The sequence below is a fragment of the Caretta caretta genome, chromosome 3, assembly GCF_965140235.1.
Source record: "Caretta caretta isolate rCarCar2 chromosome 3, rCarCar1.hap1, whole genome shotgun sequence".
In the NCBI taxonomy this organism is placed as follows: Eukaryota; Metazoa; Chordata; order Testudines; family Cheloniidae; genus Caretta; species Caretta caretta.
Genome location: NC_134208.1, coordinates 30,892,289 through 30,964,377, shown reverse-complemented (window position 1 = coordinate 30,964,377; position 72,089 = coordinate 30,892,289). Strand labels below are relative to the sequence as shown.

Below are 72,089 nucleotides of genomic sequence, written 5' to 3'. Positions count from 1 at the left end.
CTCAAGTTGTTCACAAAGGGAAGGCTCCCTCAGGAATCTCTTCTTGGGCATGGGGAAAATATGATACAAAATACCAAATCCCCTTTTTTTGCGTCTGGTGTAAAATCATTTCCCAGAAGGCGTGGAACTGGGAGAGAGGAGAGATTGGACCGGAATAACTGCTAACTGTTCCTATGAAGCCACTATGGAGGACTGAGAAATCAGATGCAGATCTATAGATCACTACACCTGTTCATGCATCAGTGCCTCACAAATGTATTGTGTATTAATACATGAAGATCTCTACCTCCTCCTTTCCTCCCTCCCCCCCCCACCACCCTTTCATTCTTTAGAGGGGTATATTTTTAACCAGGGTGGTTGGGTATGTGAATTTGGTGAAGCTACTGAGGGGAAGCTAGGACAGTTAAGAACCTGGCTTCTGCAGAAAGTGGTGTTAGCAATTCAGTAAGTGACACTTCCTCAGAGGTTATATTGTGGTATTACACTGTTGCAAGTGCTGTTTTTCAAATACGGTGTAAAATTGAAGGCCTGACCATTTATTGTCACACGATTCAAAGGCTCGTTTTGTAAGAGGATGTGTGTTTAATTCTGGTATCACCAGATTCTAGTTTGGATAATCGCATTCTGCCCAACTAAATTTCAACCGGAGTAGAATGTTTAGCTACATGTGCCTGAGAAATACGTATCCGAAGGTATTCTCAGGCTGTGCCAAACTGTTGTGTGGCGTTGCGGCTCACAATTCACCAACGAATGCTGTTCACTGCAAAGGTGGCTTCATTTCAGCGCTGGATGACGAGAGCTGTGTGCAGAGCATAATTTTATAAAGGGCTTTCAGCTTTCTCTGAGAAAAAAAGGGCTTCCATATTGCTAAATGCAAGTTTGTAATCAAAAAGAAAATAATTATATAAGATTATTAGCAAATCACAGTAAATTTCTAATAGGAAGACAAAACATACTGTCTAAAAAAAATCAGTGAGACAAGGTGGGTGAGATAATATCTTTTATTGGACCAACTTCTTTTGGGGAAAGAGACACGCTTTTGAGTTACAAAGAGCTCTTCTTCGGGTCCTGAAAATCTAAACATAATTAATGTATTTAATATTAGTCATTAATAAGCATGAATTCAGTACAAATATTAAATGCATTCTCCTTTGTTGGAAACAAAAGATTCTGACTGATTTAATCCTCATTTCGTGTAGACTGCTTTAAAATAGCGTGTCCCCCAAGGTTATTTCTGTGAGGAATACATAGCTTCTGAATTTTTAATATTTGAAAAGCCTACAGTAAACAGACTTCACATTTACAGCCACATAGTACAGTATATGGAACAGTTGTAGGGCTATTACATTAGGCAGTTTCCTGCAAAAATGGATTTTTCTTTGCCACAAGATCATGGTTTTACAGATGAGCAAACCAGTCCCCAGACAGCCTGTTGTTAAAAAGTGTGATTCATTTGCAAATGTTTTAGGAATCTATTTAAATGCACCATGGATAGACTGGAATCCTAAAGACCAAGGGCCAGATTCTCATCTCACTCCCACTACATTTAAATTCTGTTAGCTTCAGTTGAGTTGCTCTTTAATTGTATCCGAATCAGAGCCTGAGTTTGCGTGATTCGCCAAAGGCTGGTGCAAAAAATCAGGCTAGAAGGTCAGCTCCTGCTTTCTCTAGTTGTGTCTGTGCCTTTGGCTTAACTGCTAAAAAGAGGGGGGAGGGGACGGTGGTGGCACAGAGGGGAGTTGTTCGCTTGCTATAAAATCCTAGTGGAGATAAGGCACTGTAGTTTTACTATGAGGTAGCTAAGCGAAGTCAACCCCTGGGTGGGAGTAAAGTGCTGACCTGGCCTAGCTACTCCAAGTAAAACTACAGTGCCTTATCTCCACTAGGGTTTTACAGCAGGGTTTTAGCTAAATTACCTTAGTTACACCGCTGTAAAAACACACCATTTTTGGCATTGAAGATAAAACCTAAGAGGGTGTTTGCTGCACCAGAACAAGATGGTGAAGATTGCTATTTTTAAAGCAGCTGCATTCTTCCTTCAGTATACATTTGAAGTAGAGCATGTCAAAGAAACATGTAGTGTAGTAATTAATCAATGCACTTGCTAGCCCATCCCCTGGATCGTTGTTAATACTGCTGAGGGTAAGTGAGCTGAAATCAAGACAAATTGTGTTCTCGTGATCAGTGTGTGGATGCTCATGAAAAGAGACATTAGTAGCAGTGGGTCTTATCTACACTACAAACTCCTGATGCGCTTATCACCCAAGAATCTAGGCCCTATTGTACAGACAGGAGAAAAGGGGGAAGGGGTATGCTGGTATGGAAGTCTCTTGACAGGAGCTGTGTAAAAATAAGTATTCTCCTCTTTCCCTCCCCGCCCCCCCCAATAAAAACTTGCTTGAAAAATATCCCCATTCCATTTCAGATAATTTCACACCCCCAATGTTTTGCTTTTCTATGAAATTTTGGGACACACATTGGTCCATGTGACCACTTGACTTCAAAATATCATGCTCGATGAAATGTGAACAGGACTGAACGTGAGCTAGTGGTATTTCCCCTTGTGACGAAGAGCAGATGAGAGGGAGAAAAGCTCGTATGTACAAACACACGTAGCTTTTTTGATGGAGGAGCTGGGGAAGGCAAAGAGTTTCCCTTAGAGAACAGCCATACTGGGTCAGACCAAAGGTCCATTTAGCCCTGTATCCTGTCTTCCAACAGTGACCAATGCCAGGTGCTTCATAGGGAATGAACAGAACAGGTAATTGTCAAGTGATCCACCCCCCGTCGCCCATTCCCAGCTTCTGGCAAAAAGAGGCTAGGGACACCATTCCTGCCCATCCTGGCTAATAGCTAGGACAAGGTGATAGTATGTCAACTGCTTTTGGGTACTTTGCCTTGGAGGAGCTACAGAGGTTTGCAGTACTTGTGTGAAATGCACAGACTATAGGAGAAGGTTAGTCAAGAAAAGAGCCTTTGGCCTTGATCCTGCACCAGCATTGGATGGAGGCAGTTCCTGGGCACAGTTCTATTGAACTCCATGGGGCTCTCGGGAACTGCCGGTACAGATGTTAACAGCTGCACACTCCCGCAGCGTGGTCTGCAGACAGACCTCTGGCCCTGGCCCATCCCAGTGTTTTTTATATGTGCTGAAGGTTAAATCTCTGTATTGCACACAGTCAGCCACAGGACTGAAGACCAGCAAATAAGCGAGGTTTAAGCAGGTTTCTGTGACAGAGAGAAAACGCATAATAGGTAATAATATAGCAAGGGGGACAGAGAGGGAAAATATGGCTGCTCCCATCTCCCGCAAGATTTTTCTACATAAAGGAGCAGCCAGAGTGGCTGTTCAGCTGCCGAGAGATGTACACTGAGTAACTGCCTGATCGTATTGCTCAGATCATTGTCATCCCTCCCCCACCCAGAGTATGGATCATTACCCTCTGTCATGCACATACAACTGTAGGCTCTTCGGGGAAGAGGCTGTGAGCCAGGCTCTCAGCTGGTATAAACCAGCCTAGCTTCATTGCACCAGCTGAGAATCTGGCCCTGTGTTTTTATATTTGTCTGGTAAAGTGCCTAGCTATATAAATAGTAACTATTACTAATATAGTTAATCTTGTACTCCCTGTTTATCCTGGGGCCTCTTGATGCTACACAGTCTTAATAAATAGTAATATGCACCATGTGATGGGATGAGGTGAAGTGGTTTTGGATTTACAGCCTATAGGTCTAGGGAGTACCACAGAATCCTGAAATCTTACTGTCTGACATACTCCTATCTCCCCAGCACACAAGCTTTAAATGAGCTATGGGGGAGTTCACAGGTTTCACTCTGTGGAACACCTAATGGTTATATTTAAGCTCCTGAAGATCTTGGGAGTTTCTTTCCTATGGCACTTAGGAACTCAAAAGGCAGCTCCTAGTTTAATAAACACCCGATTAGCCCACCCGAATTAGTGCCGCTCAAGCAGCTCCAACAATTGGAATCTCTCTCTATTTGATACTTTCTCAGTTTCTCCTGTTCAGTTGGTTCCCCGGCTGCAATATTACTCTCATCTCCCTTATAACTAATCCGTTCTTTGCTTTAGGACTACAAGGGCAATAAGACAAAAAATAGCATTGCCATAGCATAATTAAGGAGCACCACACAAACCAGTGTCCCCGCAGCAAAACATTTGCAGGAAACCAGCTTCAACAGTCATACCTGTGCAGTGTTCTGAAGATGCAAAGCACTATGTAAGGGTTAAGCATTCGTTTTGTTAGCATTTATACAGATTTGTTTTCTCTTTCATCACCTTGCTACACTGCATCAAGTTGCTGCAAAAATCACTCCCACATTACTGGGGGGTGGGGGGTGTCAGGGTTCCTTCCCCACTCTGAACTCTAGGGTACAGATGTGGGGACCTGCATGAAAGACCCCCTAAGCTTATTTCTACCAGCTTAGGTTAAAACTTCTCCAAGGCACGAAGTGTTTGCCCTTGGATTAGGTAAATGCTGCCACCACCAAGTGATTTAACAAACAATCAGGGAAAGGACCACTTGGCGTTCCTATTTCTGCAAAATATCCCCCCCCCCCAAGCCCTCACACCCCCTTTCCTGGGGAGGCTTGAGAATAAACAAGATGAGCACAAACCAGCCTTGGATTTTTAAGACCAAAAAAAACCAATCAGATTCTTAAAAAACAGAACTTTATTAGAAGAACAAAAAAAGATAAGAGAACAACTCTGTAAGATCAGAATGGAAGATAATCTTACAGGTAGACAGATTCAAAACATTTTCTAGCTACATTACTTACTAAATTTACAGGAGTTGGAAGGCTTGCATCCTTGATCTGTTCCCGGCAAAGGTATCACACAGACAGACAAAATCTTTTTCCCCCCTTCAGATTTGAAAGTATCTTGTCTCCTCATTGGTCATTTTGGGTCAGGTGCCAGCCAGGTTACCTGAGCTTCTTAATCCTTTACAGGTAAAAAAGGGTTTTGCCTCTGGCCAGGAGGGATTTTATAGCACAGTATACAGAAAAGTGGTTACCCTTCCCTTTATATTTATGACAGAGGGTGATACATTTTAGAGTCTCCCATTTTGGATCCTGTAACACATGGATGATGCAAGACACAGTCCAATATGGTCCTAGTTTTTTTTGTTTGTTTGTTTTAATGTTAGATTAGCTAACTTATTCTGGTATCTGAATCTTAAACCTGGCATTAAAATAATGCTCCACCAGGCCTCTGTTTTGTTCTTTTCCTTTGCATTTCCAGCTTCATTCCTGATCATTAATTTCTTCAATGTCAGACAACTTTGCAAACTATTGCAATAGTGCCAAATCATTTAGATACTTTTAGTTTGCTGTTGCTTTTAACTCTTTCCAACTCTTGATATCTCACCATCTGGCAGCAATTTCAACGCACCAGCCTCATGTAGGCTGGCTCTAGGAGATCCACAATCCTGCCAGGCAATATTGTTTCTGCATGATTACTTGCAGCTTAAATTGTCCATGAATAAGAGACAATGAATAGTAAACTTGCAGATCTCACCAGGAGGCTTCCATTGTTCATCTACACATGGATATTTCTGGGGACCACATGGAGGTTTCAGATAGTGCAGAATGCAACGCAGCCGACTGCATTTTGAATGGGTTGGGGTAGCATGAGTAGACAAGTCTGTGCTCCATACTCTGCACTGATATCTGAGTGCAGTTCCAGGTGCTGGTTATTAGCTAAGTGACCTGAAACAAACACCTCTCCCCTTATACCCTGTCATGACAGTTGCAATCAGCTAGAATGCTTCTGCTGTTTGTCACCAGGGTTGAAATCCTGGGAATGGGCAAAGGGCATTCTCGGGCAGGCGGAGAGAGATGCTTCCTGGAGGTGAATGCCTGGCTGAGAGAATGGTGTTGCCAGGAGGGCTTTGACTTCCTTAACCACGGGATGCTGTTCTGAGAAGAAGGACTGCTAAGCAGAGATGGGATCCACCTATCAAGGAAGGGGAAGAGCATATTTGGATACAGACTGGCTAACCTAGTATCTAAAGTTAGGAATATGGGCTATGTAACAATTACAAATGGGTGTGTATTGGGAAGACACCCACCAGACAACAGGACATCAGATTTGATGGGCCATCAGGAAGGAACAACAAGACCATGAAGATGTTAATCTCTCTCCCTCTTGGGAGGGGTCCGGGGACATAACTGTGACACTACTAGGTCAAGTGGTCTTGTCACCTGATACTGAACATTATCTGGGACTTGTAACTCTCCACTGAGAGGGAAGGGGGGGTCAAGTTTGGGAAACAAAGGAGTCCCGCCTTATGTAAATCTTATATAAGGGTGGGGAGGAAGGCAAATGAGGCTACTCCTCTCCATAGCCTGTCTGTCCAAGAAGAAAGACTGTTAAAACCACCTGAAGGGAAGGCAAGAGGTGAGTCCAGACTGCGATGGGTCCAGTTTGAAAAGAAATATAACTGGAACTCTAAACCACAGAAACTTTACAACCTTCCTAAAATAACATTTAGGGTAAGAAATTATATTTTGTAACCTTTTCTTAAGTACATTGAGCTTGGCTTGCATATTTTGTTTTATTTGCTCAGTAATCTGTTTTGTTCTGTCTGTTATCTCTTATATTCACTTTTTGAAGTTAATAAACTTATTTCTTGTTTATAATATAACCCTGTTTGTACAATTCACAAGGGGAGGGGGGGCGGGAAGAGGTGGTGTATACCTTTCTCCACATCGAGGGAGGAGGTGGATTTCATAATATATCTTTGGGTCTGCACTCCAAGAGAGGTGGATACCTGAGTGCTCGGGGCAAGTCCCTTAAGCTGAGCCTTCCCAGAACGGCTCTCAGCATCTGTTTCGTTCTGCAGTTGGGTGTGGCCCTGCCTGTGTGTGAGCTGGAGGAGGCTTAATAGCTTGACTCAGACAGGTAAAAAGGGTGCCCAGACAGGCTCAGTGATATCTCAGCACATCAGGTGACATCCTAAGGGGGGGCAACCCGTGACAGTGCTAATTGACTTTTTTGCCTCAGTTTTCACCAAAAGTTTAGTAGTAATTGGACATTTAACATAGTGAAGGCCAGTAAAAATGAGGTAGGATCAGAGGCTAAAATAGGGAAAGAACAAGTTAACAATTACTTAGACAAGTTAGGTGTTTTCAAGTCACCAGGGCCTGGAGAAATACATCCAAGAATACTTAAGGAGCTGACTGAGTAGATATCTGAGCCATTAAAAATTATCTTTAAAAAGTCATGAAAGATAGGTGAGATTCCATAAGACTGGAAAAGGGCAAATATAGTGCCAATCTATAAAAAGGGGAATAAGGACAACTTGGGGAATTACAGACCAGTCAACTTTACTTCTTTACCCGGAAAGATAATGGAGCAAATAATTAAGCAATCAATTTGCAGACACCTAGAAGATAATAAGGTGATAAGTAACAGTCAGCATGGATTTCTCAAGAACAAACCGTATCAAACCAACCCAATAGCTTTCTTTGACAGGATAACAAGCCTTGTGGATGGGTGAAAGCAGTAGATGTGGTATATCTTGACTTCAGCAAGGGTTTTGATACTGTCTCACATGACCTTCTCATAAACAAACTTGGGAAATACAACCTAGATGGAGTTACTCTAAGGTGGGTGCAAAACTGGTTGGAAAAACATTCCCAGAGAGTAGTTCACAGTCAAGCTGGAAGGGCAGATCAAGTGAGGTCCCATAGGGATTGGTTCTGGATCTGGTTCTGATCGAAGTCTTCATCAATGATTTAGATAATGGCATAGAGAGTACACTTACAAAGTTTACGGATGATACCAAACTGGGAGGGGTTGCAAGTACTGTGAAGGATAGGATTAAAATTCAAAATGATCTGGTCAAACTGGAGACGTGGTCTGAAGTAAATAGGAAGAAATCCAATAAGAACAAAAGCAAAGTAGTCCATTTAGGAACAGAGTTGTACACATACAAAATGGGAAATGACTGCCTAGGAAGGAGTACTGTGGAAATGGATCTGGAGGTCATAGTGGATCACAAGCTAAATATGTGTGAACAGTGCAACACTATTGCAAAAAAAACTGAACATCATTCTGGGATGTATTAGCAGGACTGTTGTAAGCAAGACTATAACGGGGTTCAAAAAAGAACTAGATAAATTCATGGAGGATAGGTCCATTGATGGCTATCAGTCAGAATGGGCAGGGATGGTGTCCCTAGCCTCTGTTTGCCAGAAGCTGGAAATGAGCTACAAGGGATGGATGACTTGATGATTACCTGTTCTGTTCATTCCCTCTGGGGCACCTGGTACTGGCCACCGTCGGAAGACAGGATACTGGGCTAGATGGACTTTAGGTCTGAGCCAATATGGCCATTCTTATGTTCTTAAGACACAAGAATTAATTCTTCTACTGTACTCAGGGGGGATCTGGATGCAGAGGGTGAGGCTTGTTGGGGTGTGGGTTGTGGTTCAGGGGTCAGTATGGGGTTCTGGGAGCAGGGGGTGAGGCTTGGCAGGCCAATATGGGTAGGAGGTGGGTCTGGATGCACAGGAGTTGGGTGGATCAGCTCCCTGTATAGTGACCCTTTCCCCCAAACACAGCTGAGGAGTGATGGGAGCAGAAAGTGGGGGGTGGCGCTTCCTGCAGCTGGAGAGGTTTTTGGGGGTGCGTCTGACCCAGCCCTGGTCGCTCCTTTCAGGGGAAGAGGAAGTCCCATCCTCCCCAGCCCAGCCAGGACTACTAGCTGAGCCTGGAACAGAGTCCAAGCCACTGGCCCAGGTGTCCCCAATCCTTCCCCCCCTGTGATTTACCACTCCACTGGCTGCTTCAGGTGCCCGAAACAACGCACTCAAGCTGCTGGTGAGTGGCGCATGACTGTTCTTGTGGCTTCCCTTTGCTTCACTGTCAGAAAGCTATTTTTCTGTGGGGAACAAAGAAATCTGCAGGGGACATGAATTCTGCACATGCGCAGTGGTGCAGAATCCCCCCAGGAGTAAACTTAAAAGCATTTTCCTAAGAATGAAGCTAAGAGCATAAGATAATCAACTCTTTCTGTTTCCATTGTTCTCCAGGTTGATGTACAATTTCTGGATCAGTCGTGGAGCATGATTCATGCATGGTTTCTAAGTTTCAATTTCAATCAGGAATCAGTACAGCTCTGTCTTTTAAGACTATCCATTCAGTTCCCTCCTCAGTAATCTGATTTCAATCACCCTCCAGTTACTAAGAACATAACAGTGGCCATACTGGGTCAAACCAATGTTACATCTAGCTCAGTATCCTGTCTTCCGACAATGGCCATACCAGATGCTTCAGAGGGAATGACCAGAACAGGGCAATTATCAAATGATTCATCCCCTGTCATCCAGTTCCAGCTTCTGGCAATCAGAGGTTTAGGGACAGCTGGCGTATGGCTTGTGTCCCTGACTATCTTGGCTAATAGCCATTGATGGACCTATCCTCTATGAATTTATCTAGTTCTTTTTTGAACCCAGTTATACTTTTGGCCTTCATGACATTCTCCTGACAATGAGTTTAACGGGTTTACTGTGTGTTGTTAAAAAAAATTCTACCTTATGTTTGTTTAAAACCTGCTGCCTATTAATATTATTGGGTGAGCCCTGATTCTTGTGTTATCTGAAACAATAACTAACACGTCCTTATTCACTTTCCCCACACCCGTCATGATTTTATAGACCTCTGTCATATCCTCCCTCAGTCATCTCTTTTCTAAACTGAACAGTCCCAGTCATTTTAATCTCTCTTCATATGGAAGCTGTCTTATATCCCAAATCATTATTGTTGACCTTCTCTGTACCTTTCCCCATTCTAATATATCTTTTTTGAGATGGGGCTGTCACGCTGTCTGCAGTGGTTCACAACTGTGAATACCAACCTCAGGGCAGACTGTCAAAATAGCAGGGCAGACACCCCTAGCTAATTGTATGTTCTCTAACTAGATTTCACCAACCCAGTAACAAATGAAACACTCTGCTCAGGCATTCCAGTCTATCTTGCCACTCAGGCAAGCTGGACTGAATGATAGCTGGTTGCCTTGCACAAAAGATTCACCCCAGGTCAATTTGTACCTCAGATCTCACACCAAAGACAGTGCTTGTAGCCAATCCGATAGTAAACTCTCTAAGGATTTATTAACTAGGAAAAAGAAATGAGAGGGTTATTTATAGATTAAAGCAGGCAACATACAGTAAAAGCTGTGTTGTCCGGCCCTGTCCCAACCGGAAAGCTTTATAAACCAGCATTTCTAATCTTCATAGAAAGTCCGGTTTATAGCATGGGGCCAGCTCTGCATGGCTCCCCGGAAGCGGCGACATGTCCCTGCTGCTCCTAGGAGGAGGAACAGCCACGAGGGGTTCAGAGTGCAGGAGGGGGTGCGGGGTATGGGCTCTGGGAGGAAGTTTGAGTGTGGGATGCAGGTTTGAGTGTGGTGCAGGGTGTTTGAGTGTGGTGCAGGGTGTTTGAGTGTGGTGCAGGGTGCCGGATCTGGGAGGCACTCACCTCAGGCAGTTCTTTCCAAGCAGCGACCTGTCACAGCTGCTCCTCGGCAGAGGAATGGCAGGCAGGTCTGCACGCTGCCCCTGCCTGCAGGCCCTGCCCCCGCAGCTCCCATTGGCTGCTAGTCCTGGCTGGGCTGGAGGCAGCAGAGGACGGGACTTCCTCTTCCCCTGCAAAGAGGGTCAGACCCACCCCCAGAAACCTACCCCAGCTGCAGGAAGCTCAGCATCCTCCCCTGCTTCCTCCCTGCATTGTTCCTCAGCTGTGGCGGGAGGAGTCATTGTATGGGGAGCTGCTCCCCAATCCACCCTGCCCCCAAGCATCTGGACCTCCCATATCCAGACACCCCTGCCAAGTATCATCCGGTACATCCAGAATCCCCCCAGGCCCTCCATACCCAAACCCCACCCCACTGAACCTCAACCCCTGCATCTGGAGCCCACCTGCACTCAGATCCCCTGTCTCTGGACCCCTCCACCCCTGCACCCAGATCACCCCCCCACTGAGCTCCCTGCATTCAAACCCGCATTCTGATGCCGCACCCCCCTGAACCACCCTGAGCCCCCATATCCAGACACACCTGCCACTGACCTCCAACTAGCTGCACCCAGACCACCAACCCACCAAGCCCCACTTCCTCAGCACTGAGACCCCCCCCCCCCCCCGGACATCTGAGACACGCCACACCCAGACCCCTCTGCTGAGCCTTAACCACCTTCACCTGCAGTGTTCCATTGCCCCTGCACCTGGACCCCTCCCATGAGCCTCTGTGTACCCAGATCCTCCCACATCTAGCCCTCCCCCCCCCAACTGAGCTGCCTGCACCCAGATTGTCCCACAGAATCCTCTCACCCCTCTCTTGGATCCTTCCACACTGTATCCTGCCTGCGTCACACCTGGTTCCCCTGGCACAGGGGGGCAGGGCCCCAGGGTGTTTCTGGGGCAGGCCTAGGCCTTGTGCTGTGTCAGGGTCGGGTGCAGCCTCACCACTGAGTCTGTGTCCCGGGGGTGAGGGAGCTGCAGGGTGATCTCCCAACTTCGTGCAGACAGTGGCCTGTGCGCCCCGCTCCATGCTGGAGCCTCTGCATTTATTTATTGACCAATAAACCTTGCAGAATTTTGCAGAATTTTTAATTTTTTGGCACAGAATGCCCTCAGGAGTAATATTACTTTATAGCATAGGACACAGCCATTACACGTAAGATTAATGCATACAACAACTTGCAAGCATTTTATATGGATGAAACACATCCTTACAAGTAAATATAGTAAATAAAAAAATAGTAAATATGGCAGGCGACCAGCTTGGCTTAATGGTGAAATCCTAGCGGATCTTAAACATAAAAAAGAGGCTTACAAGAAGTGGAAGATTGGACATATGACCAGGGAAGAGTATAAAAATATTGCTCGGGCATGTAGGAATGATATCAGGAGGGCCAAATCGCACCTGGAGCTGCAGCTAGCAAGAGATGTCAAGAGTAACAAGAAGGGTTTCTTCAGGTATGTTGGCAACAAGAAGAAAGCCAAGGAAAGTGTGGGCCCCTTACTGAATGAGGGAGGCAACCTAGTGACAGAGGATGTGGAAAAAGCTAATGTACTCAATGCTTTTTTTGCCTCTGTTTTCACTAACAAGGTCAGCTCCCAGACTGCTGCGCTGGGCATCGCAAAATGGGGAAGAGATGGCCAGCCCTCTGTGGAGATAGAGGTGGTTAGGGACTATTTAGAAAAGCTGGACGTGCACAAGTCCATGGGGCCGGACGAGTTGCATCCGAGAGTGCTGAAGGAATTGGCGGCTGTGATTGCAGAGCCATTGGCCATTATCTTTGAAAACTCGTGGCGAACAGGGGAAGTCCCGGATGACTGGAAAAAGGCTAATGTAGTGCCAATCTTTAAAAAAGGGAAGAAGGAGGATCCTGGGAACTACAGGCCAGTCAGCCTCACCTCAGTCCCTGGAAAAATCATGGAGCAGGTCCTCAAAGAATCAATCCTGAAGCACTTGCATGAGAGGAAAGTGATCAGGAACAGCCAGCATGGATTCACCAAGGGAAGGTCATGCCTGACTAATCTAATCGCCTTTTATGATGAGATTACTGGTTCTGTGGATGAAGGGAAAGCAGTGGATGTATTGTTTCTTGACTTTAGCAAAGCTTTTGACACGGTCTCCCACAGTATTCTTGTCAGCAAGTTAAGGAAGTATGGGCTGGAAGAATGCACTATAAGGTGGGTAGAAAGCTGGCTAGATTGTCGGGCTCAACGGGTAGTTATCAATGGCTCCATGTCTAGTTGGCAGCCGGTATCAAGTGGAGTGCCCCAAGGGTCGGTCCTGGGGCCGGTTTTGTTCAATATCTTCATAAATGATCTGGAGGATGGTGTGGATTGCACTCTCAGCAAATTTGCGGATGATACTAAACTGGGAGGAGTGGTAGATACGCTGGAGGGGAGGGATAGGATACAGAAGGACCTAGACAAATTGGAGGATAGGGCCAAAAGAAATCTGATGAGGTTCAATAAGGATAAGTGCAGGGTCCTGCACTTAGGACGGAAGAACCCAATGCACAGCTACAGACTAGGGACCGAATGGCTAGGCAGCAGTTCTGCAGAAAAGGACCTAGGGGTGACAGTGGACGAGAAGCTGGATATGAGTCAGCAGTGTGCCCTTGTTGCCAAAAAGGCCAATGGCATTTTGGGATGTATAAGTAGGGGCATAGCGAGCAGATCGAGGGACGTGATCGTTCCCCTCTATTCGACATTGGTGAGGCCTCATCTGGAGTACTGTGTCCAGTTTTGGGCCCCACACTTCAAGAAGGATGTGGATAAATTGGAGAGAGTCCAGCGAAGGGCAACAAAAATGATTAGGGGTCTGGAACACATGAGTTATGAGGAGAGGCTGAGGGAGCTGGGATTGTTTAGCCTGCAGAAGAGAAGAATGAGGGGGGATTTGATAGCTGCTTTCAACTACCTGAAAGGGGGTTCCAAAGAGGATGGCTCTAGACTGTTCTCAATGGTAGCAGATGACAGAACGAGGAGTAATGGTCTCAAGTTGCAGTGGGGGAGGTTTAGATTGGATATTAGGAAAAACTTTTTCACTATGAGGGTGGTGAAACACTGGAATGCGTTACCTAGGGAGGTGGTAGAATCTCCTTCCTTAGAGGTTTTTAAGGTCAGGCTTGACAAAGCCCTGGCTGGGATGATTTAACTGGGATTTGGTCCTGCTTCGAGCAGGGGGTTGGACTAGATGACCTTCTGGGGTCCCTTCCAACCCTTATATTCTATGATTCTATGATTCTAAGGCCGATCCCTATTTTGGACAACACTCACATACAGGTGAGTTGGTCCGGTTTCCAGCTATGAATTCATCAGTGCTCAGCTAACGCCTACAGCCTTGGGAAGAGCTGACTTCTGGTCTAGCAGACTTACAGGGGGTGACCGGAACTGCATGCGGTATTCAATATGTGAGTGTACCATGAATGTAGTGAGATTATGATATTTTCATTCTCTATCCCTTGCCTTATGGGTCTGAACATGCTGTTAGTTTTTTTGGCTGCCACTGCACACTGAGCAGATGTTTTCAGTGAGCTAGCCACAATGCCTCCAAGAGCTCTTCCTTGACAGCTAATTTAGAACCCATCATTTTGTATCCATCTTTGGGATTATTTTTTCCAGTGTGCATTACTTTGCACATATCAACATTGACTGGCATCTGCCATTTTGTTGCCCAATCTCCCAGTTGTGTGAGATCATCCCCGTCCACCGCTGACGCCTCTCCACCCCTCCCCTGAGGCACTCTCCCCCCACACACCCACCACTCACTCCTCTCTGCCCCCTCCCCAAAGGAACCACCCACCAGCCGCTTGCTCCTCTCCACTCCCTTCCCAGAACAGGGGGGACCACAAGAGGGCCTTGAGCCATGGCCCCGTCACTTTTTCCTGTCTTAGGAAAGGAGCAGGCAGAGGGAAGGGGGAGGCCTTGGGGGACAAGGCAGAGTCAGGAGAGGAGAAGAGGCAGAGTGAGGGTGGGGCCTTGGGGGACAAGGTGGGGGGAGGCAGAGCGCGGAAGGGACCACAGTCTGGGTGCCGGTGGCACCCTCCACTTCTATGGAACTTCACGTCCAACACTCCAAAGGGGGCGGCAGGCCAGCACGCCTCCGGAGGGGTGACCCGTGCCGCATCCGTGACACTTCCCCCCTGCATGGCCAGCTGTTTTTAGGGATGCTTAACCTCCCCTGGCCTTTTATACACGCTGCCCATGCCCAAGGCCCCTTTTTAGTCTATCCCTTAGACGCTAAAGTCTCACTGAAAGCCAATGAAATTTAGGATCCTATGGGCCAGATTTTTTAAAAAGTCTTTAGGTGCCAAAATCTACCCTCTAGACACTTTCAGTAATTTTACCCATTGCACCAAAACAATGTGTTCAGCTCAGTAGAGACACAATTGCGGGCCTTGAAACTTGCCAGTCACTTTGGATACCTAAATACCCAGTGGCAATTGACCTCCATATTCAAGCTGTTGCCTCTAATAAATGTGGGAAAATATAATGGCATAGTGCTGATACCGAAGCCACGTCTACACTGCAGGGACTATAGCGGCATAGCTATAGCACAAGTGCAGTCCACAGCAACAGTAGGGGTTATTCCATCACTGTAGGACATGGGTGGTGGGTATCATAGGCTGGGGAAGTTTGTGCCTCCCGAAACAGCCTGGCATGGCCCGGCCCACACTCTGGTCCCAGGTCCCCGTCTGCAGTTCCTTCCCAGTTCCTGCTCTTCCATAGCCCTGGCTAGCTAGGGCTGGAGCGTACCGCAGGGACTTGGGTGGCTGGGTTCGGGGCCGGGCTGAGCCACCTGCCCATCGCTTGGGGTGTCGGGACTGTGCCATCTGGCACTGAGGTTGGGGACCTGCCTGGAGATCTGGGGCTGGGGTGCTCTGGGGCTGGGGGACTCTCGGGTGGCCCAGGGTGGGGGAGCCGTGGGGAGTGTGTGCTCTGGGCTGCTGCGGAGGGGAGGGGCTGGGGGCTAGCCTCCCCCAGCAGCCGGTTCACCTGCTGCCCAGGCTGTAGGAACACTACCTTCCCGAGCGATGGGAGCTAGGTGTCAACAGGGGTAGGCCAGCATAGCTTCGGCGCTCAAGGACGTGTGTATTTTTCACATGCGAATACGCCAATAGCTATGTTGATCTAAGTTTTAAGTGTAGAGCAGGCCTAAGATAAAATCAGACGTAGATAAAATTAGCGAGTTTTAAGCATCATTGCTATACTCTCTCATGCTCTCTGCTTGGACTCTGTATAGACCAAACACAGAGAAGTGTGTGTGACCAATACAATAGCAAAGGGGTTTCTAGTGTGTCTGGTTACCAACTGTTAGTTCAGCTTAAAAAATATCTGGTGGCAGCATAAGTGCAAAGTATGAGAGATTTAGTCAGTTACCCAAAAGCTGAGGTTGAAATGATGGCCTTAAAGCCCCAAACTTTTTCAATCACCCCCCTCCCCCACTCCCACCTAGTCTGTGCCCCCTCAGTATCCAGGGTTGGGTGTGTGTGAGTGGGGCAGGATGGGGGAGGGGAAGCAGCCCTCAGGGCAGGCCGGGGGGGGGGGGAGGAGCTGCCAGTACCACTCTCGCTGGAGCCGTCCCAGAGCAGAACTGGGGGCAGAGCAGGGCTATGTCGCGCTCCCTCCCTCGCCAAAGGGGGCTGGCCCAGGTCTGTCGCACCCCTTACCAGATGTTCCTCTGCACCCCCCATAGGGGGCATGCCCCACAGTTTGGGGCCCACTGCCTTAAAGTATGTATCACTTGGGGGTATCTTAGCTTAGTTCACAACATTCTTGCTGAATGTGTTTCTTGCCCTCTTCCGCTTTGGTATACCAGGCGCTCCGGTCTCGGTCGCTCTGCTAATGTTTTTGTTTCCTTGTCTCCTAATTTGACAATTTGAATTTTCAGGCTCTTTACCTTCCAGAAAGTACATACCACAATTAGGTACTTTCCTGAAGTTACTTTCATGCTGTGGTGCCGAGTATTTCATAGATTTTAAGGCCAGAAGGGGCTACTATGATCATCTCCTCTGACCTCCTGTATAAAACAGGCCATAGACCCTTACCCAGTAATTCCTGCATCACACCCATAATGTCTGATTGAGGTAGAGCAAGTACTAAACAATTGCCAAGCATTGAACAATAAGGATGATGTAAATACCCATGTGTCATGTCTATTACTGCCTTCAATGTCCTACACCTTTATTAAAGGTACACTACCTGTCTGTGTATGATGTTTCTGAGTGCAGAAAACCTTCTGCTTGGGGGATAGCTTAAATAACCCTTTCCAGACCTACATTTCCATGATAAATTGTTCAGCACATAACAATAATCTAAGAAACTCAGGAAACAAATAGCTAGACCAGAGCTTCATGGCAGACTCTGACAGTGTAAACTGGGACACAGGTCCTCAGGAGCTGGAAGTCAACTGTTGGGAGGTTATGGTGGCACAAGATAGCTGCAACTTTTTCTCCAGAGGGAGGAGACTTGAAAAATGGGCAATATTGACCAGAAAGGAACATGAACAGAGTAGCTGAAGGGTGCACTTATTCAGCTCATTCCCCACTGCCAGTGCCCAACAGAAGAATACCTGATAGAGTGCCACTGAGAACTAATGAGTCCCTTCCCACTAGTACGAATGCCTGCACCTTCTTCAGGGTGAATCTCCCTTGTGGTAGGAGTTACTACTGGCACCACTCTGTACGAGCCAGGTGAATCCAGCCCCTCGTCTCTAGGGCAATAGCAATATTAAACATAGATCATGCTACGTTCCTTTGACCATGTGTATTGTCCTTTGCTTTCGTGACAGCTGATGAACCATTATCTAATGAATTACTTTTTCCCCTTGAGCACTATGTTACTGCTGTTTCCCTGAGAGCAGGTAGATTTGTTTGTTGGAGAAAGAGATTCTTTTTTCCACAAGTTAACATCGGTTATGTTTGCTTGTAATTAACCACACTGTTGGGAAGGTCTTTGAGATCAAAGCAGGTGATTTCCTGTGAAAAGCAGGTGGCAGCAAATGTCAACTCACTGTTTCTAGTTAAATGTCCACCGGCAAGAATTGATGAAACCAGGCTGCCTTCAGCGTGAGCTTCTGCTGCCATCTAGCAACACATAGTGTGACTGTTTCTTGCAAGGGATGCCTCAGGTTTTTCAGTTCAGTGGTGCTCATGCTGTCTCCTATTCTGATTTACAGCTTAGGAGAGAGATTCAGTTATGGACCAGCTCGCTTCAGACATCCCTTTCCCAGGTCCACACCTTCCCTGGGGCAATTGTAGTACCTGGGTACATGAACATGTAATCTTAGGACAGTTATTAAGGCTACAAAATGAAAATAAACTCACCTTAATCTAACATATACAGCTGCTTTTTATTTGTGGTGTTCCATTCCTCCCTGTTGTATACAGTACCATGTCTCCCCTGGTTAACTACAGGTCCTGCTGCCTTAATCTCTCAAAGGTCAGTTTTATCCTCAGATATGTTTGCTCACGCTCTGGTTTCTGTGTTCTCACAAACTTGATCAGGGAAAGCAAGGGTGGGCCTGTGGTTAGGGGGCTACCCTGAGGCTTGGGCAGCCTGGGTTCAAGTCTTTGTTCTGCCACAGACTTCCTATGTGGCAGCTTGTTTAGGCCTAGATCCTCAAAGGCACTTAGGCACTGCTCTGCTCATTATTGCAATGTCTATCCCCGAGCCTGCCACTTCCTGGGATCCTCAGCCCTGAGCTAGGCACCCAGGCTCCACATACAATACACAGGGAAAGTTAGCCCTGGTCTACACTAGGCGTTTAGGTCGAATTTAGCAGTGTTAAATTGATGTAAACCTGCACCTGTCCACACAATGAAGCCCTTTTTTTTTTTACTTAAAGGGCTCTTAAAATTGATTTCCTTACTCTACCCCTGACAAGTGGATTAGCGCTTAAATCAGCCTTGCCGGGTGGAATTTGGGGTGCTGTGGACACAATTAGATGGTATTGGCCTCCGGGAGCTAACCCAGAGTGCTCCATTGTGACCGCTCTGGACAGCGCTCTCAACTCAGATGCACTGGCCAGGTAGACAGGAAAAGGCCAGGGAACTTTTGAATTTCAATTTCCTGTTTGGCCAGCGTGGCAAGCTGCAGGTGACCATGCAGAGCTCATCAGCAGAGGTGACCATGATGGAGTCCCAAAATCGCAAAAGAGCTCCAGCATGGACTGAACGGGAGGTATGGGATCTGATCGCTGTGTGGGGAGAGGAATCCCCACTCTGTTCCAGTTTTCGAAATGCCAAAACCTTTCTGAAAATCTCCCAGGGCATGAAGGACAGAGGCCATAACAGGGACCCGAAGCAGTGCCGCATGAAACTTAAGGAGCTGAGGCAAGCCAACCAGAAAACTAGAGAGGCGAACGGCCGCTCCGGGTCAGAGCCCCAAACATGCTGCTTCTATGATGAACTGCATGCCATTTTAGGGGGTTCAGCCACCACTACCCCAGCCGTGTTGTTTGACTCCTTCAATGGAGATGGAGGCAACACGGAAGCAGGTTTTGGGGACGAGGAAGATGATGATGATGAGGTTGTAGATAGCTCACAGCAACCAAGTGGAGAAACCGGTTTTCCCGACAGCCAGGAACTGTTTCTCACCCTGGACCTGGAGCCAGTAGCCCCTGAACCCATGCAAGGCTGCCTCCTGGACCCGGTAGGCGGAGAAAGGACCTCCAATGAGTGTACCTTTTAAAATACTATACATAGTTTAAAAGCAAGCATGTGTAATGATTAATTTGCCCTGGCATTCGCGGCTCTCCTGGATGTACTCCCAAAGCCTTTGCAAAAGGTTTATGGGGAGGGCAGCCATATTGCATCCTCCACGGTAGGACACTTTACCACTCCAGGCCAGTAGCACGTACTCGGGAATCATTGTACAACAAAGCATTGCAGTGTATGTTTGCTGGCATTCAAACAACATCCGTTCTTTATCTCTCTGTGTTATCCTCAGGAGAGTGATATCATTCATGGTCACCTGGTTGAAATAGGGTGCTTTTCTTCAGGGGATACTCAGAGGTGCCCGTTCCTGCTGGGCTGTTTGCCTGTGGCTGAACAGAAATGTTCCCCGCTGTTAGCCATGGGGAGGGGGAAGGGGTGAGGGGTTAGCCATACAGTGGGGGGAGGCAAAATGCGACCTTGTAATGAAAGCACGTATGTAATGTTAACAGCAAGGTTTACCATGAAAGAGTGTACCCATTGTTCTATAAAACATGTCTTTTCAAATACCACTGTCCTTTTTTTTCTTCACCAGCTGCATGTGTTTCAATGATCACAGAATCTTCTCCTTCCCAGAGGCTAGTGAAGATTAGAAAGAGAAAAAAATGCACTTGTGATGAAATGTTCTCTGAGTTCATGCTGTCCTCCCACACTGACAGAGCACAGACAAATGCGTGAAGGCGGACAATGTCAGACTGCAGGAAAGCACAAAATGACCGGGAGGAGAGGTGGTGGCCTGAAGAGAGTAAGTGGTGGGCTGAAGCTCAAATGTGGCGGCTGCATGATGAGAGGAGGCAGGATTCAATGCTGAGGCTGCTGGAGGATCAAACCAATATGCTCCAGCGTATGGTTGAGCTGCAGCAAAGGCAGCAGGAGCACAGACTGCCGCTACAGCCCCTGTGTAACCAACCGCCCTCCTCCCCAAGTTCCATAGCCTCCTCACCCAGACACCCAAGAACGCGGTGGGGGGCCTCTGGCCACCCAGCCACTCCACCACAGAGGATTGCCCAAAAAACAGAAGGCTGGCATTCAATAGGTTTTAAAGTTGTAAACTTTTAAAGTGCTGTGTGGCCAGGTGCTTCTCTCCTCCACCACCCCTCCTGGGCTACCTTGGTAGTTATCCCCCTATTTGTGTGATGAATTAATAAATAATGCATGAATGTGGAGCAACAATGACTTTATTGCCTCTGCAAGTGGTGATCGAAGGGTGGTGGGATGGGTGGTTATCTTACAGGGAAGTAGAGTGAACCAAGGGCGGGGGGTTTCATCAAGGAGAAACAAACAGAACTTTCACACCGTAGCCTGGCCAGTCATGAAACTGGTTTTCAAAGCTTCTCTGATGCGCACCGCACCCTCCTGTGCTCTTCTAACCGCCCTGGTGTCTGGCTGTGCGAAACCAGCAACCAGGCGATTTGCCTCAACCTCCCACCCTGCCATAAATGTTTCCCCCTTACTCTCACAGATATTGTGGAGCACACAGCAAGCAGTAATAACAGTGGGAATATTGGTTTCGCTGAGGTCTAAGCGAGTCAGTAAACTGCGCCAGCGCGTTTTTAAACGTCCAAATGCACATTCTACCACCATTCTGCACTTGCTCAGCCTGTAGTTGAACAGCTCCTGACTACTGTCCAGGCTGCCTGTGTACGGCTTCATGAGCCATGGCATTAAGGCTGGGTCCCCAAGGATAACTATAGGCATTTCAACATCCCCAACAGTTATTTTCTGGTCTGGGAAGAAAGTCCCTTCCTGCAGCTTTTGAAACAGACCAGAGTTCCTGAAGATGCGAGCGTCATGTACCTTTCCTGGCCATCCCACGTTGATGTTGGTGAAACGTCCCTTGTGATCCATCAGTGCTTGCAGCACCATTGAAAAGTACCCCTTGCGGTTTATGTACTTGCCGGCTTGGTGCTCCGGTGCCAAGATAGGGATATGGGTTCTGTCTATGGGCCCACCACAGTTAGGGAATCCCATTGCAGCAAAGCCATCCACTATGACCTGCACATTTCCCAGGCTCACTACCCTTGATATCAGCAGATCTTTGATTGCCCTGGCTACTTGCATCACAGCAGCCCCCACAGTAGATCTTCCAAATTGATTCCCGACTGACCAATAGCTGTCTGGCATTGCAAGCTTCCACAGGGCTACTGCCACACGCTTCTCAACTGTGAGGGCTGCTCTCATCTTGGTATTCATGCGCTTCAGGGCAGGGGAAAACAAGTCACAAAGTTCCATGAAAGTGCCCTTATGCATGCGAAAGTTTCTCAGCCACTGGGAATCATCCCAGACCTGAAACACTATGCGGTCCCACCAGTCTGTGCTTGTTTCCCGAGCCCAGACTCGGCGTTCCAAGGCATGAACCTGCCCCTTTAGCACCACGATGCCCACATTGGCAGGGCCCATGCTTTGAGAGAAGTCTGTGTCCATGTCCTCATCACTCACGTCACCGCGCTGATGTTGCCTACTCCCGCGGTATCGCTCTGCCAGATTCTGGTGCTGCATATACTGCTGGATAATGCGTGTGGTGTTTAATGTGCTCCTAATTGCCAAAGTGAGCTGAACAGGCTCCATGCTTGCCGTGGTATGGCGTCTGCACAGAAAAAAGGCATGGAACGATTGTCATTGCTCTGACGGAGGGAGGGGCGACTGATGACATGGCTTACAGGGTTGGCTTACAGAGAGTAAAAATCAACAAAGGGGGAGGCTTTACATCAAGGAGTATTTCAGGCAGGACTTCATGGAGGGATGGGGGAGCAAGCAAAACAAATCTGGTCTATTTCTTGTTTTGATCCACTCCATCTATCTTTTACATCTTTGGCTGGCAGCAGATGGTGCAGAAGGACTGTAAGCCATCCACATCTCTTGGTTGCTCGGCAGAAGATGGTACAATAGGACTGCTAGCCATCCATATTGCCTGCCTGCTCACCAAAAGATGGTAGAATAGGACTGGCTGTAGGACTAAAGAGAGTGACCTGGTCAAGTCACTTCTAATGTAGTCCCTGCACCCATGTCTGCCCAGACGCTCCTGGCCAATGTGGCCAGGAGCACCTCGGACATGACGAAGATGGCTACCAGTCCTATTGTACCGTCTGCTGCCACAAGGCAATGGGTTGCTGCTGCTGTGTAGCAATGCAGTACCGCGTCTGCCAGCACCCAGGAGACGTACGGTGACCGTGAGCTGAGCGGGCTCCATGCTTGCAATGGTATGGCGTCTGCACAGGTAACTCATGAAAAAAGGCGCGAAACGATTGTCTGCCATTGCTTTCACAGAGGGAGGGAGGAAAGGAGGGCCAGAACCACCCGCGACAATGTTTTTTGCCCCATTAGGCATTGGGATCTCAACCCAGAATTCCAATGGGCAGCGGAGACTGCGGGAACTGTGGGATAGCTACCCACAGTGCAACACTCCGGAAGTCGATGCTTGCCTTGGTACTGTGGAAGCACTCTGCCGAGTTAATGCACTTAATGCACTTAGAGCATTTTGTGTGGGGACACACACAAATTGACTATATAAAACCAATTTCTAAAAAACCGCCTTCTATAAATTCGACCTAATTTCATAGTGTAGACATACCCTTAGGTGCCTATGAAAGGGATCCTCAGAAGCCAGCCAGTGGAGTGGGAAGCTGCCTAAGCTATCCAGGAGTGAAAGGTCAGGGAGAAGAGAGGGGCCTAAGGGGCTGATCTGGTGCATGTGGCTCCCGCCACTCACCATCCTCTGCTGCAAGCCCTAGCCTGGAGCTGGGTGTCTAAGCCAGGTGAGCTGCTTATGTAGCCCTATGTTTCCCTGTGCACCTTTCTGTGACCCCACATCTGGCCCTCCTGTTGTGGGGATCCATCCGCCATCAGGTTCTTGGTTTACTCTGAGTGAGATAGGCATTTCCCTGCCTAGTTTGAGAATCCCGCTTTGGTTAAGCTAGGGCTCTGAGCTGCTTGTTAGCTTTGGGGGTGGCATCGAAGCTATGGGGGGAGTGGGCATGTCCACAGGGGAATTAGGTACCTGTGGGGGTAGGTTGTAGCTGAGCATTGAGTTTCACAATGTCAGTGGTGCTTATACAGTGGAGCTAGGTACCTAAGGAGGCAGATAGGGGCCTAACTACTTTTAAGGCTCTGGGCCTCAGTTTCCCACATGTAGAATGGAGGTAGTGTTACTTGACTTCCCTGCCTCACAGAGATGCTGTGAGACTAAATGCATAATACTGTGAGGGGCTGAGTCACCATGGTAAGGAGGGCTGTGTAAGTACCATGGATTTACCCCAAAGAAAACAGCTGACAATGAAGGACATAAAGAGGGGCACAATGGGGCTTAGTTTGTCAACCCCTCAGCAGAGTCTCGGACTGGACCTCAAGGAGGAAGCACTGCTTCTTGACACTGCCAGAGCTCTGTAGAGCACAGCATGGGAATCACCCATTTACTTCAAAAAAGAGTCTTGTTTTGTGTATTAAAGAATAGTCCTGTTTGGCTCTTTCTCGTAACTGTTGTTCGTCGAGATATGTTGTTCCTGTCCATTCCAATCAGGTGTGTGCGTGCGCACGTGCACGGTAGTCGGACGATTTTTCCCCTAGCATCGTCTGTCAGGTCAGCCTGGGCACCCCTTGGAGTCACGCCTTCATGGTGCTCAATGTAGATCCCTGCCGCCCCGTCCGGCTACTCCAACAGAGGGGTAGGAGGGCAGGTATTGGAATGGACACGAACAACACATCTTGAAGAACAACAGCTATGAGAAGGTGAGTAACTGTTTTTTCTGTTTTGAGTGCTTGTTCATGTCGATTCCAAGCAGGTGACTCACAAGCCCAAGTTCAGGAGGTGGTGTCGGAGTCTTCCACTGATTGGAGCACTGCTCGTCCGAAGGCTGCATCATCTCTGGCCTGCTGGGTAATTGCATAGTGCGTGGAAGTATGGATGGAGGACCACATCGCAGCCCTGCAGATTTCCTAAGTGGAAACCTGTGCCAGAAATGCAGTAGATGAAGCCTGTGCCCTGGTGGAGTGCGCAGTGATTGGAGGTGTGGGAACCCCTGCCAAGTTGTAGCACTCATAAATACAGGATGCTATCCTTGGTGAGATGTGTTGTGATGACACAGGCTGAACTTTCATTCTGTCCACCACTGCCACGAATAACAGGACTGATTTTCTGATCGGTTTCGTTCTCTCGATGTAAACGGCCAGCACCCTGCAGACATCCAGAGAGTGGAGTCCCTGGCACTGGAATGAGGCTTAGGGTAGCATACCAGGAGAAAGATGTCCTGGTTAATGTGAAACTGCGACACCACCTTCGGGAGGAAAGCAGGATGAGGCCTGAGCTGCACCTTGTCCTTACAGAACACGGTGTAGGGAGGCTCTGACGTTAGGGCCCTGAGCTCAGACACCCTCCTGGCCAAGGTTATCGCTACCAGGAATGACACCTTGTATGAAAGGTAGAGCAGGGAGCTTGTCGCCAACGGTTCCAAGGGTGGTCCCACGAGCCTAGCGAGACCAGGTTGAAGTCCCAGGTTGGGACAGGCTGACAGACATGAGGGTACAGTCGAGTCCTTTTAAAAATCGGCTGACCATCAAGTTGGCAAACACCAAGTGGCCCCCCACGCCCAAATGGAAGACCGATATGGCAGCTAAGTGCATCCTTATTGAAGACAACAAAATCCCCTGCTGCTTCAGATGGAGGAGGTAGTCCAGAATAAATGGCACTGGGGCCAGCAACAGGGACGAATGGCACTGCACCAACCAGATTGAAAATCTCTTCCGCTTGGCCAGGTAGGTGGCTCTCGTGGAGGGTTTCCTACTGCCAAGGAAGACTTGTCTAACCTGGTCTGAACAGGAAAGCTCCTTCGGGTTCAACCATGGAGCTTCCACTCCATGAGGTGAAGTGACTTGAGTTCAGATGTTGAAAACAACCATGATCTTGTGTCAGAAGGTCTGGAAAGAGTGGAAGGGTTACCGGGGCTTCCACGGACATGTCTAGGAGAGATGTGTACCACTATTGATGCTATCAATATGACCTTTGCTCGTTCCCTCCGGATCTTGAGGAGTACCTTGTGAACGAGTGGTATGAGTGGAAAGGCATAAAGGAGATGGCCTCCCCACGGAAGGAGGAACGCGTCCGCTTTGGAGCCCAGGCTGTGATTCTGGAAGGAGCAGAACTGCTGGCACTTCCTGTTGTGTTGCATGGCAAATAGGTCTATCTGGGGAAAGCTCCACCTCTGGAAGATTGAAAGTGTGATGTCTTGGCGAAGGGACCACTTGTGGGCATGAAACAACCTGCTGAGGTGGTCCGCCAGCTCGTTCTGTACCCCAGGGAGGTACGATGCCTGCAGGTGTATTGAATGTTCCACACAGAAGTCCCACAGCATGAGGGCTTCTTGGTACAGGGGAGAGGAGCGTGCACCCCTTGTTTGTTGATATAGAACATTGCTGTTGTACTGTCCATCATAACTGACACACAATGTCCCGTTAAGTGTGCACAGAAGGTCTGGCATGCTATGCGCACTGCTCTCAGCTCTCTGACGTTGATGTGGAGAGCCAGGTCTGCCTGAGACCAGAGACCTTGAGTCCTGTGGTCTCCCAGATGAGCTCCCCAGCCCAAGTCTGATGCATCCATCACTAGCAAGAGGGACAGCCACGGATTGGCAAAGGACATCTCCTGAGGGTCAAGCCACCAGATGAGGGAGTCGATGACCGAGTGAGGCAGGGTCATGATCCTGTCCAAGCTGTCCCGGGCTGGGCGATAGACTGATGCAAGCCATGCAAGCCATGAGGTCGAAGCCTGAGTCTGGCAAGCTGCACCACATAGGTACAGGCAGCCATATGTCCAAGAAGCTTCAGGCAGTTTCTTGCTGTGGTGGTAGGAAACTGTCTGATGCCTTGAATGATATCTGTCAGGGCCTGAAACCTTGCTTCTGGCAGGTATGCCCTGGCTTGTGTCGAGTCCAGTACTGCCCTTATAAATTCTATCCTCTGGACCAGGGACAGAGTCAATTTTGCTTCATTTAGAAAGAGACCCAGGTTGTTGAAGGTGGCCCTGATAAATCTGACCTGAGCCTCCACCTGGGTCCTTTGATCAGCCAGTCGTCAAGGTATGGAAACACCTGTACCTGGTGCCTGCGCAAGAACGCGGCGATGACTGCCATGCACTTGGTGAAGACTCAAGGTGCTGCTGACAAGCCAAATGGAAGGACTGTAAACTGGTAGTGGGTATCATTCTCCACAAACCATAGGGACTTCCTGTAGGGCTGAGTGATTGGGATATGGAAATACACGTCCTTCAAGTTGAGGGTGGCATACCAGTCTGCTGGATCTAGTGAGGGGATGATGGAGGCCAAGGAGACCACGCAGAACTTGAGTTTCTTCATGAACTTGTTGAGTTTGCGCAGGTCAAGGATGGGCCTGAGGCTGCCTTTGGCTTTGGTATAAGGAAATACTGGGTGTAAAAGCCTGTGCTCCTGAGGAACCTCCTCCACTGCCCCTAGAGATAGGAGCAACTGCAACTCCGGGATAAGGAGCTGCTTGTGAGAGGTGTCCCTGAAGAGGGATGGGGAAGGAGGGTGGAAGGGTGGGAGGGCACAGAATTGGATGGAGTACCCCCTCTCTACCATGAGGAGCACCCAATGGTCTGAGGTGATACAGGACCATGCACGGTAGAAAGGGGATAGTTGGGACGAGAAGGTAGGCAAGGTGGATCCAGTTGGGGATCTGGAGCGCCATCCTTGACCGCACTTCAAAAGGCTTGTTTCCAGCCAGAGGGTGGTTTAGATTGGCCAGAGTCCTGGCCAGGATAGGTACAGTCACCTTCTACCATTCCTGTTCCTCCTCTGTGAACCGCCTTGATGGTTCTGCAGCTGGTAGAACTGTGGAGGAGGTTGTGGCCTAAAATGTTTACACTGTGTAGTGGGAATATGGAGGCCCAGCAATTTGAGAGTGGCTCTCGAATCCTTCAGGCTATGCAGCCTTTTATCCATCTCTTCGGAAAATAGAGCCGAACCCTCAAAGGGGAGGTCCTGAATAGTTTGTTGGCCCCCATATGGCAAGCCCGAGACTTGGAGCCAGGAGCCCCTTCTCATAGCTAGGCCTGTGGACATGACATGGAGAGCGAGGAGGGTCCGGACTCAACTGCCCTTCCATGCGGCCAGGCGTCAGCGCAACCGTCACCAGTGGAGCAGCACTAGTGTGGCCCGACTCGGGTCTCACAGCGGCAGGCTCTTTAGGCCAAGCAGCGGGAGAGTGACCCCTCTCCAGCCTCTTCTTTTGCGGCACCAGCGATTGTGAATGGTGCCTGAGTGCAGCATGTGAGCCGTGAATGGAGCAGACACAGTGCTGTGGGTCCTTATCCTTACCCGGCCCCGGTGCTTGTGCTGACGGTGCCGGAGCGCTCGGCACCGAGGAGGAGGTACTCGGCGCAGGGTCCGTCGACCCAGGTGTGGACGGGGGGCAGAGCGCTGCTGCCATCAACAGGGCCTTCAGGCATTGCTCTCTCTCTTTTAAACCCCTGGGCCGAAAGGTCTTACAAATGGCACAACGATCCTTCTGATGGGCCCTCACCTAAACACTTTAGAGACGAGGTGTGAGGATCACTTCTGGGCATACACTTGCTGCAGGCTTCACAGGTTTTGAAGCCCAGAAACTCCGGGTGTCGGGAGAGCGTAGGAGGGGATTCCCTCCCCCCCCCCCCCGAAGGAAACTTATATAACACTAACGAACTACTAACTATTAATGAACCGTGGAAAACTAATGGAGAACAATGTAAGAAATTGCTAAATGCATTTGTTGAGACAAGAGCACAGGGAAGTACCGGCTAACCATCACTGGCAGTAAGCAGGAAGTGAGGGGGTGGTGGATCGACAGGGCCCTATATCGCGTGCCATGAAGGCGAGATTTCAGGGGGTGCCCAGGCCGACCCGACGGATGCTGCTAAGGGAAAAATCTTCCGGCTGGCATGCACGTGCACACACTTGATTGGAATCGACATGAACAAGCCCTTGAAGAACTTGAGCCTTTGCTCCTGGCCTTTTAAGGTCTTGGGAAGAAACCCCTTACAGATCCTGCACCTCTCCTCAGGGCCATCCCTAGCTATTCTGGGGCCTTATGCAGGCCCCCTCCTTGAGGGTGTGTGGGGGGGGGGCCCAGGCCACGCCGCGGGGGTGCTTGCGAGAACTGCTGCCCAGCACTCACTGGCAGCGCGGCTGGGTCTGGGTCACTGCACTTCCTGCCACCGGTGAGCGCAGGCCCAGCCCTGCTGCAGTCCTCAGGGGAGTGGGGGGGGGGGGGCGGAGCAGGGGCAGGGGATTTGGGGAAGGGGATGGAGTGGGGGCGAGGCTGGAGTGGAGCATGGGCGGGGCCTTTTGGGGAAGGGATGGGGTGGGGGTGGAGCAGGGGTGGGAAGAGGCGGGGCTGGGGCTGGAGCAGCACACAGCTGCACAGGGCACCAGGAAATTTGGTGCCCCAAATTTCTTGGTGCCCTACACAGCTGCGTACTTTGCGTATGGGTAGGGACGGCCCTGCCTCTCCTTTTGGTGACTCTCCCCAAGATGCTTCAAGCAGGAAGTGTGCAGGTTGCTCCTGGGCATTGATTTGCCACAGTCCTCACAGAGTTCAAACTCCAGGGACTGAGGAGGCATGCTCCAGTGACGGGGGAGCTTGGGGGTGGGGGAACCCCGCAAAGGAAACTTATGAACTAACTAACTACAACTATATACATTGAAATGCAGACACTGCCAAGAAAGTGCTTGCCGAGGCAAGAGCAATGGGGTGTTTCAGCTAGCCATCACTGGCAGTAAAAAAGAACTGAGAGGATGGCAGGTCGGCGGGGCCTTATATCGAGCGCCATGAAGGCATGACTCCAGGGGCTGCCCAGGCCTGTCCGGCGGATACTGCGAGGGGAAAAATCTTCCGGCTGCCGCGCATGCGCCGTGCGCACACCTAATTGGAAGTGACATGAGCAATCACTCGAAGAAGAACTAATATTCTGCAACAAAGTATGTGAGAAGTCCTCAGACTCTGCAGTGTTTCCACAGTCATGAATTTCCCTGTCTTTCTTAATACAATCATAGAAACGTAGGTCTGGAAGGGATCTCAAGAAGTCATTAAGTCCAGCCTCCTGCACTGAGGCAGGGCCAAGTAAACCTTGACCATTCCTGACAGGTGTTGGTCCAACTTGTTCTTAACAACCTCCAATGATGGACACTTGTAGTTAGAAGGTTTTTCCTAATATCCAACCTAAATCTTCCTTGCTGAAGATTAAGCCAAGCACTTCTTGTCCTACCTTCAGCGGATGTGGAGAGTAATCTATCACTGGCCTCTTTAATAACAGCCCTTAACTACTGAAGACAGTTACTAAGGTTCCCCAGCTCCCATGCCTTCTTTTCTCAAGAGAAAAACTTGTCCAGTTTTTTTAACCTTTTCTCATAGGTCAGGTTTGCTAAATCTGTTACCATTTTTGTTGGTTACCTCTGGATTTGTTCCAATTTGTTCACATCTTTCCTAAAGTGTGGAGCCCAGAGCTGGGCACAGTACTGCAGCTGAGGCCTCACCAATTGCCAAGTAGAGCAGGACAGTTACTGTCCACAGCTTACATGCTTGTACTACGCCCCAGCATATCAGCCTTTTTCACAGCTGCAGCACATTGTTAATTCATAGTCAATTCATGATCCACTGTAACCCTCAGAGCCTTTTCAGCTGTACTACCACCTAGACACTTATTCCACCCCCGACTTTTGCTGCAGCCATGTCCTAGTCTTTTATGAACCTTTCAGGATGGAGATGTTTGCGCCCTTAACTGTGATCTTTAGTCTTTAATGTTAGTACCAAAAGTGTGATTATAATAGGGTAATAGCATCATGTTTCTAGAGCACTACATTCTGTGGTTCAGCTTCTACCAGCCTAGTGCCTTACTGTAGGAGTAGTTCTGTTTATTTCAGTGGACTAAATATGACATAAGATGCTACTCTCTGTAAGTAGGGTTGGAAAGATTAGATATTTGATTGGTAAGTGTCAACGAGCATTGCTTTAAAAAAAAACAAACACACACACTATACAGCCCAGCATTGTAAGAAAAATGCTACTTGAGACTTAGCATGTGAGTTAAGGATATTTATTTTGCAATTTCTGTTTTTATGGTTATAAACCTTTAACTTTTTGAATCACGCCTACTGTCATTTGACAATTCTTGTGTGTCTGCAGCAATCTGACCACCCCCCCCCCCCCGCAATTTCCTGCCACTGTGAAAATTTAAATTGGAAAAATTGCTTAAAACGCCCATATATTGAGCACAACTGTGAAAATTTAAATTGCTTTAAAAATAAACATTGCTATTATGTGTTGAAATGATTAAATAAAATAAACATTTAATTCTGCTATGTCTCATGTTAAGACTGGCACTAGCTGGGCTGGAATGCTGAGACTGTTTTCCTAACACAGTGCTGTTATGATTTACAGCATATTTTGACCATATTCTATAATTGTTTAACTACAACTGAAGAACAGCAAGGCTTGTCAGAAGACAGCTTTTCATGTGCATATACTACCTCCCTAGTGCAAATTCCTTTCTATTTTAGGACAATCAGCTAGATAGTTTTACTTTAGACAAGCATGAATTAGAATTAAAAACATTTGTGGCATGCTTATTCAAAGCAGCTTGGGACATAGAGAAATACTATTGGAAGCTTTGGTGTTATTTCCCCCCACCACTGATGTGTGATGTACTTAAAGCATATTAATGTTTAAGCTATGTTTTTCATCTGACATGATAATCTCTACATGATTGTGTCATCTGTGTCGATACAATTCTTTAGTGCTGAGCTGTTAAAAGGAAAACTCATTTTTCTGGCCTACTTATTAAGCTGTATCGGGAGGTTAAATTCTCTTTCCCTTCTCTGTGCTAGTCTGTTCCTCATGTAGGTCAGATTCTGCAGGCTGAGGCGCAGGCAGGACCTTGGTCAACTTCAACTGGATTCCACCTGTGTGTAGGGGTCTATTTGTGCAGGTGAGATGGCAGGGTTAGGTCCTAAGTCTGCCAAGAGATTCACACCCTGACTGAGCCCTGTGCCTGGGCAGCATCCCCTGGGATTTCAGTGGGGTGCCACCCCTTTGCAAGTGGCACCCCACCACAGATTGAAATGGAGACTTACCTTCAGCCGGGGCATCATAAAACCAGCTGGCCCCAGAGCCCGAGTAAGATGTAGTGAGAGGTGACAGGCCAAAAGGAGAATTCATGGCAGGCTTCTGAGCTCTGCCTTTGAACACGGTTCAGCTTTCAAGCAGGAGCCCAGGAAGGAAAGAAACGCATCGCTGCTGTCAGAAGAAAGAGTGGAGGCCTGGGGTGCCTCCAGCAGAAGGGACTGCTTTTGCTGCTGCACAGCCCATGCAGAGGAGCTGGCTTAGGCTCAGTTTCCACCAAGAACTGGCCTCTCCCAGAAGATGCTGGTCTAACAAGGCAGTCACTGACACGCAGTGGTGCTGCAGCACGGTCTGGTCCAAACATCTACTTTGCAGAAACTAGCGCATGCCAGGGGAGGAGAAACCTGAGACACAGGAAGACCTCAAACTAGGTGTGCATCCAGAGGCGGAATTCCTGCAACAGTCACTGTTGGGGAGCAAGAAACAATATAGCTGGGTTTGGACTGACAAGCGTGGGCCAGGGGTGGGGGATTGGAGGGCCCAGGAGGTTCACAGGTGAAGGTAGATTGTCTTTAGCCAGCAGCCCACAGCATACTCTTCAGTCCCTACCTGTATCCATGGCTCTGCTATGCTAAATGGTGGCTCAACCTCTTTGGAGGCTGGCCACACATCTCAACACTGAATAGACACCCTCAGGTGAGGAGCTGGCTTCAGCCAGACTGGAATCAGGACCCTGCCATTTGGAGTATGGCACTGGATGTAGCAAACCTTGATTATACTTCACTATCCTTATGCTGAGTCCAGGTGTGGAGCTGCCATGGCCAAGATGAAGATTGCTACCCTAACCCAATGCTCTGCAGCCTTTTCCCAGAGCTGTTCAGAAAACTTGTCACAGTGGCCATCTCTAGAGTATGAAAACAGGTTGGGTTGTATTTAAGAACATGTTGGCTAATCCTAGTAGCCACGTTTAAAACTCTTCTAAAAACATCTGTTCATGACGGACCCGAGGCTCCTTGTTGGGTTGATAATAACCAGCGCAGAAGTTTTTAAAAGGTGCAGAACCCATAAATGCTACTGCTTAAAATCTGTTGGCTCTCTTCTTTTTAAGACCTTTATTTCCATGGGTAGACATGGCCTGCAGCGCAGAGACACTTGGACTTGGGCTGTGGAGTACCTGCTGTAGTTATATAGGGGAGCAGTTTAAGGGCAGGGTTGACTCATCTATCGTGACTGCTGTAGTACAGAATTCTGTGTATGAAAATGATGCATTTTAGCACTCTACACTGCATTTTGAATGTATTTTTTTCTGGTTTTGAAGTTTATATAGAACTACAGAAGACAAACTGATCTGTGAGCAGTTGTCTGGTCCTATGGTGCTAGCCCTACCTTCTGAGAGAAACAGAACAGATGTGACCTAAGTGAAAACAAAAATACTCTCTCCCCCCCCACCCCCCCAGAGACAGGACAACACAATGTTCTAACATATATAAAAAGCTATGTATATGTAACTTTAGCGCCCTCGTAGCCAAGATGGAGTCTGCTCTGCAGGCAGCTTTGGCCAAGAGAAGGGAAAGTTCCGTCCACTCCAGGGGCACCTGTTCCAAACCCCCCAGAGTGAACACCCAACACCCCCCCCGGGAAAAGTACAATGGATATAACAAAGGGAGATATTTATTTACAGAGGGATGAGAGGAGAAAAACAACAAGGGGAAGTACAGGGGGAGCAGTAGAACAGGGTTGCATCCATACCAAGGCCCCACAGGCCCAGTGGTAGCACAGTCTGAAAGGTCGGACACTGAGCTATGTGTCTGCACACAGAGTTCAAGAGTCCTGAGCAAAGTTCCAGTCCAGTGATGAGTCTTGGGTGCTCCTGGTTGTCTTCAGTGCCAGTGAACTTTCCCCCAACAAACCCCTCCAGTACCCTCTTCTGCCGCTCTCTGCAAAGCCACACAAAGCGACCACCTCCCCACTTAACTAGCTTGCATCCTCCCTCCTTATTCCCAGCGCAGAGTCACAAGCCCCAGTACTTACAGTCCCATGCAGCTCTGGGCAGCAGTGATACTGGGTTCAGTTCTGGCCTGTCCTTCTCAGGCAATTCCTCCCTGGCACACTGCTCCTCCTGGCTCCTGTCCTGGGGTGTCCCCGATTGGCCGACCTGTCCTTTCCAGGCTTCAGGCAGGTTCTCTGCTGCTTCACTTTGTCCAGGGCCTCCGGGCTGCAGCCCATCTCTCCCCAGAGCTCCAGACCCCACCCCAGAGTTTCCCTCCTTTCTCTCACTGCTCCCTAGGAAAAAGATTTAAAGGGGCCATGCTCTCTACACCCCAAAGGGGTTACAGATGTATATATTTTACTTTCCTGTAACAGTGTTACCCATTCATGAGTGGGAGGTGGTGTCCCCTGTGAAACAAACATATGTTTGGAGAAGTGTGTCAATTTACTACTGCACTGTAGTCCTGTGATTCCATCTTCAATGTCATTAGAGATGGACTTGTATGGTCATGGAGCAGGTCCTCAAGGAATCCATTTTGAAGCACTTGGAGGAGAGGATGGTGATCAGGAACAGTCAACATGGCATCACCAAGGGCAAGTCATGCCTGACCAACCTGATTGCCTTCTATGATGAGACAACTAGCTCTGTGAATATGGGGAAAAGCGGATGACATGGTATACCTGGACTTTAGCAAAGCTTTTGACACAGTCCCCACAGTATTCTTGCCCAAGTTAAAGAAGTATGGATTAGATGAATGGACTATAAGGTGGACAGAAAGCTGGCTAGATCGTTGGGCTTAACAGGTAGGGATCAACGGTTCAATGTCTAGTTGGCAGCCGGTAGCAAGCAGAGTGCTCCAGGTGTTGGTCCTGGGGCCGGTTTTGTTCAGCATCTTTATAAATGATCTGGATGATGGGATGAATTGCACTCTCAGCAAGTTTGCAGATGACACTAAGCTGGAGGAAGAGGCAGACACACTGGAGGGTAGGGATAGGGTCCAGAGTGACCTAGACAAATTGGAGCATTGGGCCAAAAGAATTCTGATGAGGTTCAACAAGGACAAGTGCAGAGTCCCAGACTTCGGAAGAATCCCATGCACTGCTACAGGCTGGGGACCAACTGGCTAAGTAGCAGTTCTGCAGAAAAGGACCTAGGGGTTACAGTGGATGAGAAGCTGGATATGAGTGAGCAGCATGCCCCTGTTGCCAAGAAGGCCAATGGCATATTGGGCTGTATTAGTAGAAGCATTGCCAGCAGATCAAGGGAAGCGATTATTTCGCTCTATTTTGCACTGGTGAGGCCACACCTTGAGTATTGTGTCCAGTTTTTGTCCCCCCACTACAGAAGGGATGTGGACAAACTGGAGAGAGTCCAGCAGAGGGCAATGAAAATGATTAGGGGGCTGGTGCACATGACTTACACGGAGAGTCTGAGGGAACTGGGGTTATTTAATCTGCAGAAAAGAGTGAGGGAGAATTTGATACCAGCCTTCATCTACCTGAAGGTGGGTTCTAAAGAGGATGGAGCTAGGCTGTTCTCAGTGGTGGCAGATAACAGAACAAGCAGCAATGGTCTCAAGTTGCAGTGGGGGAGGTCTAGGTTAGATATTAGTAAAAACTATTTCACTAGGAGGGTGGTGAAACACTGGAATGGGTTACCTAGGGAGGTGGTGGAATCTCGATCCTTAGAGGTTTTTAAGGCCCAGCTTGATAAAGCCCTGGCTGGAATGATTTAGCTGGTGTTGGTCCTGCTTTGAGCAGGTGATTGGACTAGATGACATCCTAAGATCTCTTCCAACCCTAATATTCTATGCCAAACTTCATGGTATATCTATGAGAAAGTTACAGCAATTTTAAGAATTACTTAAACGGGTGCAGAAATTTGTGATGCCACTAAGCCACTCTAATAAAAATCACACCTTAAGTTGAACCTATGCAACTGTGTTTACAAGGCCTAAACAAGTTATAATTAACTGATGTGATGTTTGAGCAGTAGTTGAACGGCTCATTTTAATTAAGCTTTTATTTTGGAAGACTTGTTTACAGAACACAGTTGAAACATGTTCCATTAAGTTACAGAAATATAGATGTCCCCTCTGAGGCACAACACCAGAGCCTCCTCTTCCACTTTCCCCAGTGCAAGGTTGCTTAAAGTGATGCATTGCCTCACTGTTATAATTTTTCCCAAAACTTCTCAATCTTCACAGTGCAGAAGCACTAGCTGTTCCATGTCAGCCACATTTCATGTTCATTATCAGGGACTTCAGTATTTAACTGTTGTAGTGCCTTGCCTTTTTTTTTTGGCAAGCAAAAGACAACTGTTGAAGTACACTGATGAATTTTGATAAACTAAAACATCCCTCGCCAAAGCAGCATGGGATATTGCACATCAGTAGTCAGTGTCAGTTTTTCTAGCGCCCTCAATTTTTAGACAAACCATGAAGTAGAGAATGTTAAGCATCTATTTGTCATATAATCTTGAGTCTTAATTTGTGACATAGGAAACTGGTATGTGTTTTAATGGATGACCATTTGCTCTGAAAAAAGTTGAAATTGGATTTTCAACTGAAGGCCAGATAGGAAGAAAAAAATATATAAGCCTATGCAATCAGCATAGCTGCACTATTCCTGCGATGGGCTTGTCAGTCAACTTTGGCTGAAAGTTATAAAATTAAGAACTGTATTTAAGATTCTGTAACAAACTCTAAAAAGAGCTAAAAAACTTTACTGGCACATATGCTGAGATAGCAAAGAGTTGTTTATCCTTCATATAGCTGCTATAAAGTCTTAGTGTCTTACCAGAACTCAGTAACTTAGACCAGGGACTTACAGGTTCTACTTTTTCCTTAGAGCAAACATTCCCAGGGCTGAGGATTTCCCTAGGCAGCAGGTCAATGAGGGATGAGGCACTGAAATGCTTAAGTACTTTTGAGGATCTGGCCTCAACTTCTAAAGCTCAGTCCTCACTAGGGTTTGCCAGTTTTGATTGTACAATTCCTGTATCTTTATGAAAAGATAATATTGTGAGTTCCCAGATACTCCAGGTCAATCCTGGAGGGTTGACAAACCTTGTCCCCACCCACATCAAAACACAGTTTGCCACAATTACCAAACTGTAAATTCTGACCTTTACAAAGTTCTTTGAGAGTACTTCAGTAGCATTTTTGGCCACTGTAATATGCTACAGTGGCCAACTAATTTTAACAAAAATCTTTTTAGCAGCTTCTTCTAGTTTGCATTAAAATCTTTTACTAATCAGGGACATTAAAAATCCGATTTAATCCATTAGGGAAGTGGACTAACCACCTGTGCTGACTGTTGCATAAGTATTTCAGCTCTCATCTGTATTACTGTAAAGCCTAGAAGAGCCATGTTTATTATACACTATGCAATGCTAAAAACTTTAGCCTTGAAAAACGGTCTTGAAAGCACACCAGCTAAATCTACTGCACATCCTTTCCTACATCTATTTGGCATAGAACCACCAATATTTAAACATCCATTCATGACTGTTTTTAATTCATGTACATCAGAGACTAGCCAGTTATTTCAATATTACTTTATTTTAAAACAGCTAGGTCACAACACTAAGCTCAGCCCATTCTGCCAATATACAAGCTACAAATGCTTGTCTGACAGTCAAGGGTTAATCTTTAGTAGCATACTTGAAAGTGAGTAAAAATCCATATAAAATATTCATAGTTTCCATAGGAACACAGATAATGTGACCCCCATCTCCTAGTCATTCATTTTGTTGCATTTATGCTGACCCTAGACTTTAACAAAAAAAACCCAAAGAAACATTTAAAAATTCTAGCAAGAATTAAGTTAAGTTAATGGTCCCCAAAATGCCCTAGATATTCAATAAACAAACTTGCAATTAAACAATATCTATACATTAATACTAGTTGAAGCACAAGTTGCTGGATGATGTTCAATTCCACTTTCCCAGGCACAAGACAGTGGCAAAGTACTGACATCCTGCTCCTCCACTTCAGCTAGGAAACCTTGCTCATTAATCTGTTGCATTAGTTGCCTAAGTAAGAGGAAAAAGTAAGTCAGGAAACAATCCCTATGTTTTACCCTGATTTAAGCAACTGCAATATCAAGTAGATCTTGGAGTCAAATCATAATTTGACCCTCCCATCTCCAGATCTACTGATAACAGGAGGAGGTTTGCTCAGAAGTAGAATGTGTACAGCTTTAAATCAGAATTGCATTCAGAATCAGTGATTGGAATGACTTATTTGGGCACATGCAATTACTCAGTCTCCACTCCATAACCCTAGTTACATCCCACCCAATTTTGCTGATAGCAAAAGTCCTAATGTAGATGCAGTTATGTTGAGTGGCGTGTGATTTTTCCAGTCCTACCCGACACAGCTACACCAGGAGAATTTAAGTGCAGAACAGGCCAGAGGAACACTAAGCTTCATTAGAACAAATAGAGCATTTCACTTAGGGATTGTACCTCTTCATGCCCCTCACTTTACACAAGTATGTTGCCAGAAGTCTGTTGTGTAGACCTGGTTTAACTTAAATTAGCGGTGTCCCCAACATCTAGCTTGCTGGTATGCATTTGGCCCCTTTAACACATTTTAAATTTATGATTTCATTTTAGGTGTCCAGCCTTTCTGCTTTCAAAATACAAAGCTTCCAAATATGAAGTGTAAACTAATGTACTGACACCTTCAAGAACGTGGGGCAGTGAAGGGAAACACCCGAGTGACCCAGCTATGCTGGCAAAATTATGCTTTTACTGTATAGCTAGTTTCACTCATGAGGTGGTTTTACAGTACTGTGGTTTTTTTTGTTTTTTTTTAAAGTAACTGCCAGGATAGCTACATCCACACTACAGAACTTTCCTGATACAGCATACCAGTAAAGCACCCCAGTGTAGAAATAGTCATTACAAGATCTCATCAAGAGAATTTTCCATTTGCCAGTCAGATGGCCTCAACAGTAATCCATATAGTATCTGTAAAGCAACCTAAGTGACTGACATAATTTTAAGCCTACTATTCCCCCACCCATTTAAAAATATCACGTGGAGTCTTTGTAAAACCACAAATTGGCAGAAAAAGTGACACCTCAGCTGTTATGTGAAAGATCCATGCAAAAAGGGATGACCTACTAGACAGGGGAAACTGCATTTGTTAGCACTGTATCTAGAAAGAGATTATAGCAAGTTTCACCAAGTAATCTTTGTTATGTTACGCTGGAATTTTCAGAGGCATTTAAGGAGGCAATGTGTCCAAATCCCATTGAAAACCAACAGGAGTGGATATTTCTTTCCTTGGGCCCCGGGGGAGGGGAGGGGGGAGGAGAAGAGAAGAGTCTCAGTGATGTAGTCTTAGGCTACGATTCGAGAGAGCATCCCTTTAAATCCTGCTAGCTACAGGTAGAATTTGTCTTCTAAAGTAACACCTATCAATTCATAATAAATGGACCTGTGGATTAGTCAACAAGGAGTTTTGCTTAAAGTGAATAACTATCAAGAGCTCTTGGCAGACCTAGTAAGATTCTCCCACCTAAAGCAAAAGTGTGACAAGTTACTAACCATGCTGGCCTTGACATCACATAATTTATTGCTGGCCTCTGGAATCCATTGAAAGTGGAAGCAGCTGCAACTGTATAGGCACCCATATTTTCAAATAGCATCCAATCACCAACTTGCAGCTCTGGCATATCAAAGCGCTCTACAATACGATCCAGGCCATCACATGTTGGTCCCCATATGCTACAGGAATAACAGCCCTCATCTGGTTTAGGTCTCTGAAGAGAGAGGTAAGTTACAAATTACTTTTGACTACCCTTATGCTTTCAAGGAGGACTAAAGCAGGAGTCTTCCCAAACAAATAGTTGCCATGAAGGAGATTATTAAAATGCATAGAACTCCAGCTCTAAAGTGGAGAAGAAAAATAGCTGCTAGCAGGGCCTCCTACATGAGTGATCTTTGGAATCTTCAGCTTTGGAATCTGCTCCACTGAATGGCCCAGAGCTCAAATGCCTAGGTTGGCAATGTGTCAGGAGTGGTGGTACGATGGTGAAGATGAAATATGAAGGCATATTATGAACGCAAATATGGGGTGGGTGAAATATGAAGGCATTATGCTTGAGTTTATTTGCACAGTGGAATGAGCAGTCTATATGTTGGTTTACTACCTGGAACAGAGGTGGGCAAACTCTGGGCCATGGGACCATCCTGCCCAGCCATTGAGCTCCTGGCTGGGAAGGCTAGCCCCTGGCCCCTCCCCTGCAGCCTCAGCTCGCCTTGCTGCCAGCACTCTGGGCAGCATGCTCCTGCTGGGCAGCATGGCTGCAAGAGCCACTGGCCTGCCCTGGTGCTCTAGACCGCATGGCAGTGTGGCTGGTTCTGGTCAGGTGGCGTGGCTGCCAGTCCTGGTGCTCTGAGCAGCATAGTAAGTGGATGTGGGGGTGGGGAGAGGCAGGCGGAGCGGTCAGGGAACAAGGAGCAGGAGGTGGGTGGTTGGAGGTTCTGAGGGGGGCAGTCAGGCTGTTTGGGGAGGCACAGACTTCCCTACCTGGCCCTCCACACAGTTTTGGAATCCTAATGTGGCCCTCAGCTGCCCCCCCCAAAAAAGTTTACCTCCAGATCAGGGGTGGGCATACTGTACCTTTTGCAAGACTGGCTTAACATGTGCATGATCATATAGGATGCAATTGAATGATCCATACACTCCATCATTTACATAGTACATAAGAGTTTTGCCATTAGTATCATCTTCATCTAAAAAGAGATGAAAATATGCAAATAAAAGCCTTTGAAAGCAAGTTTTGTATCTGGTTGCAAATGAGATTAGGAGGAGATCTAGGTTTACATACCATCAGAACCTGACTGCTCCTTTAATACAACTTTTTTTGCAATTATGTTAACGGCAAGTGTGAAAGCTGATGCAACGTAGTATCTGCCAGGCTCCGCAATAATTCTTATTCCAGAATCACAAGGAAAACATTTGTCCAATGCTGGATTGATTACATTTGTGATCTAATCAAGAGACACACAAGGTTAGTGACTGTACAAAGTACCAAACTAAAGTTATTAGACTGGCTATTGCAAGAGCCAAAAGGATAAGGCTATAAAACAGTGCAAAGTGCTACGCTCAGTACACGTTGTCTGGTTAGACTGACCTGCCACTTGGCAAGGCAACTCCCATCCTTTCACATGCTGTGTATTTATACCTGCTACAACCTATCCTGAAAAATGATCACTCACAGATCTTGGGAGACAGGCCAGTCCTTGCTTACAGATAGCCCCCCAACCTGAAGCAAGTACTCCCCAGTAACCACACAACAGTAACCCAGGAACCTATCCTTGCAACAAAGCCTGATGCCGCCAACTCTGTCCACATATTTATTCAAGTGGAACCATAGGATTTAATCACATTAGCCACAACATCAGGGGCTCGTTCACCTGCACATCCACCAATGTGATATATGCTATCAATGCCCCTTATGTATATTGGCCAAACCAGACAGTCTACGCAAAAGAATAAATGGACACAAATCTGACAACAGGAATCATAACATTCAAAAACTGGTAGAATACTTCTGCCACTCAGTGAAAGACTTAAGGGTGGCAATTCTGCAATAGAAAAGCTTCAAAAACTGACTCCAACGAGAAACTGCCAAGTTTGAATTAATATGCAAACTAGATACCATTAACTTGGGTTTGAATAGAGACTGGGTCATTACACATATTGACTCTATTTCCCCATGTTAAGTATCCTCACACCTTCTTGTGAGCTGTCTAAATGGGCCATCCTGATCACTACAAGAGTTTTATTCCTCCTGCTGATAACAGCTCATCTTAATTAGCCTCTTACAGTTTGTATGGCAACTTTCTACCTTCTCTGTATGTGTACACACATCACACCCCCCCCCCACCACCCCTTCTTACTGTATGTTCCACTCTATGCATCTGATGAAGTGGGCTGTAGCCCATGAAAGCTTATGCTCTAATAAATTTGTTAGTCTCTAAGGTGCCACAAGTACTCCTGTTCTTTTTGTGGATACAGATTAAGACAGCTGCTATTCTGAAACCATTTACTAGGTCTGTTAATGAAAGCCATATATGTATTTAAAAAGGCTAAGGTGCTCTACTTGATTCTGCAGTTAACAGAAGAAAATTATGACTACTTCAGTTCCAATCAAGAACAGACTCCACTAGTCTTAATACTAATCAAAAGGGAAGCAAGATACCAGGTAAATAAAGGTTTGCCCAAGTTTACTATATCAAAATACCTTTACAACCTGATAAACCAAGTATTAATTAGAAATCCAACATACCTCTTCAAATTTAAGCTTGACCTCTTCAGAGCCAGGGAAGCCACCACCAATATCAAGCAGATGCATACTGAAACCAAGTTCTGTCTGCAATGTGACCATGTTAAAATGGGACAGTCAAGCAAAGAAGGGATTCTTGAATAGTCTAACATAGGTCAAAACCAACTCTGTTGGAAGACCAATTTTATTTTTAAGAGTTTCATTTTATGGATACTTCTGACAAACAAAACAGTCTAGTCAGTTTACAAAGCACTAGTACAGGAGAACCAGCAAGTTTTTTTAAATTGGTCAGATGTCTTTTTTCCACAACACTTAAATATCGTGTCAGCTATCAAAGGATTACCAAGATTCAAAGTAACTGACCATATGAAGCTGAATACTAACTGTACAGGAAAGGGTATAAAGCCTCTTATTTTAAGTTTCTGGTTCCAAAGTTGTACATTACTTTGTTAGAGTGGCATTTCATTCTGAAAAGTCAGCTGTATGGTCAGTACTGTGACAATAGTGGTCCAGAAGCAATACTCTTAGGTAAGCAAATTCATACTTACTCCCATATCAAAGACACAACGGGCATCAGAAATAGCTTGAACAAAGGTCTCTGGGTCAGTACAGCCACTTCCAACATGGAAACTGGAAAACAGATGCAAATCTCAATTGTCTTTTGGAAGATTTAAGTTTTAAGCAACTATTTAGACAAAAGTAATATGTAGTAGCAGATTATGGTGTCAGTTCTTGTGAGTGGGCAAGTTATTTACATATTTATAAAGATATTACAATGCATATTTCTAGATGGGTGTTTTGAGAGTTTGTATATACAGATCATAGTTATTACTAACCTGACTCCAATAACATCAAGGTCAAGTTCTTTTGCCCGCTCCAAAAGAAGTCTGCTAGTTTTCAGGGTAGCTCCAAATTTAACACTCAGGCGACAAACTGCTTTGGAGTCATCAGTTGCAATGCGCAAGACTAGCCTAGAAACAGTGTCCAATTTAGTGCCAATCCACTAGATTTTATAGAGCAGACAATCTGGTTGAAATAGGTTTCAGGTCAGGAGAATGGGGCTTGTAATTTCTAGAAGGGGTTCTCAAATTTTATTGCAGCATGACCCCCTAACAAAATAAACTACTACATGACCCCAGGAGGGGGGCTGAAGCCTGAGCCTGCCCAAGCCCTTCTGCCCCAGGCAGGGGAACAAAGCCAAAGCCCAAGCCTCATGCCCCAGGCTGGGAAGGGGTAGAAAGGGTGACAAAGCTAAAGCCCCATGGCTTCAGCCCCAAGCAGGGGGCCTCTAACCTGAGCTCCACTGCACAGGGCTAAAACCCTCAGGCTTTGGGGCTCGGGCCCTAGCAAGTCTAACGCCAGCCCTGGAAACTCCATTAAAACAGGGTCCAGACCCACAGTTTGAGAACTGCTGAGAGAGACTTCTAGTAAGTCAAATTTAAAATAAGCTAACTTTGCTGTAAAATGTTGACAAAGGTGGACCAAATTTAACATGCAAGCAAGTTTATATTGTCCTTCTTTATATGCCAATACACTATAAAACTGTACTTGACAAATACGTTAATATTTGTGTTCTCTTCCAATTGTGAGAGTGTTAAAAGCTTAGAAATAAAGCTGAATGTGTGTTACCTAAGTAGACACCGCTAATACAGGATAGGTGAATTTAAACATGTTAAGCCCATTAAGAGGCCCAAAACCAAAAACTCCTTACTTTGCCTTTGGATGAGCTCTTGCAACTTTCATTAGCTCTACTTCACTATCAAAAGTCATCATCTGCACACCACTGTTTGCAGCATGTTTAATCTGAGAGATTTGTTTACAAGGATTTGCATATATTATTCGTTCTGGAGGTACACCAATGTTCTGTACCAACTGGATTTCAGTCTGGAAAAAGAAGAAATAAATTACTTTCTGGATGAGGTCATCCATTTGTTGAAAGATACCCTTGTTTCTAGCTAGCAGAGTGTGAAGATATAACATTGACATTCAAGAAACACTCCTAGTTATATACAAAGCTGTAACATCCATATGTGAAGTTACCATAAAAAAACAAAAAAATAACACAACTGAAGCTCTTACCTTACTAGCACAATCAAACCCTGCACCAAGAGCAGCAAGTGTCTTCACTATAGCTTTACTGTCATTACATTTGACAGCATAAAAGGGTGTTACTCGAGGGAGTGCTTTGTACCATCGGAAATGCTTCTTTAGGACATCCCCAAGGTCAGCAACATAGAAAGCATCTTTATCATCCTAAAAGAAAAATATCAGGTCATCTTCAGGAATGCCCCCAACTCAATGTTCTGCAAAGTTACAGTATAGATTTTTTTTATCAGAAAGTGTAACAATTTTATATATTAACTGTACTCAAACTTAGAAATATATATTTTCAGAAAATGCACTCGTGTTTTGCTAGCATACTTACAGAGGAAGAAACTTCATTTATTTTTTGGTCTAGAATATCCTTGGCAGTAAAGCCTTCATCAAGGAAGGTGAAGTCAAACTCCTCATTGCTGAAGCTGAGCATCGTTTCTAAGAGTGTAAATGCAACAAACTGTGGATATAGAAAGTATGTTAGTTCATTCAAATTAGCAAAGAGACTCACAGAACACTAAATGATAGTCAAGATCCACAAACTTACATGGACAACTAAGAAATATCAGCTTTGTTCAAATTCTTTCAACTGTGCACCCAAAGATGTGCTTCAGAAAAGCAAAGTCTTGACAGATTAAGGCAAGTTTTCTGTTCTCTGTGCAGCAGTTGTATGATGTTGCATTGAAACTGTTCAAAGAAAAAAAAGAAAGATTAAATCAGTTATGGAAGTTTAGAAAAATGACAATTTAAAAAGCCTTCTTTAGAAACAGAAATACATTGAAGACTGTACACTAAGCAGAGCAAGTTGTTATATAAAAAACATCACAAGTATTTTAACATGCCCATTTACTATCATTTAACATTTCATCTCTTTCAAGTCACTCTACATATGCAACAAACATTTGGCCAAGTTAGGTCTCTGAAAATTGCCATCTGCATACACTCAGAGGTTGGCAGGTAAAGTCTCTGAAAATTGTTTGTATAGAATATGTTCCAGACCAGGGACTGAATAGGCCTTTCCCTGCAATTGCTCCACATGGCTGCCAGGTTGGTGTGACAACAAATGAGCACAGAAGATGGTTTCTCCTGTTCTGCCAATGTTTCCCCCTCAGGCATCCAGGCAATGTGAAGAGAAAAGTAGCCTCACTCAAACGCTAAGGGACAAGCTCTGAAACCACTAGAGAACACTCCCTTCCAGAATCTGGAACTGAACTTAGAATTCCTAAGTCTCCGTTTTCGTCAGCTGTCTAACAAATAGCTGTAAAACCCACTAGTAAAGTATATGTATTTCATGCACCTCTACAAGCTGGTCCAAATGGAGGATGGCAACCAATTACTTTATTAACTCAAGTGGTAGAAGTCTGTGCTGTGAATCTAAAGAACCCAACCCTGCTAGTGACCTGGGTGGAGCTTGATATGGTTCCACATGACAAAGTTGAGGGGTTTTTTTTTTTAAGCTTGGGAAAATACATAAGCCACCACATGTTAAAAGGGTTATGGCTGCAAAATTTAGTACTCAGGAAATGCCCTAGTGTTGTATGCATTAGGGGGTCTTTAATTACCATTAGCCTCCCACCTCCCCCAGAACCTTCCTCCATTCAACGGACAGGAAATAAATTGGGGTTAGATAGTCAACAAGGCTACTGTCTGTAAGACTGCTGCCTCATCTGAGGGAAAGTTTGGAAGGGGTTTAACAAATGAGGCAGGGGACTACTGGAAGAGGAGGAAAAAAAAATAAGGCAGCTGAATGCAACCCTGGAGAATTGGTACATTTTCTCCCTGTCTCTGCCACAGAGTTCCTATGTAAGTCACTTAAACTAAACTTTTTACAGGTGTTCAATTATGTACTCATTTTCTGGGTGCCCATAGAATCATAGAATATCAGGCTTGGAAGGGACCTCAGGAGGTCATCTAGTCCAACCCCCTGCTCAAAGCAGGACCAATCCCCAATTTTTGCCCCAGATCTCTAAATGGCCCCCTCAAGGATTGAACTCACAACCCTGGGTTTAGCAGGCCAATGCTCAAACCACTGAGCCATCCCTCCCCCCGATTTGAGACAAATGGAACCTGATTTTTACTCATGTGCAATTGACATCTATGTTCAAACCTCAGCTCCCTTTAATTTCTATAAAATGCCAAGTAGTCACATTTAGTGCCCTGTTTGCCATATGCACTGAAAGAAGCAAGGATACTATGGAGAAAATAGTGTATCATGTAATTAAAACTGTATCCTAATATACCAGGGGGCTGAATTTAGACTGCATAGGCAACCTTAACTCTGGCATTTCTTAACTTTTGCCTCTTGTCTTTGCAACCTTAATGTTCTTTTAACAGTTACTATGAAATTGAAATAACAGCTCTACTTTCTTCATGTTATCGCAAAACTGTTCGACTGGCCGTTTTAGCTCATGCCCGAGTTAACACACGGAAAGTCTGGAGCATCACTCTGCATGCAGCTTCTTACAGATTAAGTCTTCTAAATGACCACACGTCCTGCATCCCTCAAGGACAACTGACAAGAGTTTTATCGTTCACATCCAACTCTATAAACCCAGAGGTTCAAGTGAAGGTTTAATACGTTCGCTCCAAAGTACAAAAGCCACAGTCCTACGACTAGCAGCTTCACGGAAATCCCCCGGGCAAGCACCCCTCAGTGACAGCTTTGCGGGTTTCTCAAAACGCAGATGATTTCAGGGATTCACTTGTGGGCCAACTTAAGGAGCCAAAATGAACGTAGCGGGAAACCTTAACGTCCCCTTCCACGTAAGCGGTTCAGGCCAGGCTACGTGCCCACCGTTTTGTAGGGATCTACTGCAAGCACCGGGGCGGCTCTGTGCCATTTCAGCCGCGCGAGCCCGCCTCGGTGGCCTGGCCGTGCCCGCCTCAGCCGGGTGCCGGGCCCAGGCCCGCGGTGGAGCAGGGGGCCGCGGCCGCCGGGCCATTACAGCAACCGCCGCGGGGCCGGCTGCCCGCGCCAAACCGGCTCTCGCCGGGGACCGCGCAGCCCCGTCCGCCCCGGGGGCTCCGCCGCCCTGCCCCCTCTCCAGCTGGGTTAGCGACGCTGCGCAGCGCGGCCCCCAGCCCGCCTCTCCGACGCGGCTGGCGAGACACGTGGCTCCAGCGGCCGGCCGGCCGGCTGCCTGCCTGCCTGCCTCCCTCCCCGGGCAGAGCGCCCGCCGCCCCCGCCCCTCACCTCACCTCACCTCAGGCAGCGCCCGTCATGGTTCAGCGCGTCGCCCGGCAGCCGGTCGGTCCCCGAGTCCCGTGCCTCCTCCTCAGAGACGGGCCCCGCTGAGCTCGCGGGCTGCCGGAGCCGGAGTGGACGCGCCGCCCGAGGAGGAGCCGGGCTGGAGGAGCCGCCGCTGCCGACCGGCTTGAGAGCGCCGACTGACAAAAGCCCTAGCGCCAGCAGAGCTCTTATTTATAGGCCGGACTGCGTCGCTATGACAACGCACCAGCTCAAACCAGCCCCGATCGGCTGGGACCGGGCAGGAGCCGCAGCTGCAGGCCGCTATTGTGACGTTAGAGTTTTCGAACACGCGCACGGGTTCGCCACGCCTTCTCCTCCCTCCCCTCAGGGGCCGCGTTCTAAGGCCTTGCGTCTAGACCAGGCAGGCAACCTTTCGCTGGTGGCTCCTCCTCCTCCTCTCTTCCTTTCTGATGCTTCCACCCCTCCCCGTTCTTCTCTGCTGCTCCTTCCTCGCTGCTGTTCCCCTTCCTGTGTACCCACTCCGGTTACCCCTACCCTTGCTTTTGCCCCCTCTGCTGCAATCCCTCCACCTACTCCCTCTTTCCGTCCTGCTCCTTTTCCTGGAAGGGTTTCATAACAGAGTGGGGGTGTTGAGACAGCTCCCAATCCCCTCTTCCTGGCTCTGGGATTTCCATTGAAGTTCACATCGGTTTGCAGTGGTCATTGACTGGGAACCCTTTCAAAATCAACTTGGATTCAAATCTCAGCTGGGCCAGTTTAGATTCGAATGCAGTCAGGGTCAGCTCACCTTTTTACCTTTCTAGAGTAGATAAATTGAGGACCATGTGCTGTCTTTCACTTGAGCCCTTAAAGACAGGTCCTGGGTAAAGCTTTCAAAAGAATCTATGTGAACTATGCCCAGATCCTCTTGGTGTTTAGGTTTCTAGCTCCCATTGATTTCAGTGGGAGTTAAGCATGTTTGAGGATTTGGGCTTAGGAGCCTAAGTCCCATTTTCAAAGGGGATTTAGGCACTTCACAGACTTTGGCTCCTGAGTGAAAATTTTACTTCCAGTCTCTGAGTAATCATCAAAGAGACTTATACAGGGGAAGGGGTGTGTCTCGCTTTCCTGTTCCAGAATGTCCCTTCCCCTACTGATACTACTACCGTTGCTACTTTCTACTCCAGCAGTGGTTGTAGTTTCACAACCTGTATGCAATCCTTTAGGCTGAAAAATGCAATAGAAGTGTGATGCAATTATTATTGTCAACAAGCTGCTGTATTGCAAATTAACAGTGTTATTGAACCAACAACTTTAGGTTTAGTGAAAATAAATATTTTGCTGCTACTTAATTTTCCCTCTAAAATGTATATGATTTGAAGCTTGTGATTTTGTTATTTAATCTTATGACACTTAGACCTGCTTGTGATACATTTCACACATAAGACATTGCACAAAATTGTTTCTTTGTGTGTGTGTGTGTGTGTGTGTGTGTGTGTGTTTTAAATCAGATCATATTTTATGCCATGAGTCTGCTTAGCGGGACTGTGTACATGTTAAGCACATGAGTCTTTGCAGAATCAGGGCCTAAATCTTTAACTGAACTATGCAGTACATGGAAGGACATGTCTTCTTGTACTCTGGTCAAATTCAGTTCTGGTGTAAGTAGACCCTTCACCAACCCTGTTAACACTGTATCTGAACTTGACCCAATGTTAATTTAAAAAGTAGGGGAGTAAAGTATCTGTTGCTTAAGAATGTATACAGTACTAAAAATGTAGTTTGGGGGAGGTTTAAGGCGAAGCCAAATCTTGTCTTGACTTTGTTGAGAGTTGCTCATCCTATCTCAGAATTTAGCTTACCTGTTGTGAAGCTAAATTTAACAGAGGCAGTTTCCCCCCACTGATAGTTTAAATTTTCTTTTGTTTTGCAACTATCTAACTGATCTGTTTCAGTTTTCTCTTTTATTACATAAGGGGATTGTAATGATAAAGTCAGCATGATCTAACATAGGATTAAATCAGTGGCAAAGTTCCATTAACTTTAATAGGAGCAGAAAGAAAAGGAGTACTTGTGGCACCTTAGAGACTAACCAATAGGAGCAGAGTCACTCACACACACAAACTGAAAACGAAGTGACACATCACATTTTTGGTACAAACCAAAGAAAGAAATTCAGAGTCAAGGCTGACATTCTGGGCCAAATTAATCTTTAGTGTAATTCCACTGAAGTTGATGGAGTTACATTTGGGATAAACATCTCTTAAAGCTATCCTGCATATGCCTATATTTCAACACATGCTATGTATGTCAAAACTGTCATCTGTACACAGATGCTTACCACAGCCATAACAAGGCAGAGGACCGGAAATGGCTAACAGTATCTAGAGGATGTTATGCAAAATGCTTGTTAGAACTTCAACAATTTTTTTTCCTTTTTGTCTTGACAGTGAAGTGTGTTTCCTTTGTGAAGTTATTTTGTCTCCTGGTGCACTGGCTTGTTATTGTAGGGCTGCTTACATGGGACTGGATTACTGGCATTGCTTTTTGTGTGTGTTGGTGGTGGGCTTTTTGTTACTAGGGGAAAAAAACAAATTGGGCTGGGGAGTCACATATACATATATTTTCATGAATAATGCTCCTTTTAAAAGTAACCATTTTTTTCTCTTGGAGTGACTGCCCTTGCCACCATTCTGAGAGGCACTATCTTTACACTGGGACTTCTTTTCCCTCTGCCAGTATTTTCAGAGTCCTAGATTAAACATTTTGCCATCTCAGATTAAATTAAAGGATCGAATCCTGCTCCCATAGTGTCAGTGGGAGTGCTGCCATTTTCTTTAGCGGAAAAAAGACTGATTCCAAAGTTAGTAACTACAGGGCAGATTTTTTTTTTAAAGTCTCTGATTATTTCTAAGAAAAGCATGAAATCTACAAGTAATTGCTATCACAAAAAGACAAATCAGGGTGATCTGTGCTCAGGTGTTGAGCATTTTCCTAATTCCCAAAGAGTCTGCTCCTGTTTTCATTAAAGTCAGAGTTTTACCACTGTCTTCAGGAGTAAAATGTGCTATCAGTGTAGAAATGACAAGTAATGAGAACAAAGGAGAAGATATACTCAGCCCAGATTCACCCCTCCCTCTTAAACAGGTTAGGATTCTTGCATGGGGTGCCACAAATTGTAAGGACAGCCCAGCAAGCTGTCAGCTAGGGGTACTATTGAAGCAGTGGGCCTGATTCTCTGCTGCATTGTGCCTTGTAGGCGTGGTTACACCTGTGAAAAGTGGATGTAAAATGCTGCTCATTGGTACAAGTGAGGGGAAATGCTAACCAGGTAGCATTTTGCATCAAGTTTGCCCAGGTGGAACTGACTTACACAAGATGCAAGGCAAGAGATACTCAGCCACAGCCAGGAAGGATAGTCTCTCATTGCTTGAGTGACCCTCTTCGGAAGGTAGAAGAAGCTGCACCCACCTTTCCTGAGGTCTTTTGAGAGTGATGCTGAAGAATGGGATCCCAGAGGATTCCCATTTACAGATTGTGTTATAGCGTGCACTCACCACCAGAGCGCCCAGTTGTGTCACGGCACAGCATCGCACGTCACAGCACAGACTCTTCCTCTCTAGCGCCTCCCTGTGTCTTGGTTCCACAATGGTCTGCTGCCTCCCAGGGAGAGCGTCTATGCATCCCCTTGATATCTTAACCCGCTGCTTTTCTCTTCCAGCAGGACACTTTCTTAGGGCAGGTTGCGAAAAGAGAGTGGGGCCTCCAGCAGGGGTCAGTGAATGCCTGGTACACCCTGTCACAGACTAAAATAAAGAAAAATAATTAGAAGAGCAGGTAGATAAGAAAGAGAAGAGAATTTTGAGCAGCATCCAATGAAATGTCTGGGAATGCTACTGAGTTTGGTTAAAAAATAAACCAATTAAAGAAAAAAAAATAATCTCCAAAAATGAATTTTTTGAAATTGTGTGTGCATGCATGCGCATGCTTAATTTTAGGAAGGTTTCATAAATGATTAAATCCAAGAAGTAGGGGGGGAAAAAATCAAGCCTGCATGAAACCAACATTAATTTATTTTTGAAGTGCTCCTTTCCATATAGACATTTGTGGTACTGCACAAAAATTATATGTATCAAAACATCATCAATCAAGGAACACCTGAGAGGTGGTTCCAGAGAGAACGGTTCTAGACTATTCTCAATGGTAGAAGAGGACAGGACAAGGAGTAATGGTCTCAAGTTGCAGTGGGGGAGGTTTAGGTTGGATATTAGGAAAAACTTTTTCACTAGGAGGGTGGTGAAACACTGGAATGCGTTACCTAGGGAGGTGGTAGAATCTCCTTCCTTAGAAGTTTTTAAGGTCAGGCTTGACAAAGCCCTGGCTGGGATGATTTAATTGGGGATTGGTCCTGCTTTGAGCAGGGGTTTGGACTAGATGACCTCCTGAGGTCCCTTCCAACCCTGATATTCTATGATTCTAAGGGATGTCTAACAGAACCCCTGCCCCCCTCCCCTAAAAAACATGGGGTGAATAGTGCTAATGCTGAAAACATCTCTGGGAATTTTGTTTAATGTGTTAGAAATCAGGAAGGACGGACTGAAATGGATGTCATGGGGGTATCACTTTAGGGCTCACTGCAGCAAAAGTACAATTCCTTGCTGAACTAATATGGGACAGTAGGGCCCCCAAATGGCAGGTGATATCAGAAAACAAATACTCATCAGGCTGAGGCCAAAACAGATGATCATGGATATAACTTGGGCCTATTCCTTTGAGCTTTAGAAGGCAGCAGGACCCTCCTCAAGTAATTTTTGATAAGCATCCAAACTTTTGAGGTCACTTCTATTTATTGTTGGCCTGTAGCATAACTGATGCCTCACCAGGCCCCTCAATCTGTTATTTTTCCAGCAGTTGTCTGCAGACCAGCAGCTGTGCTAATGTGTCTCAGAAGGTTCTACTATATCACCCATAATGGATGTGCCATTCAGAGCCTTTTGGGGCATATCAATGCTATGACAGATGAATAGGCCACTTTTTAATACAAAGGTTCATGAGATGATCCGAATGCAGAGAGAAACTGGGGATGACAAGCAACTGTAATTAGATGGAGGGAGACCTGATCTCTGGATGAGAAAGCAAAGGCAATGAATATTAAGTAGCAATTATACTGGGTAGGAAGGCAAGAATACATGAAGGGGCATGGGAATGCAATCATATTTGGCGAGGGAACTCAAGTGATACAAGGGAAAGAGGTCCAGATAACAGCAGGGGGTTGTAGTTAACTGAGGTGCTGGTTCACTCCTAAACTCTCCTGATGCTGTATTGGCTGCTTTAGAATTGCATTCCAATATTTGATGTATTGCATTATTTTCTTCCAAAAAAACGTTTTTGCTGGGTGATTCTCTCTTGACACCCTTGAAAGTGTTTGGTTTTATGGGAGAGTTGGGGGGAAGGTTAGGTTTTGCTGGGGAAGTCGGCATTCAAATATATAAATAAGAAGAGGGCCTAAACTGGTAAACTGTAGAAACACAAACTGTCATAAAATGCAATCTTTGCTTCTTATTTTGTCCTCTCCCAGAAAAATGCCCTGGGTCTCAGTGCTGGCTGCCAACCTGAGATTACCAGTCATGCTCAATAGTCAATAACAAAGGAAGCTTGCCCATTATTCTTTTTTTCCTCCAGTGGACAAGCTGTCAAAAGACTTAGAAAAGTGTTACGAAGATAACAAAAACTTGTAACATGCTTCTTACGATAGAAACAAAACATTGGCAAACTTGGTGACAGTCCAAATCCTGAGTCTGAAGAGCAGATCCAAGGTCATTTGGGATCCCATGGGGATATTGAGACGGAGCCTTCAGAATCTCCATAAGGCCTTAGAGACTACATTAGATTTAATAGTTACATGATCCACTGTTGTCTGGCAGAAGAGGAAGTTTATGCTGTTGTGGCAGAAGAATGTATTTCATATGCTACCACACATTTTTATTTTGTCCCCCTCCCTCTATCCCGTCTCTTCCTTTTACTGTCTTCTTGTTGTGTTTTGTCTAACCTTAGATTGTAAGATCTTTGGGGCAGGACTCATGCCTTGTTTTGTAAGGCACCAAGCACACTTTTAGGCTTTGTATAGATAATAATAACAACAATAATAATATAATATAATGTATGGGCTAGCAGAAGAGTAAGTGTACGTAGCTAGAACTAGGGTAGCTTGCAGGGAAAGTCTGCTACTGGCTGCTGTGAAATACTTAATTTTGTTTCTGGTGAAGGATGTTAGACTTTGGTGTGAGTAGCTATACTTCTGTAATGCTTTCCATCTGAGGCTCTCATAGTGCTTTTACATTAAGAAATTAAACTGTCCAAGACCCCATGAGATAAGGTAAATATTAGGGCTGTCAATTAATCGCAGTTAACTCACACGATTAACTCAAAAAAATTAATTGCAGTTAAAAAAGTTAATCGTGATTAATCGCACTTTTAATCTCACTGTTAAACAACAGAATACCAATTGAAATGTATTAAATATCTTTGGATTCTTTTCTACATTTTCAAATATATTGATTTCAGTTACAACACAGAATACAAAGTGTGCACTGCTCACTTTATATTATTATTTTTATTAAAAATATTTGCACTGTAAAAAAGATAAACAAAGTGTTTTTCAATTCACCTCATACACGTACCATAATGCAATATCTTTATCATGAAAGTGCAATTTACAAATGTAGATTTTTTTTTTGTTACATAACTCCACTCAGAAAACTAAAACAATGTAAAACTTTAGAGCCTACAATTTCACTCAGTCCTACTTCTTGTTCAGCGAATCATAGAATCATAGAATATCAGGGCTGGAAGGGACCTCAGGAGGTCATCTAGTCCAACCCCCTGCTCAAAGCAGGACCAATCCCCAATTTTTGCCCCAGATCCCAAATGGCTCCCTCAAGGATTGAACTCACAAGCCTGGGTTTAGCAGGCCAATGCTCAAACCACTGTTGTTTACATTTACAGGATGTAATGCTGCCTGCTTCTTATTTACAATGTCACCTGAAAGTGAGAACAGGCATTTAAAATACATGGCTGAGTTACTGAAGACCTCAAATCATGGTTTAAAGACTTCAAGTTACAGAGAATTCACCATTTACACCACAGTAGAACCTCAGAGTTACAAACACCTCGGGAATGGAGGTTGTTCGTAACTCTGAAATGTTCGTAACTCTGAACAAAACATTATGGTTGTTCTTTCAAAAGTTTACAATGGACCATTAATTTAATACAACTTTGAAACTTTACTAAGCAGAAGAAAAATACTTCTTTTAACCATCTTAATTTAAATGAAACAGGCATAGAATCAAGTTTCAGAGTAGCAGCCGTGTTAGTCTGTATCCGCAAAAAGAAAAGAAGTACTTGGGGCACCTTAGAGACTAACAAATTTATTAGAGCATAAGCTTTCGTGAGCTACAGCTCACTTCATCGGATGCATACAGTGGAAAATATAGTGGGGAGATTTTATATACACAGAGAACATGAAACAATGGGTGTTACTATACTAGACTGTAACAAGAGTGATCAGGAAAGGTGAGCTATTACCAGCAGGAGAGAGGCGGGGCGGGGGGGGGGGAACGGGATGGGACACACCTTTTGTAGTGATAATCAAGGTGGGCCATTTCCAGCAGTTGACAAGAACAGTAGGGGGTAAATAAACAAGGGAAAATAGTTGTACTTTGTGTAATGACACATCCGCTCCCAGTCTTTATTCAAGCTTAAATTATTGTATCCAGTTTGCAAATTAATTCCAATTCAGCAGTCTCTCGTTGGAGTCTGTTTTTGAAGTTTTTTGTTGATGAATTGCAACTTTTAGGTCTGTAATCGAGTGACCAGAGAGATTGAAGTGTTCTCCGACTGGTTTATGAATGTTATAATTCTTGATCTCTGATTTGTGTCCATTTATTCTTTTACGTAGAGACTGTCCAGTTTGACCAATGTACATGGCAGAGGGGCATTGCTGGCACATGAAACATAGAAACAGTTTCCTTACCTTGTCAAAAAAATGTTTAAAACGTTCCCTTTATTTTTTTAGTCATTGACATTTAACACAGTACTGTACTACTGTATTTGCTCTTTTTTTTTGGTCTCTGTTGCTGCCTGATTGTGGTGTGTGGGTGACCGGTTGTGACGTTCCTCTGGTGTTATTTGGACCGGTGATCTGCTAGGTCACTCCAATCCTCGACTCTGGAGAGTGCTTTGCTCTGCTGTGGGAAACCCCACGCCCAGGATGTTCTCACACAGCCTCTAGCATGTAAGCTGCTCCCAGCTACATGAGTGAGCACTTTTGGCCAGCCGCTGCTTGGATTGTGCAACTGAATGACACTAGCCAATATATCTGGTCCCAGACACAACCCTAGGAACCTCCGTTTTGCAGTGTCCAGTTATGCCCACTGGACGCTGCAAGCTTATATGAGTTCGCCAATTTAACAAAGAAATTTATATGTACCAGGCTTGTTATCCCAAGGGGAGTTTCTGACATGCTTCAAACCAAATGCACTGCTTCAGGTAGACTAAACAAACAAATTTATTAACTACAAAAGATAGATTTTAAGTGATTATAAGTCAAAGCACAAGAAGTCAGATTTGGTCAAATGAAATAAAAGCAAAACACTTTCTAAGCTGATCTTAACGCTTTCGGTACTCTTACAAACTTAGATGCTTCTCAACACAGGCTGGCTGATTGCCCTTCAGCTAGGCTCGCCCCTTTGTTCAGGGCTTCAGTCACTTCGTGGTCATGTCTGTAGATGGAGGTGGAAGAGAGAGGAAGAGCATGGCAAATGTCTCTCCCTTTTATCATGTTCTTTCTTCCCCCCGGCTTTGCCCCCTTACCCCCTTCAGAGTCAGGTGAGCATTATCTCATCACAGTCCCAAACTGACCAAGGGAAGGGGTGTGACTCACTCGAGAGTCCAACAGATCTTTTGTCTCTGCCGAGGTCAGTGTCCTTTGTTCCTGTGAGGCTGGGCTTGGTTTGTCTCATATATTGCCCCGATGTGGTGTGAACTGCCCCTCTGCTCCTGGAGAGTTTTGCCTGGGCTTGTTTTAAGCCATGAAGACACATTTTCAGCCTTATAACTATATACATGAAATTACAACCTATAATATTACTATAACAACAACCAGGATCAGTGCATCATGAGCCTTCCGAAGACACATGACATGACAAACTTTGCATTGGATACCACACAATCATATTATAAGGATGAACATGGGGGTGGTGCAGGGTGTTCCCCCGAGTTACAGAGTGTCACATTGGTCAGTTCATAACTCTAGTGTTCGTAACTCTGAAGTTCTACTGTAATTTAAACCTGCAAGTTACTCATGCCCCATGCTTCAGAGGAGCACAAAAAGCCCCCAGGGTCTCTGCCAATCTGACCTGGGGAAAATTCCTTCTTGACCCCAAATATGGTGATCAGTGAGACCCTGAGCATGGGGGCAACTCATCAGGCAGATACCTGGGAAAGAATTCTCTGTAGTAACTCAGAGCCCTCTCCATCTAGTGTCTCATCTGTAGGCATTGGGGGTTTTTGCTACTGGCAGTCGCTGATGGACCACCCCACATGCCATCATAGGCCGTCCCATCATATCATCCCCTCCGTAAACTTACTAAGCTCAGTCTTGAAGCCAGTTAGGTTTCACTGCTCGCCTTGGAAGGCTGTTCCAGAACTTCACTCCTCTGATGGTTAGAAACCATCATCTAATTTCAAACCTAAACTTGTGGATGACCAGTTTGTCTCCATTTGTTCTTTTGTCAACACTTGCACTTAACTTAAATAACTCCTCTCCCTTCCTGGTGTTTATCCCTCTGACGTATTTATAGAGAGCGATCCTATCTCCCCTCAGCCTTTGTTTGGTTAGGTGTCAAAGGAGCTCAGAACCGCACAGGAGGCACTCTGAACCTCAAGATTTGGCTCCTGTACTATCATAACAATAATGCTGAGGCTTTTTATAGAGCTTCAAATCCTGACAAACAATGGACCTCATCTTCCTCCCATTGAAATCAATGACAAAATTCCCATTGATATCAAAGACAGGCAGGCCTGGTTAACTAAAGTGATACCATCAGTTTGAAATCCGAGGCTCAGGATAGAGTATGGAACTAATGTGTTGGACTAAGGGGGGAAGAGCACGGAACTGATGGGATTGTTTTATATGTATGAACAGAGGAATGATACCTATATCAGTAGCAGAGATAAAAAATGTGGGAATGAAAATGCTGGCAGCACATCGCTGGTATGCTCAGACCAATAGACCGGACAGTAACAGTTGTCAGGTGAGGTGAGTGACATCCGATGTGCAATTCTTCTATCACATGGTAATGATGGTCAGAGTCTGAGTATGCCTTTATGCTGAGTAGCACCTTACTCCAAAGGTAACAGCAATGATTCAATAGTGGTTCACGCAGAGTAAGGAATTACTCAGCATGGGTAAAGCTATCAGAACCTGACCCAAAATAATTATTATGATGCCTTGGGACCCAGAGGTGGAGATGGATGTCATTAAGCTGGAGTAACCCCCATGGAGCACCTCTCCACAAACAGCCCCCCACTTAACTGCATGGAGTTCATCAGCCCCAGCAGAGTCAATGGACAGAACATAAGGGCAGAATTTGCCCCTTAAAAAGCAAGAAAATGAGTCTAGAGGAGAATAACTAACAGAAATCACCAAATGACACTAACTCATAAAACAGGTAAAGCATTTTCAAACAATGACGCATGTACAATACAATTTTCTATAAGTAGCTTTAACTATACAATATCCATAGGCCCAATTCATTCCCTGTTTTACATTCATCCAATATTATTAGCTGGAGATGGGCCTGAAACAAAATCCCAGAGCTGAATGCCCCACACTTGGGGAGCTGTTCACATTTTAAATCAGCATATGGATTCAAATTTTGTGAATAGCTTATGGGTGAAATTCTAGCTCCATTTAAGTCAAAGGGAGTTTTATAACTGACTTAAATGGAGTTAGGATGTCATCCCATGTGTTTATATTGCCAGTTGAACCAATATATTGCCAGTTGAACCAATTGCCAGTTGAACCTGGATACCATGAGCTTAGGGATGGTCAAAATCCAGATCTGAATTTTGTGGCCTGAACTCATCTCTATTCATAAGACAGACTAAAATACGAGCAATGGAAAAATTTGTATTAAGTGAAAATAAAAGCTTGCCTCATTGTGATGCCAGTAGGCATACAAGGGTCTTTTCATTTCACGAACGCAGTGCCCAGTCCTACAACTGTCCCATGTGCAGAACTGACTGCAGTCAAAGGGAGTTTGGTGGGCAGAATGATAGCTCACAAGGAAGGGTCAGGCCCTTTGAGGTATATTTTCATCATAATGTTCAGAGATTTACGTATATAACTACACACCTCAGGATGAGACTGTGCCTCTAAGGCAAAACATATGAACTCATAAAGAATTTATAATTATAATATTTGCATTTCTATAGAACCTTTCATCATAGGTTCTCAAGTACTTAACAAACATGAATTAATTAATCAGTCCTCACAATACTCTTGTACCATCTATTGTGGAGAGACAGTTAGCAACTAGCTTTCCATTATAAGTCTCAGTTTAACTTCCCACTAACTTTTTGCCAACACTAAAGCAATTCACACAAAAATTTAACATGCAAGATCTTGTCTTCAATTAGGATCTTTTTGAAATGTTGAGGCAAATTGGATAAAACATTTTAAGATAAAGAGGTCTCTTCAGCTTCTACATAATTTTGTCAGCACCCTGGTGACAAATTAAGATAGAGGAGACCCAGGGTAAGTTTACACTTGTGGTGGCCTATGGAGTTTGACACAGCTAGCATGGGTATAAATAGCAGTGTAAATGGTGAGGGGCTGCTTAGGTGAGTAGAGCAGAGTAGAGTGCCCTACATGCCTGAACCCTATGGTATGTACTTTACACATTCAAGGCTGCTGGAGTCGCTCCCCACTGCAGTGAAAGAATCCAGCAGTGGGGAAAGGGACTGGCAGGACGGAGGCAGTGGGGAAAGGGACTGGCAGCACTCCGCCCCCAGCACACACACTGCTGGAGCTTTTCACTGTGGTGGGGAAAGGCTCCAGCATTGTATTCATAGACTTCAAGGTCAGAAGGGATCATTGTGATCATCTGGTCTGGCCTCCTGCACATCACAGGCCACAGAACCTCACCCATCCCCTCCTGTAGTAGACCTATAACCTTCCTGGGCCATTAAGGCTTGGAGCAAACCAACCAGTGCTAACAATGACAATAACAGTGGACAGTGTGACCACAGGCCATAAGGACAAGAGAAATTTCAGAAGCAGGAAAAGACTGTCCAGTGCAATATACTTGCCTATTTTTAGTTTACCTTAATCCCAACACTGTGCTCTTCCATCGTGCTCCTTAATTCCCTCATTCTCTAGAAACGAATGCAAATCTCCCTTGAATTCATTTGTACCTTCAGTGACCTTTTCCAGCACCCTGTTGTATATGCTTATCATCTTTGGTGTAAATGAATTCTGCCTGATTTTCTCATTTATTCCAGAGTTTCCTCATTTTTATCTTATGTCCTCTAGCTTTTTAAGCTCCTACCAATATAAGTCTCTACAGAGTGAGCTTACTCAGGCAAAGCTCCCATGCAAGCCCAACATCATTTCCTTAATCATGAAAACTTCTATTAGGTCACTTCCATTAACCCGCCTCTTTTCCAGTGAGAATAAGCCCAGTATTTCCAATGTTTCCTAATATTTTAGAACCCTGAGGAGTGGCAACATTGTCAGTTATTCTATTTAATGCCCTAGGCCTAGGCAGGCCTAGCCTAACTTGGAGATTTTTAATGTGGTTTTCCCTCCATTACTTCTTTTCCCCCCAAAGAAATAATTGTCACAGATATATTTTTGAATACTGTCACTCACATGCACAAAACTTTTTAAAGGACCATATGAGGTTTCTAAACAGAAAAGTAACTCCATTGCAATGCAGTTTAATTCAAGAGGCAATAATGCATTCATGTTAATATATACTAATTAAAGAAAAATTGTGATGGACTAGATTGTGACTCACACTAGACAAACACACAGGGCAGTAAGACTCTTCTTTACACTCCTATGTGACTAGATAGACTTTGGATCTGGATACATAGCAGTAATCAAGGATACTTGTCCAGGAAATGGCCTAGAAATGGGTAGAGCCTTGACTGCAGTTCCCTACATGTGGCCAGCACAGCTGAGTTGGTGCAGAGGTTGTAATAAATTAGGACACATCCCAAAAGCAAGAACAAAGCAGGAGAGGAATAGCAACTTAGAAGCATGTGTCTGAATTCCAGTGCCTCCCACAGCTACTCCTGGGGTGAAGCAGTTTACACATCATCCTTTGCATAGAGCTGTATCTATAGTATTGATATCTCCCTATAATTCTAGCAAGTTCTGAAAAATTGTAGGAGAGAGAGAGCACCACAACAGAATGTTCTATAGGTAAAGGATTCATTAAAGATAAACTGAAGGCTTCATCGTATCACATTAAGAAATCAAATATCATCCTTGGAATCAAGTTGAGGGATTTCACCCTCACGCATGTAAGGAGTCTACAAAATAATAGCAACTGGATTATTTTGCTGATATGGTTTAACAATACAAATGAAGCTGCTTATACAGAATAATCCTTTCCCACTGCTTGCTTCAATAGGTTAGTTTGCATAGATCAAAACTCAAAGCTTTTCTCCTGCAGTGTCAGCCTCAGTTTGGGACTGTATTCAAAGCACTGTTAACAGAATAATTTACAACAAAGACTGCTGCCTAGGGGTTCTTTTCATATGTATTTGGGTCTGTAGAACATCATAATGATAAACTGATGGATTAGTATAGAATATCTTTTGTGTTTCAGATTATTCCATTGTATACCTTTTTTATACCATTTTTGTACTCTTTCATATAAAAGAGCATCGGAGTGTGAAAAGTTAAATGGCTTTTGAAAGGCATGCTAGAACCATTTAGGTCCCAATTCTAACACCCTAACTCAATTTGAATAATAATTTACTAACCCTATTCAAGTCAATAGGGCTGTTTGTGGAGTAATGTACTATTCCATGTGAGTAAAGATAGCTCTGAATTCTACAGTAGCCTGAAAAATACTGTAAGGACTTTCAGCATGATTCTCATCTACCCTCATAATAATGGGTCAAATTACATTTTGTGACAAAGGTATGATCCCTTGGAAGCAAGAGATTTACACTTATGTACAATGGTTACCATTAAAACCTTACCAATTGTCTTTGATAATTACACGGAATAACTTTACCTCTGAATCTGTAATGTTCAAAGTATTCATGTTGTAGGAATGGGGAAATACAAGGGAAGGCTGCAAATATGAAGGTAACCGTATCTAATTAGCAAAGGAAAACCTGGCAAGTTTTCAAGGGTGTGATTGTAATCAAACCCTGGAGGCCAACGTACTTTATTTATATACAGTACTCTATGACTTATCCTTGGATAATTTCATCACTGCAAAACATGAAACAACCATTAACTAATTGATCCCTACAGCCCTGTTACTATAATAAATAGAGTATTCTTAACTGGGATATCTTGTTGGCCTGCCTATTGTCTGGATCCTGATTAAGTGGAGACTGCGTTTATCATCATCATGGCAGGGACCATGAAGTCAAATCTTATTGCTGGTTTCAGAAGGATGGTTTTAGGGATTAAGGCACTAGACTGGGACTCAGGAGATCTGATACAATTCCTGACTCTGCCACAGATTTCCTGGGTGACCCTGGGCGAGTCACTCAGTCGGTCTCTGCCTCAGTTCCCCACATGTAAAAAAGGAGATAATGCTTTTTTCATCCTGTGTCTGTCGCATGTATTTAGACTGTAAGTCTTTGGGCAGGGCCTTCTTTTACGATGTGTATGTACAGTGCCTAGTACAATGAGGCCCTGATCTCACTTGGGACCTCTAGGTGCTACCACAATACCCATTTTATTAATAATAATAAACTAGTCATGTCTTACCCTCCATTGCCAGCAATGTCTCTCTGCCCCTCTATATTGACTACATTGGATGAGAGTCTGAATGGTACTGATAGCAGACAATCCTCTCCCTGGCTGCTTTTATCTCTCCCAAATGACTCTGCATCTGGAGTGGACAATCCCCTTAAAGCAGCAGGCTCTACCTTGCAACTCCCTCCTTGACAGATTCACTAACAGAGAGATTCAATGTAACCACAGTTTTTACTGCAGTTTTAAAAGCATCCCATAAACATAACATCCTTAAGACTTGGTCCCAGAGAGGATCTTGCAAGGAGTAGATATCTTAACATTAGCATGTAGAGCTGTCTTCATAGTTCCTAGCCACCGAGTTTTAGTTACTTTCTTAAGGGAGGAGGCCATTTCGAAGACTTAGAATGTCACAAATTACAGCTCTGAATCAAAATACCGGACAAGAAATGGCTTTTATTGCAATTCATCTTAATTTGATCGCTGTTTCATCTCCTGTTCAGGCTAGATCCTGATTTTAGGCTCTGCTCTGAGCAAAGGGTGATGCGTAAGCTGCATCAACCCAGGAGTAGTCAGTCCCTGGAGGCCTTGTGCCTCAGAGACATCTGTCTGAGTCACAGTTTCCATCCCCTGCTTCCTCCTTGCTCCTGAGGAGAGTGCCAAGGGGTAGTGATTTCCTGCTGGTATAGACCTGTACTAATAAACTACTCCCCCTGCTGCACTGGCCAATGGACAAGGCTCCATGCATTTCCCCACCCACTCTCTGCCCTCCTGCTCCAACAGGAAAACAGGAAAGCAGTCCTGCTTTCTCCTTCATACCTAGACCCAAGGTCTGGGTAGCTCACCATGGGCTTTAAGGATGAGTAATTACACTTTTCCTCCCTTCTGCAAACATTTAGTCAGAATCTAGCCCTTCATCTTTGGCAGCCTATGTACTGAAGGTGACATCCCCCTCAGTACATGGGGCCAGTGCTAGGCCCCTCTGTACCATTCCAAGTACAGCCCTATGGTTTGAAGGTCATAGGGGAAGGAGCTAAGATTCCAGGGGCAAGCAGCTAACAAACAGATTTTCCACCATAGTTACTCAGACCTGTATCATTCTCTTCAGCCACAGAGGTGGAAGGAAAGAGAAATGGTGTATCTGGCTGGAGGGAGCACAGAAGAGTGAGTGCTGCCTAATTCTTCCTTCTACCAACCCTTTGGAAGCATCTCTGTGGTTCCTCCATAAGGGCTGAATTGAATAGCATGGGTAAGATGGGACAGAGGGAGCAACTGTGTGGAGGGTGGGGGTGCGGGAGGGAGGATGGCGGGACACACAACAAGCTGGCCCACACATATGTCTATATGCATAAAAACAAAGCCAACAAAGATGCTAAAACCCCAGTCCTTGGCTAGAGAGAGGATGGGGTTACACCTTTGATCTGTCCCTCAAGCTGATGGTAGCACTAACAAGGACATGGGCTGTGGTGTAGGCATGATCTCATGTGTCGCGACTCAGAATCCCCACTTCAGAACTGCCAGTAGGAGGATAAGAGTGCAGCGAAGTTGTGTTCTCGTTTGCTGTCTGCATCAAAATAAGATTTAGGTTTTGCATCATTTCAGCAGAGAGAACTCAGCTTGTGTGTGGCACTCTCTGATTTTGACACAAGACACCCTTCAGCATCAGGGTATCATTTATGAGACACATGAACTTACATAGCCATCAGCAATATAAGCACTTCTTCCTTCCAAGAGCTTTGAACATGACGTCACTTTTCCATAAGTTTGCAGGAATCTCCAGGATGGATGTAAATCATATGCTGCAGCAATTGCTAAAGGTATTGTGGCTAAGGGGCTGTAGAGATACTAGTCACATCAAACACTCAGGGCTTTTTGGCACTTTTGCCAGGATGTTTGCCAGTTGAGTCAGATTGAGGACAAGATTATTTTTTTCCCAGTAAATCTGTTGGGGAGACAGGATGGTTCAGGAGATTACTAATGAGATATAGAGCCTCTTACCCCTAGGTACCTGGACTGGATCCTGCTCAAGTTAGGGCCTGATCCAAAGCCCACAGAAGTCAGTGGAAAGACTATCATTGACTTCAGTGGGCTTTATATCAGGCCAGTAACATCTGATGGCTAGTGGCCTTTGTCAAATGAGCTGGTGCACGGACACACATCCATGTAATATTTTGTATTTATACAGCACCTCTGATCCCAAAAACCTTTGCTACCTGAAACAGATTATATGTCACCTCGCCTACCCCTAGAATGGATATCAGCCATATTTGCAGAGAAAGTGAAATAATGATTTAGTGGCCACCAGTTACTTCAACCTACCTCCTGCTCTCGCTTCAACAAGGAGACTCTGGCTGGTGTAACGGGTTTGGGGAAATCAATATGCTAATGTCAGGTGGTATGTTTCTTTCCCCTTCCTGTACCTCAGCTTACCTCTCTGCTGTGGTACAGACCAAAGGTTAGTCTTTTCAGGACTCTATATGGGAGTTAAGTCTCTGATAGAATGAGAGCCACACCAAATCTCTAAAGGAAAACATTTACATATATGTGAATACATAACAGTTTCCTCAGTAGTTCATTTAGGAAGGGAAAAATCAAACGCACAACTACAAACTGGGGAATAACTGGCTAGGTGGTAGGACTGCTGAGAAGGATCTGGGGGTTATAGTGGATCACAAATTCAATATGAGTCAAGAATGTGATGCAGTTGCAAAAAAAAATTAATAACCTTCTCGGGTGTATTAACTCAGAATGACATATGTAGGACACACGGAATGAATTGTCCCATTCTACTTGGCACTGGTGAGGCCTCAGCTGGAATACTATGTCCTGTTCTGGGTGCCACCTTTTGGGAAAGATGTGGACAAATTGGAGAGAGTCCAGAGTAGAGTAACAAAAGTGATAAAAGGTTTAGAAAACCTGACCTCTGAGGAAGGTTAAAAGAACTGGGCATGTTTAGTCTTGAGAAAAGACGACAGTGATAACATGCTTCAAGTATGTGAAGGGCTATTATAAGAAGGACTGTGATCAATTGTTCTCCATGTCCAGTGAAGGCAGGACAAGAAGTAATGGGCTTAATCTGCAGCAAGTGAGATTTAGGAAAAACTTTCTAACTATAAGGGTAGCAAGCTCTGGAACAGGCTTCTAAGGGCCATTGTAGAATCCCCATCATTGGAGGTTTTTAAGAACAGGTTGGACAAACACCCCTCAGGGATGGCCTACATTTACTTGGTGCTGCCTCACAGCATGGAGCTGGACTTGATGACTTTGAGGTCCCTTCCAGGCCTACATATCTACGATTCTACTATAACCCTTGTAACAACTGTGGATATTTTCAGTAACAACTTTTTCAAATACAAAATTTTAAGGGCCCTCGCTCCACAAGTGTTAATACTTGTTACTATCACAAGTTCAATCACACGCATAAATTCCCCTAGGGCTTTTCTCTCAGTTTCTCTGGAATGGTATCCAAACCCTCTGTAGGACATGCAAGATCCTTAAAGTCTCAGAAACGAATGATAGTGCCACAGTCTCCTTGATACTCCTTTTGAGTCTCTGCAACAAGAGTCTGTGGTTTGCACAGCCTGCAGCAATTTTAGACTTCCTCTTCTCCAGTGGGATGAGGGAGTCTAAATCTGACAGGTTGGGAAAGTTCTTGGAGCACAAGTCTTACAGTAGACTATAGCTGGCTGAAACTTGTGGGTTTTGGGTTGTCCGAATTTTTGAATTTGCTTTCATTCTGATTTCAGTGGAAACCTGCCTGTGTTTCAGTGAAGGTTTAGTTGAATCTGTAATAGATTCGACATAACATTTCAGTCCACTGAATTGGCATTTTCTGACAAAACAAAGTCCCACCCCTTGAGTTCCCATTGGTTCCACTCTCAGAGAGTGCTTCTAGTTATATCCTGCCAGGCTGCTTGCCCACAATGGAAATCACCCAAGGAGCTTCAAACAGCTAAGGAATATGTCTGATTCCCACCTCACCCAATTTCTGGATGTTTCTGGCCTGTAGAAGAGCCCAGTTCTGGCAAGTCTACAGGCACACAGGGTCCCCCAAAACAAAAATAAGACCTATGCAACCTCCCAACTGTTTCTTCCCTTATTTACATGACTAAGTGCTGCAATGCAAGCATGTGGGTTACACTGGTGCATACCCCTCTCCATGAAGCTCCTTGCATTCTCCATTCTCATCCCTTCCACCTTATTCTATTTAAAAAAGAAATAGGTACATTATTGACATTGCTCCCAGTCCTAGTGATTGTCAGAGGAAAGAGCAGTTAAAGGGAGTAAACATTTCTCTCCTGAGAGAACAGCTAAATAGGAAGGATGACATTATCATCCTGTTCTCTCCCACACCGTGGCAACTCCAGAGTTAAATAATTCATTTGGGTGGTGATTTTCTAAGCTCTATGGATTTAAATGACCCCCCCCCATAAAGTATCAGAATCATGAATAATTCTGCTCTTTGGGGCTCCTTTTGTTCTGTGTTTGTACAGCACCTAGTACAATGGAGTGCTGATACATGATGGGGGCTCCTAGGCACTGCTTTGGTAATACAAATAGTGAATAAGCTTGTAACTAAACCAAAATACTGTATTAATGTTTCATCAAACGTAATAGAAAGGCACCTCTAGATGCCTTCGACAAAGGTTACAGACAAATAAGAAAAGGAGCAGCTAACCCTCCCTCCCCTCACAAAAGACTCAGACACCCCTCACACCAGCCTCCAATGCCCATTAAGCCCTCCTTTGCCAAAAACCTGAGGAAATAGATCATTCTTCAGGGCATTCTGCATAATGTATATGTAGCAAACCCAGGCTGATTTGGACCAAGGCAGAGGGGGGCTAGGAAGACAGTTGGTTCTAAATCTGAGAGCCCCGCACAGAAAACCCTCTATCACCAGTCTCCTTTCTTTTAAGCCAAGGACTATTCAGCTCCAGCACCTCAGCCTTTCCCAGCTGCAGCAGTATGGCAGAGGGAAACAGGCAGGACCTCAAGTTGGGGGAACCTTGTAATGTGCCCTCAAATGATGTGATCTCTGAGACAGTGTTATGTCTATACTTACAGTAACTGGCTTAGTTTATAAGAGCTCAGATCTATTCATGATATAATTATAAGTTTCCTTCCTGAAGTTGATTATATGACCTGCCTCAATTATCAAGATTAACTGATAAGCATCTGTACAAAAGAATTTCCACTTCTGTTTCTGTTGTCCAGACTAGATAGAGATAAGGATGCTCTTAAAAAAAGGATAGAATGTCCCTGATTTATGTGGACAATAAATATTGTTTCAAACATACCAGTGTCCATAACCCAGCACTTGCAGAGATGGCTTGGAGTGGGTTTCTGACAGAATCACATTCCCTACTGCTAGTGTATTTCTTTGTTGAAGCATTTATCATTCCTTACCTAGTTGCACTGATCGTCTAGATACAATCCTAAAAATCTTTACTGATAAATTTCCAAATGGGGAATTAATTTAAGCATGAGATTTTATCAGGCTCTCCATTACCCTGCATGTCAATTCACACTTGATGTTATTGCTTCAAGGCTCTGCCCTGGCCTGTATCTCTAACCTTGCCTCCTATCACACTGTGCCCCTTCCCCCACTTCTTCCATGCTGCCAAGGATACCAGCCTCGACAATCTCTTCCAGGCCACTCCTATACATGGATTCCTCCCCCCACCCCATCACCAATCCCCACTTGTCATACACCATCCTCTCCTCATTTTAGCCCCAGTGTAGGAAAGCGCTCAAGCACATATATAACTTGAAGCTTGTGTTTGAGTCCGATTGACTTCAAGGGTCCTGAGCATATGCTTAAGTTCTTTCCTGAACTGGGCCTTAGGGTCTGATCTAAAACCCACTGAAGTCAATGGGAGTCTTTCCCATTGAATACCCTGCCAAAATGCTGGCTAAGCCCTGCTTTCTGGTAGGGAACCCAGGTGCAGGGGCCCAGGCAGCCAGCAGAGAGCTCAGCTGCAGGCCCTAATGAGAGCCGCCTCACAGCAAGGACTTGAGCTAAGTAGCGGCAGCTGGGCTGAGGAAGGGAAGGCCTATAAAAGCCCTAGAGAAAGCTCAGTCATGAGGCTAGCCTGGGAGGGGACAGGAGGCTACAACTCTGTCTCCTCACTACAGGAATGGCGCCTCATGGGCCAGGTTAGAAAGGGAATAACTGTGGGGGGATAAAGGGGACTGCACTGTAAATAAAAGCACAAGGGTGAAATGTCGGAAGAAGGTGTGAGGACTCTTATTTTGCCAGCCTCAGCACAGGGGAGAGAAGGAGGAAACCTGTGGGGACCCTGTGACACCCCTACACACCCTATTTGTCCCCCTTTCATTGCACCAAATCTAAAAAATTGTGCAGCTCACTGTGCATGGGCACATCCTTGCCTTTATGCAAATACCTACTGAGTTCAGTGAACCATCTGAGACCAGTGCCTAGGCAGAGGCAATTGCAGAATCAGGACTTTAGGGCATGTCTATACAGTGGGGTAATGTGCTCTACTGGGGTGTGATTTCTAAAGCACACTAATGTGTTGCATGTTAATTGGTCTGTATAGACCCTGCTGGTGGCACTAAAAGTTCCCTAGTGGGCTCTAATGTGAAAGTGCACTAGAGACTTTTTAGTACACACCAACAATCCTTAAAAGTGTTCTACTACCTACTGCCCACTGAAGTCTGTGGGAGTTAGTCACCTAAATATCTTTGAGAATCTGGACCCAGACCTTTTTATGTGCTTTGGTAGAGTCTGTACCACACTTCTGGGCACTGTAAACATAATGAATGATCATTTGACCTACACTGAAAAGCAAGAAAAAGTTCAGCATAGCGACCCAAAAGGGAAGTGCTACAATTAAAGCACAAAATAGATGGTCCTACCTGTTTGATTGTGAAATCAAGATACTGCTCAATATTAGTTTTCATTTTGTTCTGAGGGAAAGTGCAATTGTCTATGGATAACTTCCTGGTTACATCAGTGATCGTGTGAGGAAAATCTGAACATTGGAAAGCCCCCAAAACAATGTTTGGTAATCTAAAGCATTTGAATGGAGATCATTGTAACAGGATGGTGCCTATCAAGACTTAGCACAAAAATGTAGAACCCTTCTGTGGAGTCACCTTAAAAGTAAGAGCTGGAACCCTGCAACCATAGTAATTTCTTCTGACTCATGCTGACAAGTGGATTTTGTTAGTTCTAGCCTGTCACTAAGAGACGGGAGATATCTAACATAGAGGACATCCTGCAGGTAAGACCTTAGGAAAAGCCAAGCTTGAGGAAAAAGATTAAGCTGATGTGTTATTGCTGATTGTTACATACTGTAACCCCTTCTGACCTGCACAGTTAGCCAATATTCAGGGTTTAGTGGGTTGTTTCTGTCAGGAGGAAAAATGGATGATGGAGTCAGGTATTTCTTTGATGCAATCTTGTTTATTTACAAAGAATGTACACAAGTCCTGTTTCCCTGAACGCAGTAGGAATCAAACAATTGGGGGCAGTTTCTTTGCTCACAGTTCCAAGCCTCTTTCTAGCCGGTGCCATACTCTTAGCTCTTGTCTGCTTGGCTTTTTGACTGCTTTTCTCTGCTGCTTCTGAGTTCTCTTGCTCACAGATTCAGACACCTCTGTCAAATACCAGCAAAACCCCTCTGCCCATGTAGCTCTGCTTCTGACCATCCTTGCATGTGGCCCGTGTTTTGGGTGGTGGCTAACTGACTCCAGAAAGGAGCTTAACTGCTTCTTACATTTATCCTGGATAAAAGACAGCTATCACACCCACCAACTTCAGTGAGGGTTCACCCAACCTCCACCATAACATTGCCTATAAAGCCAGACTCAATTTCAAAATGTATACAGGAAATACTTTTACACACAACGTGTGATAAAACTGTAGAATCATAGAATCATAGAATATCAGGGTTGGAAGGGACCCCAGAAGGTCATCTAGTCCAACCCCCTGCTCAAAGCAGGACCAATTCCCAGTTAAATCATCCCAGCCAGGGCTTTGTCAAGCCTGACCTTAAAAACCTCTAAGGAAGGAGATTCTACCACCTCCCTAGGTAACGCATTCCAGTGTTTCACCACCCTCTTAGTGAAAAAGTTTTTCCTAATATCCAATCTAAACCTCCCCCACTGCAACTTGAGACCATTACTCCTCGTTCTGTCATCTGCTACCATTGAGAACAGTCTAGAGCCATCCTCTTTGGAACCCCCTTTCAGGTAGTTGAAAGCAGCTATCAAATCCCCCCTCATTCTTCTCTTCTGCAGGCTAAACAATCCCAGCTCCCTCAGCCTCTCCTCATAACTCATGTGTTCCAGTCCCCTAATCATTTTTGTTGCCCTTCGCTGGACTCTCTCCAATTTATCCACATCCTTCTTGAAGTGTGGGGCCCAAAACTGGACACAGTACTCCAGATGAAGCCTCACCAATGTCGAATAGAGGGGAACGATCACGTCCCTCGATCTGCTCGCTATGCCCCTACTTATACATCCCAAAATGCCATTGGCCTTCTTGGCAACAAGGGCACACTGCTGACTCATATCCAGCTTCTCGTCCACTGTCACCCCTAGGTCCTTTTCCGCAGAACTGCTGCCTAGCCATTCGGTCCCTAGTCTGTAGCTGTGCATTGGATTCTTCCATCCTAAGTGCAGGACCCTGCACTTATCCTTATTGAACCTCATCAGATTTCTTTTGGCCCAATCCTCCAATTTGTCTAGGTCTTTCTGTATCCTATCCCTCCCCTCCAGCGTATCTACCACTACTCCCAGTTTAGTATCATCCGCAAATTTGCTGAGAGTGCAATCCACACCATCCTCCAGATCATTTATGAAGATATTGAACAAAACCGGCCCCAGGAACTCATTGAGTTCTACCCCAGTAGAACTCATTGAGGCCAATAACTTAACAAGATTAAAAAAGGGATTGAAAATATATACGGATATCAAGAATATTCAGAATTATGATGAATGACAACAAAATTTTTGGAAATGATGTTATACCTCATGCTTCAGGACTTGAACCAACCTCTAAGTACTAGACAGCAGGAAGACAGGAGTGTGTGGGGCAGGTTACACCACAATTGCAGAGTGCTTACACCTTCCTCTGAAGCATCTTGGACTGGCCTGGGAAGCGGTAGACTCGCCACTACTGCCTCCTTGTGGCCAGGCATAGCATCTCGCTCCCTGTCAGATATCTCTTGCAAATGGTCACTCCAGACCTGCGGTGGTCTGCCTCTTCCTGTGCCTTGACCCTCTTGCTGGGTCACTTTAATGTCTCTCTTCCAGGGTGGTCAAGGAATAAAAACTCAAATATATTGAATTCATAGGTAATAGAGGTTCCCATTCAAGTTACATCAATATCTGGCTCTCCCTTTCTGCAGGGAGAGACTGTTGTGCAACAGTTCACTAGGGAGTTCCTGCCTTCTGTCAGCCCTCTCTTCAGAAGTTGAGCTCTGAAGGTCTGCCCTCCTCCGTGGTCTGCCGTCAATTCTTTCTTTCTTCTTTAATGGCGAAACAGACTTGACTGAATAATCTATAGCTGCCACCAATTATAATTCCTAATTATTTATGGTTTATATTCTTTCACTCTGCCCTGTGTCTTTCAGGTAATATAACAACGCCTTTCTAATAATACCTCATTTCCCTGATACTTTTACTAAAGCCTCTACCAAAGCACATAAAAAGGCACAGGCCCAGATTCTCAAAGATATTTAGGTGACTAACTCCCCTAGACTTCAGTGGGCAGTAGGTGGTAGAACACTTTTAAGGATTGTTGGTGCGCACTAAAAAGTTTCTAGTGCACTTTCACATTGAAGCCCACTAGGGAACTTTTAGTGCCATCATCAGGGTCTATGCAGACCAATTACATACCCATAAAAGGTGATCAATTGTTTTTTCCACCTTACAGAGCACACATAGTCCGTCTTTGTGTCTATTTATTCAAAAAAGATTTTTGTTTAAGCCACAATGGCCAGTTAATACACTAAACAAAATCACTTCATTTTTCCAGTCCAGGCCCTCAACTCTGGGGCACAGTTCAAAATAATCTTTTTTATTACTTTTTTTTAATCAACTTTTTTTGCCATTCCTCTTTTAATTTTTTCTGTACTATTCTTTTGACTTCCCATTTACTCAAGGTTATT

General features: G+C 45.4%; 1 protein-coding gene across 2 annotated transcripts; it reads right to left on the bottom strand.

The window, feature by feature from the left end:
- Positions 1–36,893: 36,893 nt before the first annotated feature.
- ODC1 (ornithine decarboxylase 1) lies at positions 36,894–47,173 on the bottom strand. Of its 2 annotated transcripts, none has more exons than XM_048845486.2 (12): positions 46,949–47,173; positions 44,298–44,437; positions 44,082–44,210; positions 43,736–43,909; positions 43,368–43,540; positions 42,493–42,627; positions 42,205–42,286; positions 41,660–41,743; positions 40,196–40,358; positions 39,988–40,100; positions 38,910–39,124; positions 36,894–37,385 (listed from the first exon to the last, which is right to left on the bottom strand). In XM_048845486.2, exons 3-12 carry the CDS (start codon positions 44,181–44,183, stop codon positions 37,241–37,243), a joined length of 1,386 nt encoding a protein of 461 aa, XP_048701443.1. In that variant the 5' UTR covers positions 44,184–44,210; positions 44,298–44,437; positions 46,949–47,173; the 3' UTR covers positions 36,894–37,240. The 2 variants fall into 2 exon arrangements, with proteins under 2 accessions (XP_048701443.1, XP_074982517.1); XM_075126416.1 differs by having other exon boundaries at positions 46,954–47,173.
- Between the last annotated feature and the right edge of the window lie 24,916 nt (positions 47,174–72,089).

What these genes read in the sequence shown, in the direction of transcription:
- ODC1 (XM_048845486.2), bottom strand. Translation starts at nt 44,183, where the DNA reads ATGCTCAGCTTCAGCAATGAGGAGTTTGACTTCACCTTCCTTGATGAA. An exon ending in GTTGTGTCTTTGATATGGGA is followed by an intron (nt 41,744 to 42,204) that starts GTAAGTATGAAT and finishes GTCACATTGCAG; the next exon opens with ACAGAACTTGGTTTCAGTAT. An exon ending in TTAAGCCAGTCTTGCAAAAG is followed by an intron (nt 39,125 to 39,987) that starts GTACAGTATGCC and finishes CTCTCTCTTCAG; the next exon opens with AGACCTAAACCAGATGAGGG.